At 46.9% G+C, this 61,562-nt stretch overlaps 6 protein-coding genes and 3 long non-coding RNA genes across 10 annotated transcripts; 5 read left to right on the top strand and 4 right to left on the bottom strand.

Annotated features, from left to right (window-relative positions):
* Positions 5,733 to 11,340, top strand: LOC8067074 (myosin-7). The gene is made up of 8 exons (XM_002466930.2): positions 5,733 to 6,542; positions 6,635 to 6,820; positions 6,923 to 7,042; positions 7,193 to 7,245; positions 7,500 to 7,632; positions 7,953 to 10,016; positions 10,524 to 10,636; positions 10,756 to 11,340. Exons 1-8 carry the CDS (start codon positions 6,456 to 6,458, stop codon positions 10,937 to 10,939), a joined length of 2,940 nt encoding a protein of 979 aa, XP_002466975.2. The 5' UTR covers positions 5,733 to 6,455; the 3' UTR covers positions 10,940 to 11,340.
* LOC110431935 lies at positions 12,309 to 13,863 on the top strand. Its single transcript, XR_002449405.1, has 3 exons — positions 12,309 to 12,510; positions 13,379 to 13,448; positions 13,773 to 13,863. It is a non-coding gene; the product is annotated as an uncharacterized LOC110431935 (long non-coding RNA).
* Positions 12,754 to 13,876, bottom strand: LOC110431936. Its single transcript, XR_002449406.1, has 2 exons — positions 13,751 to 13,876; positions 12,754 to 13,122 (listed from the first exon to the last, which is right to left on the bottom strand). It is a non-coding gene; the product is annotated as an uncharacterized LOC110431936 (long non-coding RNA).
* LOC8067073 (non-specific lipid-transfer protein 2P) lies at positions 15,283 to 15,859 on the bottom strand. Its single transcript, XM_002464363.2, has one exon. It carries the CDS (start codon positions 15,742 to 15,744, stop codon positions 15,457 to 15,459), a length of 288 nt encoding a protein of 95 aa, XP_002464408.1. The 5' UTR covers positions 15,745 to 15,859; the 3' UTR covers positions 15,283 to 15,456.
* Positions 18,011 to 18,624, bottom strand: LOC8065193 (non-specific lipid-transfer protein 2P). The gene has a single exon (XM_002464362.2). It carries the CDS (start codon positions 18,536 to 18,538, stop codon positions 18,242 to 18,244), a length of 297 nt encoding a protein of 98 aa, XP_002464407.1. The 5' UTR covers positions 18,539 to 18,624; the 3' UTR covers positions 18,011 to 18,241.
* On the top strand, positions 36,734 to 39,589 carry LOC8065192 (low-temperature-induced 65 kDa protein). The gene is made up of 6 exons (XM_021459371.1): positions 36,734 to 36,953; positions 37,055 to 37,375; positions 37,491 to 37,619; positions 37,721 to 37,897; positions 37,995 to 39,080; positions 39,159 to 39,589. Exons 1-6 carry the CDS (start codon positions 36,884 to 36,886, stop codon positions 39,248 to 39,250), a joined length of 1,875 nt encoding a protein of 624 aa, XP_021315046.1. The 5' UTR covers positions 36,734 to 36,883; the 3' UTR covers positions 39,251 to 39,589.
* On the top strand, positions 42,175 to 44,176 carry LOC8067072 (pentatricopeptide repeat-containing protein At3g60050). 2 transcript variants are annotated; one of them, XM_021451894.1, is made up of 2 exons: positions 42,175 to 43,370; positions 43,467 to 44,176. In XM_021451894.1, exons 1-2 carry the CDS (start codon positions 42,383 to 42,385, stop codon positions 43,895 to 43,897), a joined length of 1,419 nt encoding a protein of 472 aa, XP_021307569.1. In that variant the 5' UTR covers positions 42,175 to 42,382; the 3' UTR covers positions 43,898 to 44,176. The 2 variants fall into 2 exon arrangements, with proteins under 2 accessions (XP_021307569.1, XP_002466973.1); XM_002466928.2 differs by having other exon boundaries at positions 42,175 to 44,176.
* On the bottom strand, positions 44,808 to 46,270 carry LOC8067071 (heavy metal-associated isoprenylated plant protein 39). Its single transcript, XM_002464361.2, has 3 exons — positions 46,056 to 46,270; positions 45,881 to 45,962; positions 44,808 to 45,204 (listed from the first exon to the last, which is right to left on the bottom strand). The coding sequence occupies exons 1-3, from the start codon at positions 46,062 to 46,064 to the stop codon at positions 44,975 to 44,977; spliced, it is 321 nt and encodes a 106-aa protein (XP_002464406.1). The 5' UTR covers positions 46,065 to 46,270; the 3' UTR covers positions 44,808 to 44,974.
* Positions 49,339 to 49,801, top strand: LOC110432993. The gene is made up of 2 exons (XR_002450348.1): positions 49,339 to 49,551; positions 49,681 to 49,801. It is a non-coding gene; the product is annotated as an uncharacterized LOC110432993 (long non-coding RNA).

The raw sequence follows: 61,562 nt of genomic DNA, 5'->3' as shown, positions 1-61,562 counted from the left end.
AAGCAGACAAGCAAGCAAGCATGCCCTACCCGAATTGATCTGCCTCCAGACACGAACGGATACAGACAAGCTGAGGTTGGAGGAGATGATCGATCATATACACGTAGCTAAGCTAGCTGCCGGCTGGGACCAACCAATCCATCTGCTGCATGCAATTAGTTAGCGCGCCCAACGTCGTCACTGCAGACCAACCGAGCATCAGGCACCGAGCATGCATCACGCAGCTGTACGAGTCGGCTGGGACTGAGGAATCAGACGACGGCGTGGGTGGGAGCCCGCTGCAGTGCCTGCCCGGCCGGTCACCGGCCGCCGGCCGGAGACAGATCAGGGGACAAGACTGAGCCTATGGCGACGCTCGACGCTTCATCAGAGCTACACGGCCTGTTTAGGCCTATGGTTTCAAAATTCCAAAAGTTTATAAGATTTTTTACCATATTAAATTTTTGGACGCATACATAAAATATTAAATATAGATAAAAATACTAACTGTACAATTTATATGTAATTTGCGAGACGAATTTTTTGAGCCTATTTAGTCTATAGATGAAAAATAATTATTAATTACAAATAAAAGTGCTACAGTGTAACTTCAAAAAAATTTGGCATCTAAATATTAATTTACACCCTCAAAAGTTTCTGAGGGTATTGTAGCACATGTATAACTGTAGCAATTAATGTCTAATTAATTAGTTATTTTTTATCTATATTTAATGCTCTATACTAAGTCTTGTCTAGTTTCCAAAAAATTTAAGGATTCTCCGTTAGATCGAATATTGCAGCACATGCATAGAGTATTAAGTTTAGACGAAAACAAAAACTAATTACACAGGTTATCTATAATTTGCGAGATGAATCTTTTGGACCTAGTTAGTCCATAATTGGACAATATGTGTCAAATAAAAACGAAAGTGCTACGGTACCCAAATTCAAAAATCTTGTCAACTAAACAAGTCTAACATAGCCTGAAGCAACCGTACTACTGTCCTAAGTCGTCCTAACTAATGCTGGAGGGGCCACATGCGAGTGAGTGAGTGAAGAGTGATGCAATGCAAGTACCCTTTTCTTTTCTTTGAAAGAAATCTTGTACGGGCAACAGCAGGATTCCCTGTTGATTGGATCGACGGACCTGCTCCGCTCTGCTCGATCTTTCTTTCCACTTTTGCGATTGGCCTGATCTGCTGGCGCTAACCCAACCTAACCTCTACTAGATTGGGGATTTGCCGTACCAAATGGTTGGTTAATTGGTTTACCCTAGGCGCGATCACTCGCTTTGAGCCGAGCAATTGTTTCCTGGGTGCAGTAAATAATAAATGAAACTACTCGTGGTCATCAGCGTCGCACGGACGCGTGTGACGACTTACGAGTGCTCAACGATGACCAAACGCATTCGTTCCTAGAAAAAATCTTCTTTGTCGGCGTTCCAAGAAAAAAAAAACTGGGACCCATAAGTCAGATTACGATAGACGAGAAGAAAACGGGAGCGGATGATTGAGAGAAAAGATACGCGGGGACGCGCAAAAAACAAAACGGAGAGCAATGACAACCTTTTTTTTCTTCTTTGGATTGGAATTGGATTTGGGAGAAATAAATAAGGCCTGTTTTGCAAAATAAGGAGGAGCGGAAGGTTGGAGAGGAGTGCGCAAGAAAGCATATATCTATCTCGATTCTTCATGACTATAAATAAAATTGGATGAGAGCAAAATAATATACTCCGATCCATATAATAAATAACAGGCTAGTACTGTTTTGCAACGAATGCAATAATAACATGGGTCACGGGATTTTATATTAAGACAAATATCCGTGTTAGCCTTTACCAAAAAAAAAAAATCCTTGTTAGCTATAAGCCTATAATATAACAAAAGTCAATCAAGGGATATAAAAAATTGAGCGGTGGAAATGGATGTCATCTTTGGAATCTCTGGCGTCAATAATGTCTTTTGTTTATCTTCGTAGTATCTTTTGAGTGAACTTCAGGATTACGAGGTGGTGCCTGCGCTTATGTTCTGAACTCTTTTTTTTTAGCGACCGTGTATTCACACGTGTTTCATCAAGAGAATGACTGGTTTTGAATTTGATGTAAGCTACGCGGTGCTTTGAAAACTGGCGACGTGAAACTTTTCCTACTCAAGCAATACTTTGTGTTTCTAGGAAACTCCTTCGAGTATTTTTTTTTTAAAAAAAGGAAAACTGTGGACGCAAATCACAACCTAAGTGTAGTGTCCATAAACTATTCTGCTGCCTGCGTGATCAATCCACAGGAGAAGAGAAAATCAAGAGTAACTGGCTGCAGGCAAGTTTGATCGGTGTAGCTACACTACCACCAGTACACCACCCCCTGCTCTGGAATTTGATGGATGCACGCGTAGGGCGCTGGGATACGCTTGTCGTCGGGACGTCCTGTTGGATATACAGTACTGTACGGCGGTGTAGCCTGTCCAGCGTCCACGGAGAACAGGCAGCACATCATGTGGGCGTATGGAACGGTTGGCAGGACCAGGATCCGACGCCCCACCGCCACCATGGGCATTGCCATTGCCAAGTTGTAAACCGCGAGGACCGCATGCAGATGCAGAGGCCGCGGAGGCGGAGAGGAGAGAAAAAAAAAAAGGGTGTCGACGGCATGCACGTCCACATATGGAGAAAGGGCCGCCAGTCACGTTGGCTGTCCGATCTCCTTCCTGAGGGCCGGATGGTAGATAGCATCCTCACCGTCAGATGCTGCGTACGGTATGGAAAGCCGCCAGGGACAAAAAGGGTGGCCTCACCTGAGCGCGTCTTCTTGTGCTTTTCCGTTTGCTTGCATAGTACAAAGGCCAGGGTCTTGTTTAGTTCTGAAAATTTTTTAGATTTCGTTATTATAGCATTTTCGTTTTTATTTAATAAATATTATTCAATCATAGACTAACTAGACTCAAAAGATTCATCTTGTGATTTACAGGCAAATTGTGTAATTAATTTTTATTTTCGTCTATATTTAATACTCTATACATGTGTCACAAGATTCGATGTGACCGAGAATTTTGATTTTTTTTTGTTTTTAGGTGAACTAAACAAGGCCTATATGTGTTTTTCACTGTTTCTATGGCTCCAGGTGTGAGCAAGAATGCACGATGGATTGGGTTGTGTTAGAGTACAGCGAATAAGGCCTTGTTTAGTTCGTAAAAATTTTCAAGATTCTCCGTCACATCGAATCTTTAGTCGCATGCATGGAGCATTAAATATAGACGAAAATAAAAACTAATTGCACAGTTTACCTGTAATTTGTGAGATGAATCTTTTGAGCCTAGTTACTCCGTGATTGGACAATATTTGTCAAATAAAAACGAAATGCTACGGTACCTAAAAACGAAAAATTTTGCGAACTAAACAAGGCCTAATAATAATGACAATACAGCTAACCAGTGGCTCTATGTAAATTATAGCTCAAACTAACGTTAAACTTTAGGTATGTTTCTGTTCTCCTTTTTCCACCTTGGTGCAAAGCCCGTTTATATTATTATTATTATTATTATTATTATTATTATTATTATTATTATTATTATTATTATTATTATTATTATTATTATTATTATTATTATTATTATTATTATTATTGTTATTGTTATTATTATTATTATTATTATTATTATTATTATTATTATTATTATTATTATTATTACCATTTGTGACTTCGCCAAAATGACTTCAGCTCCTGTGTTTTTTTTACTTAAAAACGGGTTCTCTAAAAACGTTTGGCGTGGCTTTTCTGGAGGAGCCAGAGCTAGAGTCGGAAAGGAGCCCTAACAAAGAGACTCTTAAAGGTGACGTCGGTGGTGAGATCCTTTTACCATGATCTATAATGTGGTTCTACAAAAATCTTAAGCTCGGCCAAACATATTATATATCCTTATCAAATAAAGACGTATTCAATATGGTCATAAAATATTTTAACTTGAATTCATAAGCATATATGCTTGAACACAAAATTCTGTTGGGGTGCTCTCTTTGTTGCCGCAAATGAAATCATGTGAAGAATTTACATCTCTTTAGGACAAGACTTTCACACGAATCATAGAAAATTTATACAAATTAGTTTATAAAAGAAAAAAAAGACAAGAATAGGACTAACTAGCAGTCGAAGGCCTTGTCTGGAATATGAAAAAAATCCTATTTGCCACAAACAAACGAAAGTGCTACAGTAGCGAAATCCAAAATCTTTTCGCATCTAAACAAGACCTATATATGGCTGGTCTCCGGTCAACAAATTTTTTTTTTCATATTCCAGACAAGGCCTTCGACAAAATATTGTCCAATTATGGACTAACTAGGATCAAAAGATTCGTCTCGTGATTTACAGATAAATTGTGTAATTAGTTTTTATTTTTGTCTATATTTAATGCTTCATGTATGTGTTGAAAGATTTAATGTGACGGAGAATCGTGAAAACTTTTTGGTTTTTGTGGTCAACTAAACAAGGCCATAGTCACTACGTCATACTGGTATAGCAGACAACTCAGTCCGCAACAAATATTCAGTCTAAGAATAAATCATTTTATCATCCAATCCTTTGCTTAATATATACTCTCCATAAACTTTACAATTTTTTTTCTCTACCTCTCGCTATTTTGAGGAAATGTAGGTCAGGCCTTGTTTAGATCTAAAAACTTTTTGCTTTTTGACCTTGTAGCACTTTTATTTTTATTTGACAAACATTATTCAATCATGAAGCAACTAGGCTTAAAAGATTCGTCTCGTGATTTACAGGTAAACTATGCAATAGTTATCTTTTTTATCTATATTTAATGTTCCATGCATGTGCCGCAAAATTTGATGTGATGTGGAATTTTGTGAAGTTTTGAGTTTTCGTGTGTATCTAAACAAGGCCTCACTCAACCACTCGCCACATTTCCCTTCAACCAAATGTTAATGTTAAACATTAAGTAGAGCTTCCCTCTCATCATGCGCTCACTCTCGCGCACTAGCCGCTAGAAATTTACCTCCGCATACAACCAAAACCCAAATGGTCCATCGCCCAACGGTAGAACATCAGTAACGACTAACGGGTAAGAAACTTTGGTCTCAAGTAAGTTGCTCTCATCACATGCCATGGTTCTCTCCTGCCTCCATGGCTCCATATCCCATCTCCATGGATCCAAATCCAACAAGTACTGTTATCCAACACGCAGTGACGCAGAACTCCAAAACAATTTTTTTTTGCGAAAAAAATAATAGGAATATCCCACATCAGAGGCAGAGGAGCAACTGCCATCCCCAGGCCCACACGGCACAGATGCAGCCGGTCGCTGCAGAAGTTGTGAGTAGGGATGAAAACGGTACGGATATTTTCCGACCGTATTCGAGACCGAATTCGTTTAGAGGAGTTTAGATCTGTCCGTATCCGAGTCCGAATATTCAACATCCGATACCGTATCCGTATCCGAATACTTAAATCGTATATTTGTGATGTCGATATCCAATCATATCTTATCCGACATGGTTGATATTATCCGTATTCGAATCCGAATCCGACCAGAAATATGAAAACAAATATGATATCAGTGATATCCGTCCGTATCCGATCCGTTTTCATCTCTAGTTCTGAGGCTCAAGCAATGGCGCCGCACAGTAGCTACTACACACTCCAGCAGGCAGCAACAGCATACTCCTCCATCCATAGCAACGCTGCAGCAGCCGGAGGCTCAGATTTTATAATCCATCACTTCTCCACCAGACCCCAATCGCCCTCGCTCCCCAGCTGTACTACGCCTCTACTGCTACCCAAGAAAATCAATTCGATTTCTCTTTTCCCCCAAACAATTGACCTCCGTTTTATAGCCTCTCTTCATCACAACCTTCTCTCACTACATTTCCTCTCTCTCTCTCTAGCCCACTTAACCCCCCCCCAATCAGAGAGAGAGAGAGAGAGCGCGTGAGAGGAAAAGCAGAGCTGTAGAGAGAGAAAGTTCTTCTGATCTCTCTCTCTCTCACACACTAGATCTACTACTACTACTACTACCACCACCAGTGTCCACTGCATCGGCCTTGTTGCTGGCTGCGTGCGTGCCTTTGCCCAAAGCCTGCCTGCTCGGTGGTGCCTCGCTTCGCTTGCAGCTGCAGTAGTGGCCTCGCCCTCACTCGCCCACTTCCCCTTCACGCTCTATGCTTGCTCTGCCACCATGTGGCGGTGGTGGTGGTCTTCGGGGCGCTCCAACTAACCACCACCAGCACCTCACACCACCGCATCGGCACCTCACACCACCGACCCTGGTGGCGTCACGCGGCCCGGTGGCTTCTTCCGCGCGCGGCATTGCAATGCCGCCACCGGTGGACGCTCCCGTGGAGGAGTAGCTAGCTGGCCCAGCGGCAGCGGCAGCGGGCGAGGCGAAGGGGGGCCGGACCGGAGGTCGTTCTTGCAGAGCCTTCTGTTCCGGGACCGACCGACCGACCGACCGACCTAGCGCGGCGACGCCGACATGTTCAAGTCGCGGTGGCGCGGCGGCGGCGGCGGAGGCGGTGGCAAGGCCAAGGCCGTGTTCAAGCTGCAGTTCCACGCCACGCAGGCACGGCTCCGTAGCCCTGAAGCAGAGCTCCGGATTTAATTTTGTTGTTGATTGACGCGTGACGGGAGTGGCGTGGTTGGTTCTTGCCGCAGGTGCCCGAGCTGGGATGGGAGGCAATGATGGTGGTGGTGACGCCGCAGGACGCCGGCCGGCCGACGGCGCGGTCGGAGCCCGCGGAGGTCACCGACGGCGCGTGCCGGTGGGCGGCCCCTATTATGGAGGCCACCAAGCTCCCCGCCGGCAAGGACAAGATCTACCAGTTCCTCGTCTACGAGACCGTAAGCGACCTGCCGCCGCCGCCCGCCGCTCAACTAATTCGCGATTAACCGACGGCGGTGGTTCCGGTATCGATCTTGACTCGGGCAATGCTGTCGGTGCAGGGGTCGAGCAAGGCGGCGCTGCTGGGGGAGGCCACGGTGAACCTGGCGGAGTACGCCGACGCGTTGAAGCCGTCGGCGGTGACGCTCCCGCTCAAGGGCAGCCCCGGCGCGCTGCTGCACGTGAGCATCACCATCTCTGCTCTCTCTTCCCCACCTCCCTTCCCTCGCATCCCTTAAAGGGTCGTGCCGTTTTCTTGTGACCTGCGACGGCGACGTGCTCGCGGTCTGTCTGATTTTGATGTTTCGCTGGTGCTTCGCTTCCTGTGACAGGTGACCATCCAGCGGGTGGTGGGTGGCGCCGGTGGGTGCGGAGACGACGTGAGGTGCGTCGTTGGGTGGTGGATTAATCTACGCACACATCTCTGCCTCATTGTTGTTTGTTTCAGCTTTAAGGATAGTCTCACCACAGCCAGATTTAGCCATTGCCGCCGCTGCATTGTTATTTGAGCCTTAGAGATTGAGCCATCTCAACCAGATTTATAGTCATTGCTACTGCATTGTGGTTTGGGTCTTAAGCATTCGCTTGGTTGGGGCATTGCTTGGTTACTGATTCTTGTTGTCCTCCCGGTGGTAACAGCGAGAACGGCGACGCCTCGCCGGTGCCAAAGACGCCACAGAGGAGAACGACGCTGCAGAACCAGCTTAGCCGATTTGAGGACGAGGACGGCGAGAAGGCTAGAGCGGCCACGGATGCGATGAGTCCTGTGCAAGTAAGTGGGTCTTTGGGGAATTCTTTAGAGCTTTTCCTCGTTTGGATTCATCATCATTGGGTTGCTTTGTTTCATCTTGTGATTGCTAAGAAAGAGGGCTTTTGGCATACAAAGAGCACTGCAAAATAAAAAGGGGCAAAGGGAGCCTAAGTTATATTTATATCTGAATGATAATAAGCTGTATGTCGCTTTTTGTTTGAGATCTGATTTATCATGCCTGTAGACTGTAGATGGGAACATTTTAGAACTGAACAACCGCATGCTGTATGTGATTTGATTTTTCTTGTCTTCTCCTGATGGTTGATATCTCCCTTGTACAGGATGGGTTGTTGATAAGAAAACCTCCAGGCATGAGGTTTCCATCAAGAAGAAATGTGCCTACATCTGTTGACCCAGTGGGCCATCTCCACAATGGCAGCAGTTTCGATGCCGTCTCGGTGTCTGGTTCAGATGGAAGTTCTGGGAGATATACCCCCAAGATTAGCGCAAGCATGCACAACTCATTTCTTCAGGATAGTAGCAATGCTCTCTCTCCATTTGCCAACAATGGCACCGTGGGAAACCCATTGACCAGTTCCGGTGACTGGTCAGGAAGCTCAGCTCCTGATGCTAGTACGGATGGGTCAACGAGCAATTCTGGCGAGGCAGGGTTAAGAGGGGAAGATGATGACGTGGAGAAGCTAAGAAGTGAGGTAGCCACTTTAACCAGGAAATTGGATGTCTCAGATATGGAGTTGCAGACTCTCCGAAAGCAGATTGTGAAGGAGAGTCGGCGTGGGCAAGATCTCTCCAAGGAGATGAGCAGCCTGAGGGAGGAGAGGGATGCACTCAGAAGAGAATGTGAAGGACTTAGAGGGGCAAGGAAGACTATCCATGATTCAAATGGCTCAGGGAAACGGCTCTCAGATGGGGATGACCCATGGTCACAGATTGAAGAACTGAAGCAAGATCTGAGTCATGAGAAGAATCTAAATGCGGATCTTCGTCTACAACTGCAAAAGATGCAGGAATCCAACTCTGAGCTGCTTCTGGCTGTGAAAGATCTTGATGAGATGTTGGAGCAAAAGAACAGAGAGATTTCCATTTTGCAAGAGGATACACGGGATGATCCGCAGGAGGCAGAATATGAGCATGCACTGTCAAATGTGCACAATTCTGGACACAAAATAGCCTTATCTGAATCGAGTTCATACCAAGAGAAGGAAGATGAGCTTATGCTAGATGCACTAGCAAAGAAGCGTGATGACATCTCTACCTCTGAGCTTGAAAAGAAAATCCTTGAGTTGAGCAATGAAATTGAGTTGTACAAGAAAGATCGTGAGGATATCGAGATGCAGATGGAGCAACTTGCACTTGATTATGAGATTCTAAAGCAAGAGAACCATGACATATCTACAAGGCTGGAGCAAACACAACTCAGAGAGCAGCTAAGGATGCAATATGAGTGTTCAGCTCATTTGTCTATTATAAGTGATCTTGAGGCCAATGTTGAGAGCTTGGATAATGAACTCCAGACACAGGCTAAAAAGTTTGAGGCTGACATAGCAGAAATAATGAGCGCAAAGGTGGAACAAGAGCAACGGGCCATTAAGGCTGAGGATTCTCTGAGGAAGATAAGATGGAATAATGCAACTACTGCAGAACGACTTCAGGAGGAATTCAAGGTGTTGTCTTCACAGGTATCTTCTGCTTTCAGTGCAAACGAACGACACCTTGTGCAAGCAAGGAAAGAGGTGGCGGAGCTGCAGCTGCAGAAGAGCCAGTTGGAAGAGTTACTGCAGAAGGCTCAAGGAGATCTCGGATCAGTTCAGGATCAGCACCGGGTAAAGGTCCAACAGTTAATAACCCTAGTGGATTTCAAGTCAAAGGAGATAGACAGGCTACTGATGGAGCTCAAAAGCAAGAGTGACGAGTTCCATAGCCAAAAAAGATGTGATGAAGCAAGGATGAATGCTCTGTCAGAAGAAATTGACCTACTCAATGCCAAGATTGACAAGCTATCCAGTGAGAGAAACGAGCTCTTCGAAAAGAATGAGCAGAAAGATAAGGAGTTAGCTGGAATTAGTGAAAAGGACATGCAATTGCAAGACAAAACTGCTGAGATTACTTCACTAAATAAAGAGCTTGTATCCCTCAAGGACCAAGTGAAGATGCATTTGGACGAACTACACAATTTAAAACGTTTGAAGAACGAGAAGGAGGAGACAATTGGAAAGCTGCAAATAGATATTGGGTCACTGAAACTCCAGTGCGACAACTTGAAGACTTTGCTGTCCAAGAAGGAGTCTGAGAAAGACAACCTTGCTTCTCAGGTGCTGAAACTGAGAAGATCCCTTGAAACCCGGGAAGGGGCAAAGGCAAATGGTCAAAATTCAGATGCGAAGGTAAATTCTGCAACGCTAATATGTTTCCAGTTCCAGTGCAGACAGTTCTCCTTTTAATTGGTTTGTGATAATGTAGATGTTAATAACTGCAACGCTCAAAAAAATTATTTGCTCTAAATCCATCTAAAAATGGAACCATAAACTCTTGCAACTTTTGCTTCCTGATTGCCATCTGAACCAGTAGCTGTAATTTCCTTTTTCTAGTTAAGTCAGTAGAATGAGCGGTTGATCAAACAAGGCTTCAACAAAAGTATGAGCACATGTCAGTGAAAAAATGTCATGATTTCTGTCTCTTTGCACATGGGAAGACAAAATTTTCTTTAGTTCTATCCACCGGCTCCCAAATCATCATAGCTCATGGAATAGCTTTATTGCATACAGGGCCCACTGATGAGGACATGTTATATTGCTTTACCTCATTGAGCGACCTTTACATAGAACTGCTTACTAGATTGTAATAATACAACTTTGGTGCACAGAAAGTAACACAAAGTGCTGTTTTTGCAGGACAATCAGCACACTAATAATAAGCGCACCAAACACAATACCGGCTCCACTGGGAGCACTACTGCACTGCCAAGCACCAACAGACAGGGTGACTGCAATGGGCTTGACATGAGGTACATCAATCATTTAAACTCAGCTGACACATACTACGCCTTTTAAGTTCAGAAACACATGAACCACGGCCATCTGACTGACATTTCTTCCTGCTGGCAACGACTCTCATCTATGTCAGTAACGCGGCTGACCAGTCAGCAAAGGAGCTGGCCTCACTGAAGGAGAGGAACAAGGCGATGGAGGAGGAGCTGAAGGAGCTGCACGAACGGTACTCAGGGATTAGCCTGAAGTTCGCGGAGGTGGAAGGCGAGCGGCAGCAGCTCGTGATGACGGTTCGGTCGCTGAAGAACTCCTTGCGGTGACCGATGCTGCTCCACTCACATTGTGTTGTAGCTAAAAAAAGATTAGATGTACAGGTGGGCGACTGGATGAGCTTTTTATGAAGAGAGGCTCCAGACCAGAGGCCTCGCGGAGGCCAGGCCAGGCCAGACAGGTACCCCCCGGGTATGTAGCAGGGGGGTGCCTGCGGTGTGGTTTGTCCGTCAGAGTTACAGTACACAGCAACATGTAGATCTCGTCACAATAATATTCTTTGGTTTTCTTCGTTCGTTCCCCCATTGGCGTGTGTGCAGTAATATAAGTTGTAATAGTTGTCTCTTACCCTCTCTAGAGTGTGTTGTGCTGTATAATTTTCATGGTGTCACTGTGTTGTGATGAAAGGAAAATGAGAAGAAAAGAGTGGGTGTCAGTTTGATCTCAGAAATTCTTGCATTGTGTTCCAAGTTCCTGACTATTCTATCAGTGTGGGTTTGGGGCTTTCGACCTGCCTGCGAAAGGTGGACTCCGAGGCTTCCGAGTGTGATGGAGTGCTTGTTTTTACTGATAGAATGCGCGGTGCCGGCATAGTGGAAGCGCAGCAATGAAGCATTCTTCTGTAGACGATTTTTCAAGTGAGGTCAAAATTTTTTGCAAAATGGATATTGTAGTTTGTATTTTATAAATATTGTCTAATTATAGACTAACTAGACTCAAAAGATCCATCTCGCAAAATTATAGTCAAACGGTGTAATTAATTGTTATTTTTATCTTTATTTAATGCTTTAATGCTCTATGTATACGTCGCAAGATTTGATGTGACGGAAAATCTATTTTTTTTTTAAAAAAAAATTAGCAACTAAACAAGGCCCGAACTTCGCGGTGTCGGCAGGGAAGGATGCTTCTTCTACAACAAACTGCTATTAACACGGGCCTCGAAACCAGGCTCGGAAGGCCGGAGGGGAGCACACCGAGCGGGCTGTTGCCACGCGCACGCGCCGCGCTTCGCCGGAACCGGCCCGCCCGTGCATTGCCTTGCTCTGCCCCCTCGCGCAACGCGCACGGTCTCGCCTCGCCTAGCAGCACCGCTCGCCACGATGACAGGACCGGACACCGGACTACCGGAGTACGGGACCGATGGTCTCAGCGGCAAAAAAATGGGAACCGGAACCCTGGCCACCGCCACGGGGCGTGACAGGCGACTCCACAACACTGAACTAGGCAAACTGCGAACTGAGATCTTCGGCCTTCACCGGCTCACCCCGTCACCCACGCGACCAGGCGCCGCCGACGCATTAGCAACTACGATTGCAAACGGCACGGGCTGCGCCATCAGCCTGCTGTGCCGGACCGTGCCGCGAGCAAAAATCAGCCCGCACAGCAGCCCATCTATGCGAAGCGGGTTTAGGGAGCGGACACATGAAGCCCAACGGCGCCGCTCCAGACACGAACACGATGACGCGAGGGCTGCCGCAGCCGCCGCCGCCGTTGCAACCTCGATGAGCGGCTCTTCCCATGCCGCAGACATCGCCACGGGCGACTCCGCCATCGGCCCCCGCCACGGCCCCCCTACACCCCGGCGCTGTTGGGACCTTCCCCGGCAATGAGCAGCCAGCAGGTATGCCCAGCCCCTTGCCTGTAAATTTATCTCCTTGATTCGCAATGGTCGTCCGATGATTGTTATTTGGCTCTTGTCCTTTCTAGCAATAAATTGATGGTTGGGGCATTGTCGCTGTGCAGTTTTGATTTAGATTTGATTAAAGGTGGTCAGAAAAAAGATCGGCTTCTTTTTGCTATAAATTGTCTTCAGTTCCGTGAGGATCTTATGTCCCCTTCATCAATCGTGTAGGATATTCCTGAATTCCTTCATCTAAAACTGTATTTCTATAATTTATTGTGATATTCCGATAGCAATATTAGTGTTGAGGATATATGATTGTTCAGGACAGGGAATCCAGAATTTTGTGGTTCCAGGAAAGCATTAGCTGCTCCTTTGTAGTCCTGAGCATAGAGGTATAACTACTGTGAGATACAAGTGTAGAGTATATTAAGTTGCGAGGCTAAATTTGACGCAGCTGCTACACTGCCTAGTATATTGTATACCTTCAGCAAGCTGAGAGCTGCACCCTCACAGTACCACGCCTTTGGCCACCGAGGACGCATGGCTTTGCATTGTTGAGTATCTGACAGGGCACACTTTCCATCTCCCAGCCGCAACCAGCATAAGCTTCTGTTGGAAAACACGGTAGCATCAAGCAGATTTTTGAATAATGCCTACATTAGTAATCAGAAATGTGCAGGGCCTTAGATTATAAATGAGTATAGAAGCAGACTGTCTAGTGATACTGTAGAAGCACTTGTCTGTCTTCAAGACTGGCTTCGAGGTAGATTACATATTCTTTTGTGTCCTAACATGTTTACTATAATATAGTTGAATAACTTTTGTGTCCTAACATGTCTACTATAATTTGTTTTGATTGTTTTAGATTGTAGTACCCATGATGACATAGCTGGATGTATTATGGGAGATGAAGATGATGATGAGATCTAACTCAGGTATAAATTTGCAGATGAATTCGCTTTATGAGATGATCTTGCTTTTCTCAGTAAATGATTTGCTTTTCTCAAATCTCAATACTATGTTACAACAGTCAGTCCATATGATTGGTTGCTCTCCTTGTTTGCTGCCAATTTCATTGTCTAGATCTAAAAGACCAGTAAAAGAAAATTCAATCATATATTTCTAATGATACATAATATTTTATATAATTTACATATATTTTTTAGCTAACAAATAGATCACTAAAAAATTTATAAAGTAATAAATAACAAAATAAACACACACATACATAACTTACCACGATTCTTGTTTCATGCAAGGCTGCAAGGCAGCGCGGGCTTGCGGCCGCCGCAACAACGCCGCACGCGCACGCGGATGGAAACGGGCCGCCGTATAAGCCCGTGTACGATGATGCGGCCTTTGCGGACGCGGGACGGGCTGCCCGTCGCCGCGCCGTCTGCAAGTTTATTAGCAACCACGTGACCGCCGCCGCGGCCCTTAGGTAACAAACACTTTTCTTGCTTTCAGTTTCAGGTACAGAAGCGTGATTAGAAATACTCCCAACAGTTCTGGATTATAATGTATTTTAATTTTATTCGAAGTAAACCTTGTTTAACTTTTGACTGAGTTTTACAGAAAAATACACGAACATTTAGAAACACTAAAAGATTCTTCAATAAATATTTTTTTTGATAAAGCATTCATTAGAATTTGTAGACGTCATTATGTTTTTTTTCTAAAAATGTGACCAAAGATAGAGAGATTTTAGTAAAGTGAACTATAATTTAAAATAGATGGAGTAGATCAAAGAGAAAACTCAACACTAACACTTTAGGGTTTTCTTAAATTGGATAGAAATTGAGGACACCAAGTTGAAGTACTATTTGGTGGATATGTATCTATCTCTATCTTTATATCTATTTCTATCTATTCTAATCTTATATCAGTACCTTGTATTATATTTACATTTTTTTGTCTTTCTGTATTTTTATATATTAAAGTACAAAGCATTTATGTGGTCTTTCGTATTGAGGACAGGAAAAGTTGAAGTAATGTGTGGTGGACATGTATATACCTCTATCTTTATCTCTATTTTTATATATTATAATCTTATATCAGTATCTATATTTGTATTTTTTTTGTCTATATCTATATTTTTATATTAAAAATATAAGTGTTTATGTGGTCTTTCATATATTGAGGACGGGAAAGTTGAAGCACCGTCCGGTGGATATATTTATCTATCTATATCTTTATATCTATTTCTATCTTTTGTAATCTTATATATCAGTATTTATATCTGTATCAATATTATATTTACCTCATTTTTGTCTATGTCTACAAATGCATTATTTAGATTAAAGTACAAAGCGTTTATGTGGTCCTTGGTTCCCTCAATATGCGTACAGTTAACTAGAGCAGCATGTCTAAGGTATTGTGTGGAATTAGACTTAAGACAATTTGGAGTACAGAATGTTTATGTGGTTTGACACTCTCCCGTGTCCATGCATATATACGAGTTACTAGAATATTGCATGGTGCAGAGTTTGATCCAAAGCGAATGGAAACACATGTGTGATTATTAGATGAATCTCTGTCTTATGTGCCCAAAACAAGTTAGAGTTGTGTGCATATGCTTAGGCATGATATATGAAATTCGTTTTCCGCACGATTAGGGTTTAGGGCACCACAATGTAGTGTGAAAATAGTCTTTATGCAATAAATGTAGCCAAGCTTGCAGACTTCCAGCGGGCGGCGCTGGGCTACGCCATCGCGTTGTCTAGCATGAATGTTCCGTGCAAACCAAAAACATTTTCACCATGACACAAATACACCATCACTCTTGGTAATATTGTCCATATTTCGAGATAGTACAAATACAGTACGATAATACTAGACCGATCGACAGGCACAAATGCATCTCTATAGAACTGATTTCACAACTCTAATTTATTCATACGCCGCAGCCGCACGACACACAACGCGCGACCGCCGGCCGGTCGCCTAGCAGTCCGGGATGGGGATGCCGCAGGAGGTGAGCGTGCGGCCGGCGTTGGGGCTGTCGATGTACTTGCGGAACGCCGGGTTGTGCGCGTACTCGCAGAAGCATGACTCCTGCGCGCGCAGGTTGGAGCAGCAGGACGCCGTGGGCGGCGACCCGTTGATGACCGCCGGCGCGCACACCACCAGCTGCGCCGGGTTGCACTGCACCGCCGACGCACCGCCGGCGCTCATCGCCGCCGCCACGACCAGCGCTAGGGCCACGAGCATCGCCACCGCCTGCTTCGCCATGGCACTTGCTTGGTGCACGCGTACCGGTAGCTTCTTGGCTCGCGCAGCCTTCCTCGATCTGAGCTAGTGGTCGAGTGGAGAGAGTGATGATGAAGGCTGAATGTAGCGCTCTGGGGCGTGGTATTTATAGGCGCCATAGAGATCAGCACATGTCAAGGGGCATTGTGTAGAGCTCGACTCAATATATTTGTAATAAGAAACATTTCCCTGATTTGTCATTCTTCCATGCCCGTACGAGTTAGAGTGTGTAAGTACCGTTTAGTGGATATCTATCTATCTTCATCTATTTTATATATTATATTTATTTGGCATTCTTCGGTGTGCCCATACAAGTTAGAGTGTGTAAGTACCGTTTAGTGAATATATATCTATCTCTATCTATTTCATATATAATATCTCTATCTCTATTTGTATATATATCTATACCTTTTGGATATATCTATATCCGTACTTTTATGATATCAAAGTAAAATGTGTTTATGTGGTCAATCTTTCTCATGCGTTCGTATGTGTTAGAGCGGCATGCCAAAGCCCACCACAAGGGTAGAGTTTTTGTGGCAAAAATTTTTATTACAAAAGCATGTTTTTTTTTTGCCACAGACCAACCTTTATGGTGTCTTTTTACATCGCCACTAGTCACCACAAATACTCGTCTCATAAATACTCTAGTGATGATTTTTTGTTCCCCACAAATGGTTGTACTTTTTAGTGATGAATTGTGGTGTCACTAGTAAATTGGCAATTTGTGGCACCATTTTTTGTCACAAAAACATATGCATCAGTGACAAAAAAAATTGCCACTTATAGCGTCGTTTTTCGTGGTGAGAATGGTTGACATGAATATAGAGTATATATGGCAGTCACAGTTAAACATTGTAAAAGTGACAAATTATAAGGTCACTAAAGACTACATATCGGTGACCAAAGTTTGCCATTATACAAGTTTATAGTGTCAATATTTGTTCTCACTGTTTTAGTTACAACTGTGTCAATTTGATCGCCACAATTTATATTGGAAAAGGTGGTACCTTGTCAGCACAAATATATTTCATTTGTGATGTGACTCATCCTCACATATATTATAGAGGCAAAACTTTTTCTCACAATAAGATTTTTTGAGAAATGTAAGACATGGTGTGCCAATAATTTCATCAAGAAAAAACATAACATTTGCATTCGACACAAAGAACTAAGCTCAGACATGGTGTGCCAATAATTTCATCAAGAAAAAACATAACATTTGCGTTCGACACAAAGAACTAAGCTCATCAAGTTGGGATGTGCATCTGTTTCGACCACCATTGAGACCAGGCCTTCCAAAACTTATGCACATTGCTTAGCAGCAACTGCACATGCTGGAGCTGCAGTATTTGGGAAAGTTCACCTAATAAATTCATGGTTTCAATGTCATCATTTTGTAACACATGCCCTCAAGTGAAATAAAAAATTGCTTAAGAATACACTCGCTCAAAATTAGATGTTAGATACTAAATTACATGATAAAGTTCGTCAGCAAATCACATCTACTATGCGAACCATGAATTTAGATAATATTTTATAGATTTTTAGAATAAGTGTTTGGACAAATAGCTTACCCACAATATTTTCTAACTAATTATGTGTCCTGTGATGATAATATTTTTGCCACTAGTAGATGTTACATCATTGAGGTAATATTTTTTTGCCACAAATACCTTGTTAAATAGTGGCAAACAATGCCACTCGATTTGTCACTAAAGATGTTTTTTATGGTGAATTAATATTTCGTCACTAATAACCAACAGAAGAGTGACAAAATTAGTTTTTTCACCAATTAGCGGCAAATATCTCACTAATTGTGTGTCTTGTGGCGATAATTTTTTTTGCCACTAATAAATATCATATCAGTGAGGTATTTTTTTTGCCACACATACCTTGTTAAATAGTGGCAAAACAATGTTTTGTCACTCGATTTGCCACTAAAGATGCTTTCTGTGGCGAATTAATATTTTTTTGTGCACGTCATCCGTTTCTAAGAGGAACTGTTACGACGTGATTGTTAAATAAATAATCTTGGAGCCCCAAGTTGTAGAAAGCACGTCCAGTAATAAGTACTGTAATAAAGACGCCATGAGCCCATGAACATGCATGCTATCTAGGAGTTAAATGGAAATCTTGATGGTTTGCCGGCTTGCAGCGGCGGCGCTGGGGCTACTACGCCATCGCCGTCTGGCATGAATAACGCTCCCGGCAAGCAAACGAAGAACATCTTCATTCATGACACAAATACACCATCACACCTGATATTATATATTGTCCATATGATGAGGCACAAATACGATATATATATATATATATATAAATAAATAGACCGATTGACATGCATAAGCGCATCTTCAGTCGGTTCATAAGGCACGCACACCACGATGATCAACTGATTTTATTCAGACGCCACACTACACCACGAGACGAGAGCGAGAGGCAAAGCGCGCGCGCGGCCGCCGGCCGGCCGGGGCGCCTAGCAGCTCGGGACGGCGATGCCGCAGGAGGTGAGCGTGCGGCGGGCGTTGGGGCTGCTGATGTAGCTGCTGTACGCCGGGTTGCGCGCGTACTGGCAGAAGCACGGCTGCTGCGCGCGCAGGTTGGCGCAGCACGGCGCCGTGGGCGCCGACCCGCTGATGACCGCCGGCGCGCACACCGCCAGCAGGGACACGTTGCACTGCTGCGCCGACGCCCCGCCCGCGCTCGTCACCGCCACCACCACCACGACCAGCAGCGCCACGGACACGAGCATCGCCACCGCCTGCTTCGCCATGGCACTTTGCTTTGGTGATCTAGCTGAGTGGTGGAGACTGGAGAGAGTGAAGAAGGCTCAGATGTGTGGTGGTGTGGGCCGGTGGTGCACGGGATTCAAGCGCGCTCTGGCGTGGTATTTATAGGCGCCTTGGTGGAGCGGGGAAACGTGGATCGACCTCGCCGTTGCAAGACAATGCTTCTTGCGTGAATGTGCTCTACATTTGACTGGAGGTAATTAAAATTCGTCCTTCGATCGTCGATCGGGTGCTGGTGGTACAGCTTCACTGCGAGGTGCGAGCCTCTGTTACGTAGTACATGCCAAAAGGATCACTAAAACCGTTGTTCGGTCATATAGGGAAGCGAGTGTACTAATAAGAACTAGACATGTACCAGCTGTAGTAGCGTGGGCAATAGAGATTCACTCCGTACTAAGGCGTGTTTGGTTTTGAGAAATTATTCTATCTTTGATGAGGTGGTGTATCATGAGGTTATTCCTCAAATTTGGTGGAATGACTTTATTTTTTTATAGTAGTAATAATTATTAGCTTGTGATAAATGAGATGGTGGTACGTCAAACCTATTTTATTCCATAAACAAAATAAGAAAAGGAAGAAATAGTAGACGATGGATTAAATCATTCTTCAAATCAAACACCTTATAAATTTATAGTAGTACATCATTTTATTTTTTTTCTAACTTACAAGGTCACTTTACATAACGCAAGCTGCTAGCGTTTTTTGATTGCAACATTTATGATTTTTTATTTAAAAATGTTTTTGTGCAAATAGCAGTGACGGAGTCGGAAATTTAGTTAGGTATTCCTAGCATAAAAATGTAAACACAAAAGTATACTAAATTAATGTAGAGTGAAGACATATTTTATGGAGCTAATTTAGTGATTTAGTGTTATACTCCCTCCATCCCAAATTGTAAGAGCATCTCCAAAGGCTTTGGTAAATTAACTTGTCATTTATTGTTGTTTGCAAACTCCTATAACCAGTGGCGGATCTAGAAACGAAGCACAGGGGGGGCTAAATAATAGAGGTTAATGGGCTGAATCCCTATCGTGGGGGGCTAATGGGCCTGATAGCCTTTTTGTGTGTTTTTTATGAAACAATTCTCCACTGCTATTGAGCTTCGCCCCGTGCTACAGCCCTGGCAGCACGGGCCGCACATCCGCCCCTGCCTATAACAAAATGCAAAGGATAAAAATACTTGCGCGTGACTTTGCTCGTGCGACCAGGTTTGCAAAGTCGTCCACAACTTGGTATTTTTACCAAGTTTGCTCTCTCATTTACCAAATTGCCCAAATTGCAAACTCCAAATGCAAAACCGTTGGATACCCCTTTTGGAGCTTTTTGGCAAATTACTCAAATGCATGCAAAACCCTTGAAGATGCTCTAAGCCATTCCAAGAATCTTAGAGAGTCAAAGCATTTTCATGTTTGACCAAAATTATAGAGAAAATACTAAGATTTGTAACGTAAAGTGAGTATACTATGAAAATATAATTAAGAAAGAATCTAATGATACTTAGTTAGTACCATAATAATTATTATTTTATAATATAAATTTGGTTAAACTTAGAAAAATTTGACTCTCTAAGATTCTTGGAATGACTTACAATTTGGGATGGAGGGAGTATTTGTTTGCTTATTTTCTATAACTTTTTTTTTGCAAAATTGACCGATATTAATTAGAGTGGTGGAATACGTGCCTGATGGAATTCAAATTTCAGCTTGAAAACCAAAAACGCCGTGTACACTTTTTACGACCTAAAACATACAGTAATGTAGAGTGGACAAGCTGAGTGCACACTGAATGTCGTTAGTGGTAGATTGCGGGCTTGAGTCGAATGCCACACGGCCAGCCTATTGCTACCTGAGATCTGCTTTGCATCTCCGTGGATTGCCCCCGGGACAGATTAATCGGTGGGTTTCTCACCCCGGACAATCACAGGGATCCCGGCGAGGTTATTGGCTTCCAAAGTAGCCCTAAGCTGAATTCAGAAAAAAAAAAAAGTGGCTGAGGTCTCGGCAGAATGCCCCTCCTAGGCGCCTTTTTTTGCTTACTTTTCCATAGAAGTTCTGCATGGCGCATTGATTGGGTAATGGGCACGGCGGATTGGCCCGACGCTGCATGCGGGAAGAGGAAGAGATGCGGCCTGGCGCGCATGCAGGGAGAGGAAGAGACGCGGTGCATGCTGAGAGAGAGGAAGAGACGCTGCAAGCCGAGAGTGAGGGCAGGTGTAATACCGTCTCTGCCAGGCCTTGGGAGCAGAGAACGTCAAGTTTAACGAAAATGAGCCAGGAGTGCAGAACGTTACCTCCTGATCACAGTGCAGTTTCGAAGCATACAGCATAGCATGTGTACGACGGCCAGTAGCTAGATAGATACAGGAGTTGACGAAGTTCCCTGCTCCTGCCGCGCGTCTTCACGAGCTGCTCGACCCCTGGAGCTGGAGGGGCGGCATCTGATTGTAGGCGTTGCTTCTGCTCAACTACTACTAGCTACAGACGGAGGACTGCAGGAATGCCCTGTAGCTAGCTGCACCAGCTGGGAAGGAATTTTGCACAAACATGACGCTGTTCCTGGACAAATCGATCGGCTCTACTACAGGTGCCCGTGTCTTATCCACCTGTAATGATCTAGATTACTACGAGGTTATGAATGGGCGAGTGATATATTACTCCTTTCATTTATAAGTTTATAAATGAATGTAATTCTCAATTTTTGAGAAGTCAAATGAATTAAACTTAGATTAAATTTATATAAAAAATATAAACATTTATAATACAAAATAAATATCATTAAATTAGTTTTAAAATATATTTTTATAAAAAATATCTAGAGAAAAAGATTAATATTATTTATATAAACTTGATCAAATTTAAAACGAATAGAGGTAGTATAGACTAATAGACATGTTCGTGCTAATTAATCAGTTGCTAACAAACGTCTTATTTGTTTGACTATTGATTTATAAAAAAAACACCAATAAATAACTGACAGATTCAGTGATAAGCTGGAGCCCAACGATACTTCAGCAAACCACGGGAAGCTGTCTGAAATGAAATGGCGGAAACGACGTACTACTCTCCGTACCTGATCAGTCAGGCATGCCAGATCATCGTGACAGAGAATATGACACCAGATGTATCCTGATACGTCATACTTCCTCCATCCCAAATTGTAAGTCATTCCAAGAATCTCAGAGAGTTAAACTTTTCTAAATTTGACTAAATTTATATAATAAAATAATAATTATTATGATACCAACTAAGTATCATTAAATTCTTCCTTAATTATATTTTCATAATATACTCACTTTACGTTACAAATCTTAGTATTTTTCTCTATAAATTTGGTCAAACATAAAAATGTTTTGACTCTCCAAAATTCTTGAAATGACTTACAATTTGGGATGGAGGGAGTATATGATAAGCTACCGGGACGTGACGCATAACAATTGAGATGAATTGATGGTCATAATGAACGCCACTTCCATGCACGGGTAAACAAATTTGCACGCACCTGACGGAATCCTTGAAGTCTTTAGACCAGCATCTCAACTCGTTTAGTTTGGAACGATGAAATTCTTTTAAATTTCTGCAAGAATTATTTTTTTAAAATTATACAACACAAACACTCAAAATACATGCACACTCACTCCTATAAACATATTTATGTGAATCCTATCTCTATAAGTATATTCGAAGAACTAAGTTGGTAGATCATAAGATTCACAAAGTCATCAAATGCCTTATTATTGTTGGGACGTCGCCTACCACTAAAAATATAGCGTCATTAAATTTAAAAAATTTATAAACATTCGTATTAAATCGAGGATATGTAAGAAGAATATAGTAAGATAATTACCGTCAACAAACAAGCCTTCAAGTTTTGGAGTATATCGGTACTGCCATTGAGCATATTCGCCGTAAGTAGAATGAAACAAAATTTGATCGAAACCGTCCCAGCACTGTGTAGTGCGCAGCCCTGGTGTCTCGTCAGGTCTGGCAATATTCCGTCTACCCGCCATAAGGTATCGAGAGTACTCCAAACTCCAGTATAAGGCCTTGTTTAGTTCACCCAAAAAGCAAAAACTTTTCAAGATTTCTCGTCACATCAAATCTTGTGGCACATGCATGAAGCATTAAATATAGACGAAAGCAAAAACTAATTACACAGTTTAGCTGGAAATCGCGAGACGAATCTTTTGATCCTAGTTAGTTTATAATTAGATAATATTTGTCACAAACAAACAAACGTGCTACAGTACCGAAATCCGAAATCTTTTCGGAACTAAACAAGGCCTAAATATTTCTGGTAATGAGCTGCTGGTTGCCAGTTGGCTAGGTCTGGCCCTAATGGTGTTATTGTATTTGGTTGAAGGAATGGGAGAATGAGATAGAGTGGTTTTGTCTTACTCCCTTCATTCTAAAGAAAACAGAATGTCATACTGACTTTTGAGGTTTACGTTAGTCAAAGTTTTCTTTAAAATGTAATAGGTTTATAAAAAAAACATTAGCAATATTTGTACCCTCAAATATTTTTTTATAAAAATATATTTAATGATATTAGTTATGCACAATAAATATAATATTTTCTTAAATATTTTTTTTGTTAAAGTTGAAACCGTACCGTTTGATTTCTCAATAAGTGAGAATAACACTCTTTGTGGACGCTGGAGTATATTGGTGATCAGTTGATAAACGAAGGGATGTTGCCACTCTTCTATCAAAATATACCCCGAGATTCGGGGCAAACCTATCCTAGGAAATTGGCCAGACGAACTCGGTTGGCCGGACGTGGTGTCTCCCTCGTCGCCCCTTGCGTGAGCATGGCATGCAGTAGTAGCCGTGCCGGACCCGAGGCCGGGGTGGGTGCCTAAGCGAAGAGATGTAACTTGGAGAAGCAGTAGATCATTGGCAGAGAGGTAACTTGAAGAATCAGATTAATAATGAAACTTTTATAGAAGCAGGTGATTAGTTTAGAACCTTAAAAATACTATTTTTTATTTTAAATTATAAGATCATTGAATTTTTATATAAATTGTTTTTAGTTTATATCTAGGCTAAAATGTCTAATAATTTAGAACGGAACAGGACTTTTCTTTTTTTCTTCCACACATACTAAAATTGTTGCTATAGGATTCGTGTAAGTTTAATTAGATTTGTAGTAAGTATTAGCAACATATGTAACTCGAAACAAATTATTATGAGAATATATTTAACGACTTATCTATCAATACTAATTATATATGATAAATGTCATTACTTTTTATATATGCTTCTCCATAAGCAAGAATGATGTTTTCCGTGGAATGCAGTGAGTAGTATTGTTTAAGCGACACGCGCCAATATTGGGCGTTGGAACAAATCACATCCATCAGGACCTTACGGGCCAACTCAAAGCCATACTAGGCCCACCTTACCGACTTGACGGGCTTCTTGGCTGTTGGGTTGGGCGACATGCCCATTAAATTTTGTTGTGAGCCTATGACAACAATTAGACATGTTGATTTCTCGATCTATATACTGACAACAGTGAATACATATTTTTTTAAAACATTGTTTGCAAAAATACTCGGTGAACAAATATTGAATGGGACACTTATCTTATAACATACACTAGTATAGTTCTTATAAGAAAAAGGAGTTCTTTAACAAACTAAACGACAGGGGAACAAGCAGGTAACTGGAATATAAATTTCAGCATTGATAATGGAATGCTAAGACTGTTTAATTAGATTTGAATAGTACAGATCCTATGATACCATCTGTTAAAAGTTCAGACTTTAGACGTAACAGAATTTGTTCGCAGTTCATTCCACTCCAAATTATAGTTCTAGCAATCATCCAATGTCAAAATGGTTTTTTTTGACCTAGTTTTCGGAAAAAGTATCACCACTTACAATTATCAAATGCACGATAGCACCACTAGACGTGCACAAAAATTCATCTAAGAGTACGAATGAATAGCAAATTGGCTCAAAGTGTCATCGGTGGTCCTTTAACTTGACTCAAAATGTCATCTAGGTCCATAAACTTTCAAAGTCATATTTATAAGTTTCTAAAATTGCTAGAGGGTGTCATCCAGGTCATTAAACTTTTAAGGTGATCACCCCAAGTTTTTAAACTTGACAGAAGGTGTCATCTAAGTCCCTAAACTTGGCCGACAATATCATCTCGGTCCAAATATGATCTAACCCACTCTATAAACTGGTATGGCACATTGATTCTATATTAGACGTGGATCCAATATGTATCAATTAATCAATCATTACTTATATAATATCTATTACGAAATTATATAACATATTTTTACAACAACAAATATATTTGGTTTAAACTAAAATAGAAAATAGTAAAATTAAGTTAATATTCATGTATCATTAATAGTATTAAAATAATATTAAACTTAGAGAATAATAATATTTATAGTATTACTGTATAATATTATACAACTTTTAATAATACTTTTATTAAAAGTTCTAATACTAGTATTATAGTATTAAAAGTTCTAATGAAGGTATTATAGTATATTTGTTGTAAATTTTTTTGCTGATATAAATTATTTGTTGTTGTAATTTTTTAATACTTTAATTTATTTTTTGTTGATGCAAATTATTTTACATAATTATAATTTCATGATAAATATTATATATATAAATAATAATTGATTAACTGACACATGGTGGATACACGTCTAACTTATAGTGATAATGTGACACCAACTTATAGAGTGAGTTAGACCATATTTGGATCGCGATGACACCGTCAGCCAAGTTTATGGACCTGCGGTGATCAACTTAAAAGTTTAGGGATCTAGATGACACCCTTTGCCAAATTTAAGATCTGCAGTGACCACCTTAAAAGTTTAGGGACTTCATTGACACTCTCTGCCTAGTTTAGGGAGTCACTTATATCACTTTAAAGTTTAGGGACCTAGATGACACCTTGAGCTAAGTTAAGAGATCGCCAATGATTTTTTCTCAACAAAAAAAACTTGAGGTAGAGCAAAAACTTTTGCAAGAACTCCTTTGCTAAGGCATTGTTTAGTTTCCAAAAATATTGTAATTTTTTTTAGATTTCCTGCCACATCAAATCTGATGGTACATGGAGCGTTAAATATATATTAAAAATAACTAATTATATAGTTTGCTGGTAATTTACGAAGCCTAGTTAGTCTATGATTAGATAATATTTGTCACATACAAACGAAAATACTACCATGTCTATTTTTTTAAAAAAATGGAACTAAACAAGGCCTAGTTGTTCAAGCTCAATTATACTTAGTCGTAGATATTTCCATGCTCTACTAAGGCCTTGTTTAGTTACCACCGAATTCCAAAAAAATTTCAAGATTCCTCATCACATCGAATCTTACGGCACATGCATGAAGCACTAAATATAGACGAAAACAAAAACTAATTATACAGTTTGCTTGTAAATCGTGAGACGAATTTTTTGACCCTAGTTAATATTTTTTGACCCTAGTTAATAATATTTGCCACAAACAAACGAAAATGCTACAGTAACGAAATCTAAAAAAAATTACATCTAAATAAGGCCTAATTAATATATATATTGATACAAACCTGTTCGTTTGAGATCTACCGTAACCGGCGTAGCCTGGTGCGTAGGTACTTGTTGCCTGGTGCGTTGGTGCTTGGTACTCGAGCAGTGGCAGTGGCAGTGGCAGTGTGGCGCACAAGACAAGCGCAATTGGGACATGGATGGAGGTACAGAAAGAATTCCCCATGAAGCAGGTCGTGCACAGACGTCCGAGCCACAGCAGAAACAGTCCAGCGAAGTGGATGAAACAGTAACAGGTCGCCGGGGATAGGAGAGAACAAATTAGCCCAGCCCAGGTCCGACGTCCGAGCCAGCCAGCCTCCCAGTCGAGTCCCCGGACCGGAGCAGAAATCAGGGCCCTCGGTGCACACCACAGCCGCCCTCACCCAAACAGAGAGACACCGTACACCAACAAGCAGAAGCAAGCAAAGAAAAGTGTCGGCGTCTAGACTCGTGGTCTAGGCACCAACAAGTATAAGTCTGCGTGACTATCCAAATTTGGATGGTGATGCAAGTGAGACACAGAGAGTTTATACTGGTTCGGGCCAAGAATGCCCTACGTCCAGTGTGGCTGTAGATTCTGTATAACCTTGCACCCAATGGTGCTTGTAGTAGGAGGTACAAGCCGGTTGCGAGAGAGGGCTAAGTCCCAGGTCTCGGCTTAGTGGTGGACAGAGTGGTGATCGCTACTCTGTGAAAGAGTGTTGTGTGCGTGTGGATCTTCTGAACTCCTTACTCCTAGCTATGAGTCTTGGCTCCCCTTTTATAGCCTCAAGGGGAGACAAAGATTTACATGAGTTGATTCCCCTGGGTGGAATGGTGAAACCACAGTCCCGACCCTGTTGGCGCTGGTCCATCTCGTCCTTGAGGGATGGTTGACGGCATGACTGTTCCGGTAGAGGGTTACCGAGCCCTGTAGGGGTCGCGGGGGTCGGATCGCCAGCACTGCTTCACATCTCGTCAATAGTGGGAAAAGACCCCAAATAGTGGTGCTGATTTACCTCTCCCATTCCCTTTCTACTGTGCGGCAGTACGCTGCACTGAAAGAGGTAAGGGCACATAGTGAAAAAGGTGATGCTGCAGTGCCCAGGGTGGTTGGAATAGTTGTCGCCTTGCCCTGCTGCGGTATGGAAGCCATCGCGTCTGTCATGTCGTAGGTACGGGCGCCGTGTGGCGGAAGTCTTGCTGCCCAGGCGGAGTGGGGTCCGGTGCCCGAGCCTGGACGGGGTCGGGCGAGTCGGAACTTGCGTCCGAGGCCCTGAGGGGTCGGGCGAGTCGGAACTTGCGTCCGAGGCCCTGAGGGGTCGGGCGAGTCGGAACTTGCGTCCGAGGCCCTGAGGGGTCGGGCGAGTTTTGCGTTTTTTATTGCTCTGATTTGGGTATCCCTTATTATGGTACCCAACAGTAGCCCCCGAGCCTCTGAAGGGGTGAGGTCACCTCTTTAGAGGTTCTTTCCCCATGGACTGTAGTTGACTAGGAGCCTTTTATTTTTCTCCGGGGGGTGCGCGCGAGCGCACCCGCCGGGTGTAGCCCCCGAGCCTTTTGGAGGAATGGTGTTATTCCTTCAAAGGCTTTCACCCTATGACAACTATAGTCTGGAGTGTTTTAAGGGATAGGTTGCGTGTTCTTTACACGTAGTGCCTGTTCCCATGGTGCGAGGAAGCCCCCGAGCCCTTTCCCCGCAAGGGTCGATCAGGTTCTTTCTCGTCTTGTAATTACGTCCCTCATTCTTCCTTTCGCTCGGAGGAGGGGTGGGTCGTGCCGTACTACCCTCGATGGGCGAATGACGACGTTTCCCGGGAGCTGCAGGCGGGTAGATCCGAGAAAATGTCTGAGTCCCGTTCGATAGGGGTCGGCTAGTGGCCTTATGGGCACATCTCAAAAAGTACCCGAGGGCAGTCACGGTGGATGTCGGAACCATTCGTTAGGTTCCGAGGGCTCGATGCCTCCCTCGATGGGATCCCACTCACGTGACACCCGAATGGGTCTCGGATATGACTGTAAAGATGCGCCGACTCCCTGTTGGGCTCGGACCTTGGCCTCTATTGTGCTCATCTTCAGTCATCCCTCGCTCAGTTATCCTGAGGCGACTGTTCGAACCTGTGTCGCAGGTCAGTCTCGCAACCTCTGGAACGTAGGTGGCCATGGCCTGGGGATTTTGGGCCTCGAAAGGCTTTTTTCAAATTCGTTTTGTAGCGTCGGGGTCGGGCGAGACGGAATTTGTGCCCGACGGGAAACCGTCTTGCAGTTTTCGCTCGGGGTCGTGATGGGGTCGGGCGAGACGGAATCTTGCGCCTGACGGAGACCTCCCTGCGACGCTTGGTCCGCGGGGGGTCGGGCGCCGCGTCCCCTGGAAGGAACCGCCCTGACATAACTTTTCAGGGCGCTTCTTTTAAGGCGCGGCGCGCGGGGACTCGAAACGGCCGTGCCGTCTCGCCCCGGCCGGATGGGACGTTTCGCCTGCGAAATTAATGCGCGCGTGCGGTGGGCGCGGGAATCGGAGGGAGTTGGCGCTTTGAGTTTTTCACCTTAGTGCGCGACGGTTGCTCTCTCTCTCTCTCGCTTGGCCTTCCTCGCAGGGGCGTGGTCGTGGCTCGCCCCTCCTATAAAAGCGGCCGCTGGGGGCTTGATTTCTTTCCTCTCGCTCCTGCGCCACAAAGCCCCTGCCTCCCACTCTTTCTTCCACCATCTCTTCCGTCTCCACCGCGCAGACTCTCCTCTCCCTTCCGAAGCCATGGCCGGCGTCGAGGCGTGGCCGCCCAGCAATGTGACCAAGTCCGCGTTGGAGGCGCGCGTGAAGGCCGGGATCCTTCGTCCCCTCAAGGACGTCGGGTTCCCGGAGTGGATCGTTCCCTCGGCGAACGACAGGGAGCCAAACCCGCCGCCGGGCTATGTGGTCTGCTTCCTGTCGTTCTTAGACCGGGGGTTCGGGGTTCCGGCCGGCCGCCTGATCAGGGCCATCCTCCACTACTACGAGGTGGAGCTGCACAACCTGAATCCCAACTCGGTGATGCAGGCCGCCGTCTTCGCCACAGTTTGTGAGGGGTTCCTGTCAATTGGAACCTCTGGCTTCACCTCTTCAAGGCGGACATGTCGGCCCGTTACGTGGGGAAGGAGAAGATCCCCCTGCGAGCCGGCGGCTGCACGCTGTAGCTTCGTCAGCAGCGGTCCGGATTGTACATCTGGAGTTCGATGCCGTCGTCAAACCGGGGGTGGCAGAGCGCATGGTTCTACCTCCGGAATGACGGCGGTCTCCTGCCGAAGTACACTGGGAGGATGGTGACGGAGGCCCCCCAGAAGTGGGTGTGGGGCGCTCCGGCCGAGGAGCAGAAGAGGCTCGCCCCGCTTCTTGCGGGGCTTCAGAAGCTGCGGGAGGCCCGAGTCACTGCGGCCACGGTGGCGGTAGCGTTCCATAAGAGGAGCCTGCTTCCGCTGGCGCAGCGCCGGGTACCCATGTTCGGGATGACCCGGGACGTCCCTTGGGAAGGGACGAGGATGTTAGCCAAGTCGATATCGGCTTCGGACATCGCCGCCCGGGTCGAGAAGACCACGCACTCGGAGTTGAAGAACTTCCGGGTGGTGCCGATGCGCCCTGAAAAGGGCTATATCTCCCTGGTAAGAAAGTATCCTTTGTCTCGATTTCTTGCTCTTGTTTTTTCTTTCGCCTGATTCCCTGTTGATCTGCTTGCTCCTCAGGGGATCGGGGCCGTCAAGGATTCCCCGCCCCCTGTCCCTGAGGAGAAGGAGATCCGGGCCAAGAACAGGGCCCGGAATGAGGAACAGAAAAAGGTGAAAGAGGACAAGAAAGCGAAGGCGGCGCGGAAAGCGCAACGGCGGGAGATCTCCGCCAAGAATCGCCGAGAAGCCGAGAAGGCGGGGGTCGCCCCGCCTCCGTCTCCCGAGACTTCGGTCTCGGAGATAGAGGGCGGAGGAGACAACACCGACTGGCTCGACGAGCTGGCGGAGGAGGATGACGTTATCCCTCCTGCCGGCGAGGGGATCGAGGCCCCGGAGGGGTCGAAGGCCCGAGGGGGGTCGGAGGCCCCCGAGGGGACCCACGCGCCGGGGGGCGGACAGGCCGCCCCCCACATCATTGTGGATGATGAGGACAGCGCCCCTCGTGAGGGTTCAGCCCCGGTGGGTCCTCAAGAAGGGGAGGAGGCATTGGGGGTTGGATTCGAGGCGCCACCTCATCCGGTAGTGCCAGAGGCTCTGGCCGAGCCCGCCCCAGCGTCCGGGGCGGGAACCGGTGCCTTGGTGGAGGCGTCGCAGGTTGAGACCGCCGTGGTGTCCCCCGCGCCGTCGGCAGGCGAGGCGAGGGTCGGACCGGCGGCCCCTGGCGCCGCGGGAGGCCCCCTAGGAGTTCCGAGCTCCCAGAAAAAGTCTGCTCCTCGGGCGAGGTATGTATAGGATTTCTGATTCCTCTGCTAATTTTTTGTTTTTCTCTTTCTTCTAACCTAGAGTTATTCCCCCAGCCGTAAGCAAAAGGCGCCTTCAGTGGCGCTGGCCCCCCTGAAGGCCGTGAAGAGGGGGGCTCATTCGACTCCTGGGTCGGCTAGGCCCGCGTCGCCGCCGCCGCCGGGCTACGAGGAGAAAGGGCGCCACCAGGGGCAGGACACGGGGGCGCCGAAGCCCCAAGGACCGGAGGGATGCTGACCTGGGAGGTGCGGCCCGGCCTGAACATGCTGAGGAAGGCCGAGCCATCGTGGCGTCCAGCGCGGCCCCCGAGGCCCCCGCGGCGGGAGAGGGAGATGCCGGATGGGGTAGGAGCCCCGTAATCTGGCCCAACCTCGGCGATGCCGAGGGGGGAGCCAGATTTGTTCTGGATGACCCGTCAGAGAATTACCTCTGGCAGGGTCTGGACGCATGTGGGCGCGCCGGTATCGAGGCCCTGAACCGAGCTTCTCAGCTCGTGGGCCGTGACATGTTTAACCTGGCTCAGGTATGATTTTTACCCGTGTTGTGAAGTAGTTTTGTCCTCACTTTGCGATACTAACTCCCTGTATGATCTCCGATCTTGAAGGCGCTCAAGGCCACCTCCCTGGAGAAGTCGGTATTTCTCCGTCGGGAAAGGGACGCTCGGGCGTCCTTTGAGAACGAGAGGGCTGCCAGGGAGGCGGCAGAGGGGGAGCTTGCGAGGGAGTGCGAGGTTTCTGCCGAGCTTCGGCAGAAGTGCTCGGCACTGGCCACCGAGGCTCGGGAGGCCCGGGACAAGGTCGCCCCCCTGGAGGAGAAGCTTGGGGCCCTTGCCCGGGAATCCGAGGCGCAGAAGGCGGCGGCTGAGGGGTACAAGGGTGAGGTTGCTCGGCATGAAGCTTTGCTCGCCGAAAAAGACCTCGCCTTGAATCAAGCTCAAACCAACCTAGCCAGGGCTCTGAGCCAGGTGGCCCGCTGGCATCAGAGCTCGGCGGAGCACGAGAAGCGTGCTGAGGGTAAGACTTGCGCCCTTTACCTTGGACTCCTTTATACTTTTGAATTAGCTTTTCCTGACTTCTTGTTTCTTGTTCTGTTTTTCAATCAGAATTGGAGAGGAAGGTGGTCGAGACAACCTCTGCTGCCGAAGACCTGCGGAAGTCCCTTGACGCCGAGGCTTCGGACCGCTCGGCTCTTGAGGCCGTGGTCACCTCGGCGTGCGAGGGGCTCGGGGTATCGGCGTCGGGGTCGTCGCTGCGGAGTCGGGTCGAAGCCCTTTACTCCCGTGCCGGGGAGAGGATGAGGGAGGCACTCCACGCCGGGGTGAAGAAAGCCCTGGCGGTGGTGTGCTCTCACTATGCCAGCATTGATTTGCCGGCAGTCTATGAGGGTTATGTTCTCCCGGATGATGAGACTGAGGCCCAGGAGGAGGTGCAGAGGCTTGAGGATGCCGCGGCTGCCCCCGGAGATGCCTTGGCCGCCTTCTTCGACGACGAGGTGGAGCTTCCGCCTGTTGGGGCTCGAGGACCTCCTTGATGAATCCGGCCTCCAGCAGCTTGTGGATCTCCTCCCCGATGGCCCGACGCTTCTCCTCGTCGAATCGGCGCAGGCGTTGTTTCACGGGTTTGGAGCCGGCTCGGATGTCCAAGGAGTGCTCGGCGACTTCCCTCGGTATTCCAGGCATGTCCGAGGGACTCCACGCAAATATGTCGGCGTTTGCGCGGAGAAAGTCGACGAGCACCACTTCCTATTTGGGGTCGAGGCTGGAGCTGATCCTCAACGCCTTGCCCTCAGAGGTTCCGGGGTCGAGGAAGACTAGCTTAGTTTCCTCCGCCGGTTCGAAGCTCCCGGCGTGACGTTTGGGGTCGGGGACGTCCTGGTCGCAGTCGCCGAGGCGGGTGAGGATGGCCAGAGACTCGGCCAGAGCCTCGGCCTGCTCGACGCACTCGACATCGCATTGGTAGGCGTGCTGACTGGTCGTGCTGACGGTGATGATGCCCTTTGGCCCTGGCATCTTGAGCTTGAGGTAGGTGTAGTTGGGGACGACCATGAACTTGGCGTAACATGGTCGTCCTAGGATCGCGTGGTAGGTCCCTGGGAACCCGACCACATCGAAAGTGAGGACCTCCCGTCTGAAGTTGTTGGGGGTCCCGAAGCAGACGGGTAGATCGATCTGTCCGAGGGGGTGGGCACGATGCCCCGGCACCACTCCGTGGAATGGTGCGGTGTCATTCCTCAGTCGGGACTTGCTGATCCCCATGAGGGCCAGAGTCTCGGCATAGAGGATGTTGAGGCCGCTGCCTCCATCCATCAGCACCTTAGTGAGATGGGTCTCGGCGATGATGGGGTCGACGATCAGAGGATAGCTCCCGGGATTGGGGATCCGATCCGGGTGATCCTGTCTGTCGAACGTGATCGCGCTCTCGGACCATTTGAGGTACGAGGGCGCGGCCATGCTGACTGCGCAAACTTCTCGGAGTTCATGCTTCCTCTGACTCGCAGTGAGGCGAGCCGCACATCCCCCGAAGATCAGAAGGCAGTTCTTGATCTTGGGGAAAGCCTCCCCCTCGGGGTCGTCGTCCTTGGGAGGCTCTTCGGCACTCTCCTTGGTGATGATGTCGGTATAGTACCGACGGAGGACGGTGCACTCCTCAAGGGTGTGCTTGGTTGGTCCCCTGTGATAGGGGCACGGCTTCTTCAACATTTCGTCGAAGAGATCGGGGCCAGCAGGAGCTCGCTTGGGGTTCTTGCGATCAGCCGCGGCGACTAGGTTGTCGTCCGGCTGACCCTGCTTCCCCTTGCGGCCCTTCTTCTTCTTCTTCTTAGGGTCGCGCGATCCTGAGGCCTCGGTGGCCTCAGCCTTCTGTTTCCCCTTGGCTGCGCCGTCGGAGAAAATGGCGCCGACCGCCTCTTCGCCTAAGGCAAAGTTGGTGGCGATGTCGAGCAGCTGGCTAGTGCTCGTGGGGGTCTTGCGTCCGAGCTCGTGTACCAACTCCTTGCAGGTGGTACCAGAAATGAAGGCTCCGATCACGTCGGAATCCGTGATGTTGGGGAGCTCGGTGCACTGTTTGGAGAATCGCCGAATGAAGTCACGGAGGGACTCATCGGGCTTCTGTCGGTAGCTCCTGAGGTCCCAGGAGTTCCCAGGGCGCACGTATGTGTCCTGGAAGTTCCCAACAAAGATCCTGACCAGGTCAGCCCAGTCGTGGATCATGCGCTCAGGGAGGTGCTCGAGCCATGCCCTGGCTGTATCGGCTAGATGGAGTGGGAGGTTGCGGATGATGAGCAGGTCATCATCCGCGCCGCCCAGCTGGCATGCTAGTTGGTAATCCGCCAGTCAGAGCTCAGGGTTCGTTTCCCCTGAGTACTTGGTGAGGTTGGCGGGCTGTCGGAATCGCGCTGGGAACTTGGCCCTGCGTATGGCCTCGCTGAAGACGCGGGGACCCGGGGGCTCTGGTGACGTGCTGCGGTCGTGATCGGGGTCGTATCTTCCGCCTCGGCGCGGTCGGTAGCGCCTCGACTCGGCCTCGTCCCTGTCGCGTCGCCTGGCCTCGAGGGTGGCCCGCACGTCCGCGTCAGCTCCGACGCGTTCGTGAACTGACGGGGCCCTGTTGCCCCCTTGTGGATTGGGGGGCGGCGGACCCTGTACGGTTGGTGCCTTGTTCGGAGGGGGTCGGTCCCCACGACGTCTTGTGCTATGGGATTGTGAGGCAGAACTTTCCGCGTTCTGCACCACAGCCTGCTCCAGGAGGCCACGCAGCCCCTGGCGCACTCTCCTTCCCTCAGGAGTCGAAGGCTCGGGCATCGCCCTGAGGAGGAGCGCGGCGGCCATCACATTCTGGCTGGCCGTGCTGAAGACTGGGGCGTCTCCCCCTTGGTCCTCGACAATGTGACAGTTGACGTCACGGGCGCGACGTCTGGCTTCACCTCCGTCTCCGCGGCCTGACGGCTCTCGGACCAGGGCCTCGCGGAGTTGGCGGAGGCGTGTGCGCTCTTCTTCGAGCCTGGCCTCCAGCTCATCGAGCTGTGCGAGGTCAGGACGGTGTACCCCAGCGGGGGCCGATGCTACCCCACGGGCTCCAAGATTGGTTCCGGGAGTTGGATTGGGAGGTGGAGTTGCGTTCTCTTGCCTAGAGGGCCCTGCGTCCCCCTGGGCGTTATGCGGCGTGCCTCCGACTTCTAAGTTGAAGCACTCTCGTGACGGGTCGTAGCTTCCGTCGTCGGAGTCGGAGTAGCCGAGACAATAGTTGCTGGCCTCCAAGAAGCGCATGAAGGTCTCCGGGTCGCCACACCCGGAGAAATCAGCGCCAGCCCACTCGTCGTCGCCTGAGGTAGGATCCTCCGGGTATGACGAGACGGGTGGTGTAGAGATGAGGTCTAGCGCAGACTTCAAGTGGTGACCTGGAAGTTCCGCGTACGCACTTAACGAAGTGCTCACGGAAGAGGCGTAGGTGGCGGCGGCATTTCTGAGCCCAAAAGGTAACTCGGGAGGTGCCGCTGCTTCTCCTTCATCCGTAGGTGGAGGAGGACGGGACGTTGAGGCCCCTTTGTCCCCCTTGTGGGGGACGGGCGCGGGCCGTGCCTTCCCCTTCGAACGGGGTGGGACGGGTGGCCGCGATGATCCTCTGTTGGTCCTGGGAGCGGAACTTGATGCCCCGCGAGCCCTTCCTCTAGCGCCTGTCGGGCCGGAGGAGCGGGCGACCTGGTGAGGAATATGCGGGGGGAAGACCGGACGGATCCTGGCCTCAGTGGTGGGGTCGGAGATCCTAGATCTCTGACGCCCCCGCCGAGCGCCCCCCGCACGGTGTCCCGAACGGCTCCCACGCACTGACTGTGGTGGGATCGGCTTGGGAGCAGGCTCGACATCGCCACGTGGCGGAAGGAGGACCATGTCGTAGCCGGAACCGAGGGACATGAACTCCAAACTTCCAAACGTCATGATGGTGCCGCGGCGGAGCGGGTGAAATCCGTCTCCCATCCAAACCTTCCCAGTAGGGATAGGTGAATGTCACGCAGAAGGCCCCTACCTGGCGCGCTAACTGTCGGCGTCTAGACTCGTGGTCTAGGCACCAACAAGTATAAGTCTGCGTGACTACCCAAATTTGGATGGTGATGCAAGTGAGACACAGAGAGTTTATACTGGTTCGGGCCAAGAATGCCCTACGTCCAGTGTGGCTGTAGATTCTGTATAACCTTGCACCCAATGGTGCTTGTAGTAGGGGATACAAGCCGGTTGCGAGAGAGGGCTAAGTCCCAGGTCTCGGCTTAGTGGTGGACAGAGTGGTGATCGCTACTCTGTGAAAGAGTGTTGTGTGCGTGTGGATCTTCTGAACTCCTCACTCCTAGCTATGAGTCTTGGCTCTCTTTTTATAGCCTCAAGGGGAGACAAAGATTTACATGAGTTGATTCCCCTGGGTGGAATGGTGAAACCACAGTCCCGACCCTGTTGGCGCTGGTCCATCTCGTCCTTGAGGGATGGTTGACGGCATGGCTGTTCCGGTAGAGGGTTACCGAGCCCTGTAGGGGTCGCGGGGGTCGGATCGCCAGCACTGCTTCACATCTCGTCAATAGTGGGAAAGGACCCCAAATAGTGGTGCTGATTTACCTCTCCCATTCCCTTTCTACTGTGCGGCAGTACGCTGCAGTGAAAGAGGTAAGGGCACATAGTGAAAAAGGTGATGCTGCAGTGTCCAGGGTGGTTGGAATAGTTGTCGCCTTGCCCTGCTGCGGTATGGAAGCCATCGCGTCTGTCATGTCGTAGGTACGGGCGACGTGCGGTGGAAGTCTTGCTGTCCAGGCGGAGTGGGGTTCGGTGCCCGAGCCTGGACGGGGTCGGGCGAGTCAGAACTTGCGTCCGAGGTCCTGAGAGGTCGGGCGAGTCGGAACTTGCGTTCGAGGCCCTGAAGGTTATGGTTGGTATGTTTTTTTTGCGTTTTTTATTGCTCTGGTTTGGAAAGGATAGACGCGGCACGGCGGGGTTGCATGCCCCCGCGTCCCAAACCCCGCCACCTGACGGGCCACGCGATCTCATCAAGCGTGATATTTTTTTTTTTTTGACAAGAGTCAAGCGTGATCATTCATTCTTTCCATATAGGCAAGCCTTCCAGTCGCTTCTCCCTGCCCCAACCCAAGCACGGCAGGTCGGCAGTTCCTGCACTCGCCACGCGTCCGCCCTCCCTCCCGCGCCATAACCACGTGTGCGTCGAGCTGGCCCTCGCCCTCCCCGGCCCGCTCCTATTATATCCTCGTCCAGCCCCCTCACCGCCGCACCAATTCTCGGCTTTCGCCATTGCCAGAAACAGCAGCTCTGTCATCTTCGATCGCGAGCTGCACCAGTTCGATCGGTCAAAGGTCGCGTCGACGTCGACGACGATGGACGCTCCGGCCATGCTTACGCGCAAGCACGTCCCCGAGGACATCGGCCACCGGAACACCGGCGAAGGTGAGTTACCCCCGACCCCGCCGGCCACCGAGCCGATCTCTGCACTATACTATATCTTACCTTTACTCTGGCTGTGATGCCGCGCGCGTGCGTGCGTGCAGTGGAGGACGACGGAGCCGGGGGCCAGGCCCAGCTGCACCGAGACGAGAAGCAGCACAAGCCGGTGCTGAAGAAGGTGAAGGAGAAGGTGAAGAAGATCAAGAACACCCTCGCCGGCCACGGCCACGGCCACGACGGTGACCACGGCGGCGGCGACGAGCGCATGGGGGACGCGGACGACGCTGGCAGCGACAGCAGCGAGGAGGCGGAGGAGGACGCGGTGGAGAGGGAGGCCGCGCTGGAGAAAGGCGGCTACATGGAGGACGTCGAGGACAAGCCCGTCGTCATGGAGTCCGACGACCCCGAGGCGCACCGCGCGCCAAGTAAGTGCAAGCTCCTACCTGTTCACCGGCACCGGCGCACCGCATGCTAGGCTGATTTGGCTACATGTGTTCCAAGTCCTGTGTGTACTTACGCGTCCGCGCGACCCGTTTGCAGCGTACGGGTCGGAGAGGGCACCGGCCGTGCAGGACCTCGTCGCCAAGTACGATCAGCCGGCGACCACACCGGCCGTCGAGGACAAGCCCGTCGTCATGGAGTCCGACCCCGAGGTGCACGGCGCGCCGAGTATGTACTCCTCTACCTGTTCACCACGTTCTAGGCTGATTTGGTTACACATGTTCTAACACTCGTGTGCTTGCGTGTCTCCGCGACCCGTCCGTATGCAGTCTACGAGTCGGCGAGGGCACCGGACCTCGTCGCCAAGTACGATCAGCCGGCGAGGACACCGGCCGTGCAGGAGGTGGAGGGCGACGGCGCCGCACCTAGGGTGCGCCTCGGTGATATCGGCGGCCCCGTCGTCGAGGATCCTGCCGCGCCGCGCTCCACGACGCCAGCCGCGCGAGGTATGGCACACGATGAACAACGCCACCCGATCATGTCTTTTTGGCACTCTGCTCGTGTCGCGCTGGCACTTGACACGTTTATTTTTTTTCGTTCCAGAGGGTGAGGACATAGGCACGACGCCCGTGGTGCAGCAGTTTGAGACGATGAGCTTGTCCGACGACCCGGCGCACGTGGGCGCGGGCAAGAAGGGCGCAAAAGCAGAGGAGTGGAAAGACAAGGCCGCGGACACGGTGGGCGGCGCGGCCGGCGGCGCTGCTAGCTACACGGACAGGCTCAAGAACGCGGCCGCCGGCACGACGGAGTACGGCAAGAAGCTAGCGAGCACGGTGTACGAGAAGGTCGCCGGCGTCGGCACTGCTGTGGGCGTGGGGAAGCGCGACGACGAACAACGCGCGGCGTCAGTGCCAGCGTCGAACACCGCCGGCGCGGAGGAGTGGAGAGACGCCCCCGAGGCCACGGACACGGACGCAACGAGGGGCGCGGGGTACACGGACAAGATCAAGTCGGCGGCCGCGGGCACCACTGGGTACGGCAAGCAGCTGGCGTCCACCGTGTACGACAAGGTCGCCGGCGTGGGCACCGCCGTCGCGCCCAACCTCCGTCCGCAGGAGGGCTCGCCCACGGCGGAAGGCGCACACAGCGAGGCAATGCCGGCGTCGGACACCGGCGCTGAGGAGTGGAAGGACGCCCCAGCTGCCACGGATCACGCGACCAACACCGCGTCGGGTCCGGCAGCGGGGGCGGGGCAGGCGGGGTACACGGACAAGATCAAGTCCGCGGCTGCAGGCACCACGGAGTACGGCAAGCAGCTGGCCAGCACCGTGTACGAGAAGGTCGCCGGCGTCGGTACCGCCGTGGCGGGCAAGGTCAAGTCGGCCGGCACGGCGACGCCCGGGGTCGGCGCGCAGCAGGACACGACGGCCACCCCCGGCGCCGGCGGGCAGGACAAGGGTGTCACCGTCACGGGGTACATCGCCGAGAAGCTCCGTCCGGGCGACGAGGACCGCGCGCTCAGCGAGGCGATCTCCGGCGCCGTGCAGCGGCGCAAGGAGGACGTCGGGGGCACGGTAGCGCAGCGCGTGCCGGCGCCCGGCCAAGTGATCACCAAGGCGCGCGAGGCCGTCACGTCGCTCACCGGCGGCAACCGGGTCTCCGAGACCGTGCAGTCAACCACAGCCACAGGTACTTTTTTTTTTTGTTGTTGACAGAATGATCTCGCCATTAGCAAAGCTGACGAGAGACGGGCTCTTTGGGTTGCAGGGGAAGACGTGAAGGAAGGCTACGCGGCGGAGGCGCCTGTGATCCGCGGGGAGGAGATCGGCGGCGCGAAGCTGAACACGAATACCATGTGATGAAGTGCGGCTCATGGACAGCACGGCGGCTCGGTGTGAACAGTGTGATTATTGTGGCAGGTTTGTGTACACGTGAATGGTGTGGTTTGCCCTGTGGACTGGAGTCGAAGCTGGAATAAGCGTGCTGCTTTGTGTTCACCGTGGCGCGCTCTGGTTTTACATCTTGTGTGATTGTGTATCCACATTTCCGCAGGTTGTATATGTTTGTATGTATGTAATATGTGTATGTGTATGTGTATGTGTATGTGTATGTGTATGTGTATGTGTATGTGTATGTTGAAAAATATGTTCTGTTTTTGTTGCGTTGGTACAGTCTCACTTGTCGCGTGCTGCATCTAAATGTTCTGTTTTTACGGTGCTGGCAAATAAGAGCAATCTATTTAGATAGATTAATCTGAATGGATGAATTTATGAATGGGTAGTGTCTAGCTTTGAATTTTAATGAACTTATTTTGGTGCTTATTGCTAACCCTATTACTTACACATTAGTCGGCGTTGAGCGTCTGTACATGGTAGCACACGGGGTACGATGTTTGTACAGGTAGAATTAAAGTGATACGAGACGATATGTTCATACCTTCGTTCTACGTTATGATACATTTATTTTACAAAGTAATATGTCTAGATACACAATAAAATAAATGAACTAAAAAAATGAACTAAAAAATCAAAGTGCCTTATAATTCAAAACGGTCGGAGTATGATGTAATTACATAGCACTCTTGTTGTCACCAAAGTCACTTGATCAATAAACGTATACCAGTTATAATAGATAACGAGAACGTGCTATGTGCAGGTATAGATGGCCATACAACCAGCAGCACAACGGTCTCGTATGAAGCCCGTATTTTTAGTCTAGCACGAGCACGTCCCGGCCCAGAGTAACAAGTTGTGTCTGGGCCATTGCTCAGCACGATGGACAGCATGTCACGGTCCGCTGAAATATATTTGGCCCGACAAGACCCTACTCAATAGAAAACTATACCTATCTTTCTAACTCTATTCTTAGACTCTATTTAGATTGAAGATGAAAATTTTTTTGTGTCACATCGGATGTGTCGGAAGAATGTCGGGAAGGATTTTTAAAAACTAATAAAAAAACAAATTACATAGCTCGTCAGGAAACTGCAAGACAAATCTATTAAGTATAATTAATCTATCATTAGCACATGTGGGTTACTTAGCACTTAAGGCTAATTATGAAGTAATTAGGTTTAAAAAATTCGTATCGCGATTTTCAACCAAACTGTGTAATTTTTTTTTATCTATATTTAATATTTCATGTATGTGTCCAAAGATTTGATGGGATAGATGAAAATTTTTTGAGGGCCTTATCCGCGTTCATTCGATTCCTATCGCGATCCGCCGCGCCGCTTTCCCTTTCCTCTCTACGACTCCTCCCTTCCCAACTCCTCAGTGCACGCCGCTGCTGCTTCCTCGTTCCCTCTGCCTCGTGACGTCGCGCGGCGCTACCTCCTCGCTCGTAGCGTTGGGCGTTGCCATTGATGACCGAGGGTGGATGCCGACGCCCCCTCTCTCCTCGAGCGACGCTGCTGGGAATCGGCCTTAGGCCTTGTTTAGTTCACCCAAACAACTAAAAAAATTTCAAAATTTTCCGTCACATCAAATCTTACGATACATGCATAAAACACTAATATAGATGAAAATAAAAACTAATTGCACAGTTTATATGTAAATCACGAGATGAATCTTTTAAGCCTAGTTACTCCATAATTGGACAATGTTTGTCAAATAAAAATGAAAATGCTACACTCCCGAAAACCAAAAAGTTTTCGAAACTAAACAAGACCTTAGTCGCCACGAGAATGAGGACGCTGACCCCGAGCTCGCCCTGACTACAGATTCGGTGGTCAAGGGCCCCAACGACAAGCTCACTGGTGACCACTGCCATGACCACTGCCATCACTGGTTGCTCGCGCTTCCTCTCCTTCCCCTCTCTTTGTTTGCGTGAGCTTTGTCATAGGCCCCAGGCTGGCTTGGCACGCTGGACAGGTCATGCTTCTCAAACTAGCCTGGCCTGAAAAACTGCCCAACAAACTACTCCCTCCGTCCCAATATATCCGTCGTTGGAGGATTTACAGTATACCTGAATTGTAGTTCATGCACAACCGCCACCTTGGCACGACCCAGGAGACACGACATACCATATCCGTCTGACCCCTATTAGGTCGTGCCAGGCATGGGCCCATGCCGTGTGGGGCTGGGCTAGCCCAATAACTATCTATATGTATTGGCGGGTGCGTGCACCCACTACGGTCCTGACCATGTCTCATTTGACGCTCTATGTAGTTCAAACGATCAAACTTGACTAATTATAATTGAATAAAGAAAGCTTATTCTAGTAAATATGCGTCATAATAAGTTTATCAATATTTTAATAATTTCAAGCTCGGCACCAGCCATAATAGAGCATGGTTTTAGATAAAAAGAACTAATACTAGTTTTCAAAGGCTGATGGGGATTTTAAAAACATATAGGCCTTGTTTAGTTCATCCAAAAACCAAAAAAATTTTCAAGATTTTTCATATTGAATCTTGCGGCATATGCATAGAGTATTAAATATAGATGAAAAACAAAAACTACTTGCACAGTTTGCCTATAAATCGTGAAATGAATCTTTTAAGCCTAGTTAATTTATGATTGAACAATATTTGTCAAATTAAACCAAATGCTATTGTATCAAAATTAAAAAACATTTTGAATCTAAACAAGGCCATAGTTTGTTTACTGATTAGGGAGAAAAACTGAACGACCGTTATAATTGAAGGACATAAATTGGACTTTTTGAACTACAGAAAGATCGGGTCGTCACTAATCTGCGGATGTTTCAAAGGCATGAGTAGGCCAGATTGAGGCCCAACAGCAACATGTGTCATATACTCATATCCATAGAAGCCCAATAAGCAGGTAACAAAGATTCTGCCCTGGCAAGAGTTCATTTCGTGGCGGAACAACGCACGGCGGCAGCAGGCAGCAGGCAGCAGGCAGCTAAGACTCCTTTCCCTTAGCGCCGGCGAGCCGCCGTGCCGCCCCACCCTTCGAACCATAGCTCGGCGCCATCACCTTCCCGCGTAGCCACTCACACGCCATGTGCTTGAGCGCGCGTACTCTATGATCCCGGGCGCTCAACTACCTCCGCTCCGAGCAGCCCGGGCGATCTCGGCCCGGCTCTGCCCGTCGCGGCGTCTCTGCAGCGACGGTTCCAGAAACGGCGGTGAGAGTTTTACAGACACTGTAAAGTGCAATGGTGACGGAGTCCGTGAGGGAGGGGAGGAGGTGGCAGGCCTGAACGCCGGCCGCTTCCCACGGGAAGTACTCCTCCGGCTGCCGCCGCCCCAAGGCCAGCCGGGGAGCGATGACGATGACGGCGAAACCTTTTCCTCTGGTCACAATTCCAGGAGGCGGTTCTTTGAAGATGTGAGGCTGGAGGCGGACATGATCTTTAGGATACTGCTGCAGGATGGCCCGGGGTTCAGCGCCCGCCAGGCGCTCGATGAAATGCGCCCAAAGGTGTCCCTTGAGCTGGTGAGGGAGGTGCTGTTCAGGATTGTTGTGTCCGTGGACTGTGTGAACCGTGAGAGGTACCCGAAGCTGGCGTATAAGTTCTTCATATGGGCGGGCCAGCAGGAGGGGTATCAACACGGCACAAGCATGTACAACCTCGTCATGAAGGTTTTCGCCGAGTGTGGGGAGGTGAAGGCAATGTGGCGGCTGTTTGAGGAGATGATGGACAAGGGGCTGCCTGTCTCTTCCCGGACGTTCCACCTCTTGATATGTGCATCTGGAAAGGCTGGGTTGAGGCGGAGGCTGGTGGAGGGGTTCATCAAGTCGAGTACTTTCAACTACCGCCCATTCAGAAATGCGTTCAATGCAATATTGCACACACTTCTGACCATAGAGCAGTACTCGCTGATTGAGTGGGTTCACGAGAAAATGATCCTTGAGGGGTACTCACCTGATGTCTTGACATACAATGTGGTGATGCGTGCAAAGTATATGCTCGGGAAGTTGGATCAATTCCATCGGTTACTTGATGAGATGGGAAGAGATGGGCTTACGCCGGACCTCCATACTTACAATCTGTTGCTTCATGTGCTTGGTAAGGGAGACAAACCCCTCGCAGCTCTCAATTTGTTGAACTATATGAGTGATGTTGGGTGTGTGCCAAATGTGCTCCATTTCACAAATTTGATAGATGGTCTTGGTCGTGCTGGCAACCTAGAAGCTTGCAAGTATTTCTTTGATGAGATGATCAAGAAAGGGTGTGACCCAGATGTTGTCTGCTATACGGTTATGATCTCAAGCTATGTGGCAGCTGGGGAATTTGAGGAAGCCCAGAGGTTTTTTGATGATATGCTGCTGAGAGGGCAGCTTCCAAATGTGTACACATACAATTCAATGATACGGGGGCTTTGCACAGTAGGGGAGTTTGATAAAGCATTCGCTATGCTGAAGGACATGGACTCACATGGATGCACACCAAACTTCTCTGTGTACAGTAGTCTAGTAAGTAGACTGCGGAGTGCTGGGAAGGATACTCAAGCCAATAATGTCATTAAGTACATGACAGATAAGGGTCATTATCTTCATCTGCTGTCAAGGTTTGGAGGGTTTAGAAGATGCTGAGATGAGATGCTCCATAGTTAGATGCAAAGGTTCATTTCTTTTGGCTGTTTGCATTTCTGACAGATGGATTATGAAGGATTATCCTATGGAAGTAGTTACACTATAATTTTTATGCTTGATGTAGCACATGTCCTGTGGGATTCTTTGTTTGTTGATGAAGTACAGAAAAGAAGTGTTGTATGCTGTTCTTGTTTGAGATAGGGTGGTGGACACTAGTCATGAGTAATCAATGAATCTTGATTCCCTGGTCCTCTGATCTGATAGAATGAAAAAGATTTATATTGCTCCCTCAACTAGATATGCTCAAGAATTCATACCTAGATAGTTACATGACCTGTTACTGTTAGCAACATCGCTGCAGTAACTTGTGCCTTTCCTGGTATGGGTTCTGCACAGAAAGTCATTTCTGCCAACCCTAGCATAGGATTTGTTGATTACATGTTAGAAATTAGACAAGCCTGTAAAATGCATCGTGGATTATCTTTAAGCACTAAGAGGTGGAAGTCTATGCATTATTGGCCCTTTCCACTGCTGTTTAAGATATTGGCAGCATCTGATCACTTGACTGCTTTATTGGTACTCATACCTGTTATAAAGGTTACCTTTTCTTTAAGTGATAGTGATAGGTGCAACATGGCAGTTTAAGTATATTAATTATTATTCATGTAGATTTCAAGGTTTGCAGTGTCCAGTCCTCCGTTGCTTCAAGGAGTATACATATGATTCATTTTTTTAGATACAGGTCTGCCAGGATATTTGAATTTCCTGATAAATGTTAGTTAGATTGAGCATCTAGCCATCTACTCTCTGTTTTCTACCTTAATTGAAAGGCAGAGCTCCTTTCACTTTGCTGCAAAAAGAAGGGAACATCTAATTACTTATGGACATAAGTTGGTTATTGGAGAGTGTAGATGCTTAAAGCAATGCACAGATTGTACTTTTATTTTTAACTAATATGTACTCTGTAGTATAAATTTTACATAATAAGTCCACATAGCAACATCAGTCCAAAGTCAAAGCTATTGCAACTGAAGATAGGTGAGGCCATGTGATGATATTATAGGTTTTATAGGTTTATCACTTCTTCTCTTCTTTCTTCTCTTCTTTCTTCTCCTCTTTCTTCTCTTCTTTCTTTTCCTCCTTTTTCTCCTCTTTCTTTTCTTCCTTCTTTTCTTCTTTTGCAGGTCCAACAGACACAATGTCAATCTTCCCAATCTTCTTTAACTTCTTGGCAATCGCCACTGCGTCCATCTCGCCTATGATGGTCATCTTGTTCTCCTTCAGATCTGCTGCAATGGAGTCAATACCTGCGCACAAAAAGAATGTATGTATCATCAAATTTTCTTGCTGAAACATTGTTCCTTCTTCTTGTTCAGCGCTTTATAGAAGTATATTTACTTTCCATTTTATGTGTTGTACTACTGTTAAGATATGGTCTGAAGAAAAACCAGACTGAGAACGAAGATTATAACTACTTACTGCTAACAAGTAAATAGACATGTTGCTAAGTTTTCTTCAGTCTACATGTTTTTCAAATATTTATGTACTGGATTTGAAAACCTCAGTTCTTTTTGAGAAACATATACCAACGCCTTGTATGACTGTTCACCTGCACCAAAGCATATATAACAACTTTCATGCATAAAAAAGAGTCCTTCCGACCACACACAGATGTCCTGAGTTGTCCTTATCTTTGTGTTTGATAAGCGAACTCCACCTAATATGATTTATCCTCTCGACCTTCTGTCTTAAACTCATCCTAATCATTCAAGTGTGTGCCTTAAAGATTGAACGGTGGGCAAACAATGAAACAAACAATATGCTAGTTTGTGCAAATATCATATCCAATGCCTATATGCTAGTTTGTGCAAATACCATCTATGCCTTCTTTTGCAGAACATATTTTCCAACCTCAATAGCAAACCAATCCATCATCCAGAAAACAGGAAGACAGTCAACCAGAGGGTGCGTGCAAAGTGTTACCGTAAATGTCGGCAACAGCTTCGATGGCCTTCTGCTTGATCTTGTCATCTGTCATGGTTGGAACCCTGAGCACCACCTTTTGCTGCGGACCGATCAAGCGACACAGAGCTATGAGCAATCGAAGGAACTGAACTACTGAATGAAGAACCAAATCAGGAGGGAGAATTCTGCATACCTGAGCCATCTCAAAGCTTTGGACAAAGGAGTGGAGGAGAGGAGGGGAAAGGCAGAAGCTATGCTTGAGAATGCCCTGCGATGGGTATGTATGTTCATACAAGGAGAAGAAACCAAAGCTAATGCTGCTGGTGGATTCCTTTATATAAAGGCGCGACTGCACTTGGCCGTCTGTTCTTGGTGCTGAGTAGTCGGGTAGGCCGAGGGGTTGTCTTGGCTGGCACTGCAGGCTGAGGAGGAGGTGAGGCTGTCCATTTCGCCAACCCACAGTTTTATGTCTTTTTTGTTTGTTTTCTTATATTTTTTTTGAAGGAAACAATATATTGGTGCGTTCGCGTACGTGCGGCCAGCCTGATTCAGTGCTGACGCGCGATGAGTCAGGCTCGTATGACTTTTGTGTTGACAAAGTGACTAGTAATCCCTCCTTGATACCACTCTTTCGCTTGGAGGAACTATGCCTTTTTTTTTTAATTCTGTTTGGGCACCTGTTGTGAAGCCTCTCGTTCTGAATTCAGTCTGAATGAATTTGCGTTCTTGCAGGCGCTGTGTGTACACAAGCTGTGAAGGACTGAGCTGAACGCCCCGCGACAAGCCGACGCCAACCGACCACGCCACCGAACGCAGAAAAGACGTGGGTCTTTATTCTGGAACCAGAAAGTGTGGCTGGATGCATCATGCCAAGGCCTTTTTTAGTTCACAACAAATTTTGCAAAATTTTTCAGATTCCCCAGCACATCGAATATTTAGACGCATGCATAAAGTATTAAATATAGACGAAAATAAAAACTAATTGCACAGTTTGATTGGAATTAACGAGATGAATCTTTTAAGTCTAATTAGTTTATGATTAGACAATATTTGTCAAATACAAACGAAAGTGCTACAGTGTCGATTTTCTAAAAAATTTTCAAAACTAAACAAGGCCCAATTGGCAATTGCCAACACGCGGTCACGGTCGAAGGCGTCGGCGTCGACCTGACGGGGTGGTGACGGTGTGGGCGGTGGCACTACGCCTGGTACAGACGTACAGTGATACCATTCTTCTTTATCCGATTCCATTTTGAGAGAGTGATGTGACTTGGGGTCTCGCAGGCGCTAGATGATGATGCTTGACGCGGCAGCCAGCACAGGGCGAGAAAAATGGGCACTAGCGGGGTGGTTGTTCGCCGGTTGTTTGGCTCAAATCAAGAACTGCACGCGTGTGGCTAAAAATGTTCGGAACAGGAAACGGTTAAAATCCAGAGACTCCGCTTCCGGCCTTCTCGCAGAGCTAGCGCCTGACTGGGGTTTTGAGATGAGATCTCTTTGGAAAAATTTTATTTTAGTGACTTTTTTATGTCTTTAAGATTTGCAGATTATAATACATCTACATATAAATTTTTCGGAATATCCTCCGGGCTCCGGCCTTATTATTGTTTGGTTTGCAACAGGCCAGCAGCCATCAAGGTGTATGCACGCTGCACAATGCACAATTGGGCCGGGCTGGTGAACCCCGTATTGAGTCCAGCAAACTGGTCCAGAATTACAAAAGAAAACATCGACAAAATTTCGCCTCACCTACACGTTGGCCCGTGCGATTCCACTTCCGCGAAGGAAGGGTGCCGGTCCCGTACATGTCAGAAGGAAAGCACGCGATCATGCCCATCACGCTCCCACGCCAAGCACCTCTTCCACCTTTCTAAGACCAACTTCAGCTGAACCCTTAGTTAAGCCCCTATAGTTAAATATGGATGCCTAGACTAAAAATAGTATAGTACTCCAGCAAGCCTCTACTAAAGCTTCCAATTTGGGGTGGACACCCAAATATTCCCTGCAAACTCCATTTCTGTTGGCTCAACAGCCTAGCCCTCGTTCTACATGGTGTAGCCATTACCTTCTCACACCATACAGACGCAGCTTCGCCCACCTTCCTCCAGCGCTGATCTCCACTATCGCGCTCTCTCCCTCCACCTCCGACCTCCACCGTTGGGCCTCGCCGCCATCCCTTCTAGTGAGAGTGACCTCTCCTCGATGAGCGGGAGCAACCCTAGCCATGGTCATCGTGAGCGTCGAGCCTCCCCTTCTTGTGGCCACGCGGTAGCAAAATGTTTGACCCAATGACGAGTGGGTCTCACATGTCATTTTCTGTCAATTCGGATTTGGGGCCTTCATTTAGGTGGTACTGTTGGAGTGGAAGCAAAAATTTTGAAAACCCAAAAATACGGGGAGCACCCAAATAAAAAGTAAAGGCCTTGTTTTGGGGTTACTGCTGGAGTTGCTCTAAATCCCCTCACCCTCTCGCCTCCTAAACCGTAACAGACACAGTCCTTCCAAAAAAACTGTCGGTGACAATCTGGACGTGTCGCCGCCATCGGGACTTAACGTGCCGCTGCGGCCGAACGAGCCGTACGAGCTGCCACCTTGACGCTGTCGGGAGTTTCGCCGCCTCTACGAACTGCCCTACTGAGGCAGTCCCAATGGAAGAAACTATGTAGTTTCTATGACATAGGATGCCGCATCAGGAAACTGCTCCTTTCCAATCCATGATTTCTATAACTTCATTAACATAAATGATAACTTAAATGCAGTACCAAAAACAGATAGATCAACTGTGGCAACTATTTTTACAACTAACATATGTCGACAACATACAATTGCAAAGAACCATAAAAAATTGTCATCGATTTCCAATAGCTACCAACTAGCAAATCAACACGATGGCAAACACATATATAATGTTCCAGATGAATCATCGTACTGAATCAACCCGCAAACACACTTTCCAGAACTGTTGCATGCACTACAAATCACGTGAACTGAAGCCAAGCCGCAGGTCTCCAGATGTTAGGTCTCCTCTGTACTGAAGCCATCACATCACTGCAGAAAGCCATCACGTGAAAGGGAAAAGGGAGTGGAGCGCACACAGGATAAACGAAGGTGCGGGTGCGGGGAGAAGCCACGCGCTCGCAGGAGAAGCGGCCTGCCACCGCAGGCGCACTCGATCCCATCAATGCCGATAGAAACCGATGATTTCTCCCAGTGGTATTTTTGGCGTTTCCATCGGCCTCGTTGCGAGCATAGACCTGGTTTCCCAGGGTAGAAACGATTTCTTCAGTTTATACTCTCTCTCTTCATTAATTCTACTGCCACATCAGCAAAACAGTGAGTTGGCAATTTAATTAATAGAGATAGAAACTGCTCATTAATTACCCTGATGCCGCCGGATGCCCTGATGCCTCCATGAAACCCGGGGGCCACCTGCGTGCGAACCACAGGCGGGGCGATTCCCACGCTTCCCCGCGCGTCACATCGTCATCGCACACGCCAAACAGATGAGCCCCACAACCCCGACACGCGATCATCGGGACAAGCCAAACCTGAGCGCCGCTGCCTGCTCTTCCTGCTCCGTCATCCTCGCCGTGCGTGCCCGTGCGGCCTTGGCTCAGCCACGTCGTCTTCCTCGCCATGGACACCCTGACGTCGTCCTCGCCCTAAGCGCCCGCGCTGTCGTTCTCGCCGTGCGTGCTCATCCCTAGATCGTGGATCATGTTACAAATACTCATCAAATCGAACCACAAGAGTATATTTTAACATTGTGTTCGCAGTTGTTGCAACACCACCTGTGTGATATTTCTCTTCTTTTACAGTATGGGAGTTTTGCCATCAGGTGGTGGTTGAGAAAAACTCATGCGTGAGAGGATCCATAATAATCTTGAAGGTTCTGATATCTTTGGTTCTACATCGATAAAGTGTGTGTTTTTTTCTTTATTATGTGTCATATTGGAATTTCTCAACCTTGATTGATATGTCTTCTAGACGGGTTACCCTGATCCCTCACTGACGATACAGTTTTGTTATTTCTTTATTTTCTTTCTTTTTTGTCCTTATCTCCAACAACTTTATAGCAATACTAACAAATATGTTCGTGCGTTGCAATGGAAGAAAAACATCAAATGTATGTTATGTATCTATTTATAAAATTTAAAGTCTATAATTTATTTTATTGATAACCATAACATCTATGGTATTAGATAGTTAATATTTACAATAATATGTACCTCGGAGATATATTTATTTAATAATAAAACTAGAAATTAGTCAAACCTTATCTTACTCTAATATTATCTCTTAATATACCTTAGTATTATATTAAAACATGAGAAGTTTGTTGCTAGCTTTTTTTAATTAGGATTCCTATGAAATATGATATATTAGTTAAATGTATGTAGATTATGAACACATGAGCTTATGAAGTGTTCATATAACATAACAACACATCATGCAAAGGTAGTGAAAGCATCATCAAGCATAAATTTAGATAAATTAGTAAATCAACGAGATATGCAGGAATGATACTAAAACTTTTACCATAAATCAAGCATCACATTAAATAGGTTACCATAAAATTTTCATAATAATTGGAGCAGATAACTACAATTTCAATTTTGCACTAAAAAGCATAGGCAAGCATCTCCAGCAAAAAAATATACTAAAATTTATGATATTTTTGTTTATTGTATGAATCTACATATGTGGAGCTAAGCAAAATTTGTTTTATAATTTTTAAATTTTTCTATGAATTACTACGTATTTATCAATTTTCAACCGCTCGCAAGCATCTCCAGTAAACAAATGTACTAAAATTTGTAATATTTTTTATTTTCCTGCATGGATCTACATATGTGGAGCTGAACAAAATTTGTTTTATAATTTTTAGATTTTTCTATGAATTACTACGCATTTATCAATTTTAACCAATTTAAAGAATAAAAGAAAAGTAAACTAATAGGACAAACATTTTGTACCTAGGCTCCTGTACTTTTTTTATTGTCAACATGTTTTGATATGTATAGAAGATTTTGCATTAGAAACCGTAAAAAAAATTCTATTTTGTTTTCCTCTTCCACCAGTTCCGGAACTCGGTCGGAGACGGGGACACTCGGCGAAGGCGGACAGATTTTTGGTGGATTGAAATTTTCATGATTAAATATTAAGAATATATATATATATATACACACACGGTAGCGCTATTCTACACCTTATATGTAGAATATTATTCTACACCACAAGTTAAAACTAAGTAGAAAAATATATATATATATGACGCGTTTTTTACACGCGTGAGAGAGAGAGGTATATTTTTTAAGAAAAGATTGTTTACGTGAATGAAAGAGAAAAAAACAAACGGTACTGCTAGCGCCCGGACGTCCGATCCGGGCGCTAGTGACCGGACGCTGGTCCTTTGTACACGTCTCCGCTCATCCTTTACATGGACAAGAAAAAAGTAGAGATGCGAATCCGATTTCGCCCACCCCTGTATGAAGAAGAAAGAAAACCGACTCTTTTCTCCGCTCGCCACTACAAGGACACACCCCTGCCGCCCACGTGCACGGATCCGCCCGTCCTCAACCTCGCCAACCCTGAGCACCTCCGCCGCCCCTATACGAAGAAGAAAGGAAACCAACCCTTTCCCCACGCTCGTCACGCCAGGGACATGCCACTGCCCCCCACACGTACAGATCTGCCTGTCCTTAACCTCGCCTACAACAAAAAACATCTAATACAACAAATGGAAAATAAAATGCTGCAACAACAACAAAAAACTGCTGCTACAAACCAAAAAAAAGCTATTGAAACATCAAAATAACATCTAATGCAACAACCAAAAGGTATGAACTACAACATAAAAAATGTCTACTACAACATTAAAAAACATCCGCTGCAACATCGAAAAAATAACGTTGCAAAAACAGCAACATGTCAAGCATCACTAGCACAACACTAGCAAAGGTCTGTTGCAAACAAAAATACCATTGCAATATTCCTAAATCTTCTGTTGCAACAACGAAAAAATGCTATTTCAACATTGAAAAAACATGATGTTGCAACAAAAAAAAATATGCTGCAACAACGAAAAAAAAGATTGCTGCTACAAGCAAAAAAAGCTATTGCAACATCAAAATAACATCTAATGCAAGAACCAAAAAATATGCTCTGCAACATAAAAAAATATCCACTGCAACATTAAAAATCATTTGCTGCAACATCGAAGAAAATGATGTTGCAACAACGGCAACATCTAAAGCATCACTAGCACAACATCAGAAATCTTCTATTACAAAATTAAAAAAAAAGAGTTAAACACCAAAAGCTTACTGAAATCTTAGCCACCATCAAACAGGAGAGGAGAAGGAAGGAGGAGCAACAGGAAGAGGATGGGGAAGGAGGAGGAGGGCTCAAATCTAGATCTAGAGAAGGAAGAAGGCACCGGATCTAAATCCCTCTGCCACCTACCTCGTCGGAGCCGCCGTCGTCATCCTCGTCTCTGGTGGGGTACGTGGAGAGCACGGTGACACGAGGAAAGAAGGGGAAATTAGGACGACGAGGTTGTTGGAGAGCGCGGTGGCATGAGGGAAGAAGGGGGAAGGCAGCGCAGGCGGCGAGGTTCTGTTCCCGAGCTTACTAGTGCACGGGCACGGTGACTCTCCGTTCTAGCAACCAGCAAATGCAAAGGAGGGATAGAGAATAGCGGATGAGGGAACTTCTTAGAGAAGAAAGCAGAAACGGGGGAAACGATATGGATGAGAACGGGCAGAGAAAGCAAAACGTCAAGCTCGGTTGAGTCGGTGGTCCGTCCAACGCGAACGAACTCGGTCGAGTCGGTGGTCCGTCCAACGCGGACGAACGTCTTAATAGTACCATTACCGAAAAACAAACCATCCTTAGGTTATTTGCATTGGGCCGTTCGCCGCTCGGCGAATCCATCCGGTTGGCCTGTAAATTGGACTCAGCGGTTATTTGCATTGAGCCGTTCGCAGGTTGGCCTGTAAATTAGACTCAGCTCGATCGGACAAGAATTCTCTCTCCGTCCGTCCAATCCCCGTCAAGCCCAGAGTCCGACTGTACCATGTATGCAGGAGGCTGGACGGTCAGCCCCTGGCTTTAATAAAATATGGCCCTGGCACTGCAGGCTCTTTGCATTAGCAACCATATCGCGCGATCCATCCATCTATCGACCTCACGGCGGACGTCACATACATCCATTGAGATCCATGAACGGCGGTGGCTGCTGCACTAGAGCTCATGCACTACCACCGGAGGGAGCGGCAGCGGCAGCTACCAACAGCAACCTGGTGATGTCCGGGACGACGAGGAAGAAGAGGTCACCAACCTTAGATGAAACGAGTGATGCGAAGAAACAGCGGCACCATTACCATCTACAGGAGGTCATCGTCCTAGGGAAGAGGAAGTACGAGGACAGCGAGTCCGACTCCGAGGTTGGCTGCAGGGAGAACGACAAGATGTTCAAGTGCAACTACTGGGAGGACCCTGCCTACGCCAAGAGGCTGCAGCGCGATGGCCTCCGGCGCGCGCGCATAGCCGCGCTCGACAACCAGATGGAGCGCCTCCTGATGCACAGGGAGTTTGACGAAGCGGCGCCGGACGCGCCTCAGCAGCCAGAGCCGGCCGGAGCCTCCGATCCACCCATCATAAGCCGCCCGGAGGAAGTCCCGAACTGCCCGGATAGATATTGCCGATTCTACCATGATTATTGTTAGCTGATTGTTCTCATTATTTAGCTTCCTTTTTAATTGTTTTATTATCTATTTTATATCTATATAATATATCAGTGTGTTGTAACGGGAATAAAAGAAATAAGACCATCATATAATTGTGTTTTGCCAGCATTATTCCAAACATAGATCCTGGCATCATTTGGTGGATCTTTTATTTGAAGGGCAAAGGAGGACATCCTTGAACTCTATAGGAACTCATTATAAGCCACCCTCGACATAGGCAACCGGAATAGCTAAAGAAGATCAACTGTTTGCAGCACTGTTTAATTTGTACTGAGATAGAAGTAACCTTTGCTGCTTTGCATAGGAACGGAGATTTTCAAACCTGGAAGACCACGACTGATCCTGAAAGGAGTCCACCACCCACAGAACTTGTCAAAGTGACAATGAGCAATATCCCTAAGCTTAAGGACGTCCTTCCATCAAAAGGAGCCCTTAGCTGATGTCAAATGGGGGACCTTATTCTTCTGATAATAAGAGGTCCAGATGAGCTAAACCCAAAGTACCTCCACCTTGTTGTAAAATTTATCCAGATGTTTCAGCTGCAGTGCTTCATATTCTGCCGCTTCAAAATTTTCACTCCTGAGCCCCCTTTATTTTTTTTCGCACAATCACCACTTCCCAAGCTGCCAGATTATACCCCTTAGCATTGACATCATTATCTCTCCATAGACATTTTTTTTTCTGAACTTGTCAATGGCATCGACCATTGTATTGGGGAGCTTCATCGTGCACATATAGTAGGTGGGCAGGGATGAAATCACTGAATTGACTAATTGAAGTCTATGTCTGAGTATGAAAGGAAGGTGGAGCTAGCTGAGAGCTTTCTTTCAGTTCTGCAAACTAGAGGAGCAAAGTTCTTAACAAGTGGATTTGTTGTACCAAGAGGAAGGCCTAGATGGTAAAAGGATGCTCTCCATCGACACAACAAAAAAACTCCAGTGAGCAGAGGTATTTTCTCCTCAGGCACATTAACATGAATCAAACAAGACTTATTCACCTTAAGCCCGCATGTTGAGCTGTGCTCGGACCGACACGATACGAAAATAGCACATAAAAAATGCAATTTTCTAGCATTTACTATACTATATATCTCCCATCTAATTCTGTGAATAGATTATGAAAATTATTAAAAAATTATGAACATAGTGTGTACATTATTTTGGTATATCATGAGCAAACAAAAAGCTAGTAAAAATAACTTGAGAGCCATGCTTGATCCAGAGGCATATCCCGTGCCGTGCTTGGGCCGAATTGTGCTAATACTGGCATGGCCCGATGTGCCTCGCAAGCCTAGTGGACATGACTTGAAGTGGCACAAAGCATGAGAGGACTATGTCGTGCTGACATAGCCCGGCCCAAGTCCCATCTGAATGTGGAGCATGTTTTGTTGGTTGTCGCCCCCGTCAGTGAAGCCAGCTTCTTGCCGAGAAGGCGTTGTGTCCTCGCTTCCATGGGGACACAACGAAGTGCTTTGACATCTTCAAGCGCAAGTTCTGGCTCACACATTGCTCCAGTTGATAGTCCTTCTTGGTTCTGTTGGTGTTGCGCTGTAGCTCGATCAGGGCTTTGTTTAGTTCCATTTTTTTTTGCAAAATAAGTATTGTAGTATTTTCGTTTGTATTTGATAAATATTGTTCAATTATGGACTAACTAGGCTCAAAAGATTCGTCTCGCAAATTATAAGTAAACTGTGTAATTAATTATTTTTTAAATCTATATTTAATTGTCCATTCTGCAAGATTCAATATGACGGAAAATGATCTACTAGGAGTTTGCGTGTTGGAAAGATGAAAGCCTGTCGCGGTGATTGTCACGCCTTTGAAACATGTGTGTTATTGTTGCATAATGATCATGGAGGATACTCCCTCCGTTTCTTTACTTGTGACATTAGCTTTGTATTAAGTCAAACATTGCTATTTTTGACCATTTTGAAAAATCCTTATAGTTTCACAATCCTTGTTCGCTTGAACTTATCTACCGAATCTGTAAGTCAGTTAGTAGTGTTTTTCTTGTCATAACAAATTAGCAAACAATACTTTCAACCATAACTTTTTAGACAAGCGAACATGCATGATTAAATATTATGGTGAAAGTATTTCTCATAATAAATCTAAAAACATAAGTCTTATGACATGATCAACAATATTTTTTTGAATCAGGGGTCAAAGTTACAAATGTTTAACTTAGGCCTTGTTTACTTCCAAATTTTTTTGCAAAATATGAATAAAACTAACAATGGAGGAGTACCCACTTGCCCAGTAAACAACACATATGAGGTCGTGATTTATTGCTCACGTAGTTTTATTTCAGTTCAGACGCAGGATGGTCACAAAGAGACGACAACCCTTCATTTCATTTGTGTACACACACACACACAAATCACTACCAAAATAGTAGAATTCTCCTAGTGTTTTTAAGTAGTTATAAAATACTACCACTAGTCAAAACACTAGGGAATCCTACTAGGAGACATTTAGTAGGGAAAGTTTATACTAAATTTTGAATGCTAAAATACTAGGAGATGTCCACTCACTAGAAGAATTAGTAAATTGTGGTTGTGAATATATATATGACACGTTTCTTTTACACGCGCGTGTAGTTACTCTCATCTATATATCTCTAGATTTAAGGTGTATATGACCGGACGAAATGTATATAGACAAAGTATATGATCATACTAGACCATCTAGAGTGATATGTACGTTAAGTATGCATACATACATAGAGTATATGGTTATGCTTATTGTATATAATATAGTAGTGGCATTTTAGTAATATATTTAAAATATATTTTTTTTGAAAAATTTTCGCGTGGTAAGATCTAGAGTATCTTAATATGAGTATATAAACATACTCAAACCGATAAACAAATATGAATACATACACAATGTAGTTTATTGAAGATGAGAGTAACTACACATACGTGTAGAAAGAAATTTCCCTATACATACACAATGTAGCACGGCCAATGCTATGTGTCATGCCCGCCCAAGGCTCACGAGGGAGCGCCACCGCCGGAGGAAGTCGTGCTCGTGGTCATAGCAACGGAGAGGAAGCCTTCACGCGATGCCTCACTACAAGAATCTTGCTAATCCATGACGAAAAATTTCTGTCACGGATCATCAAAAAACTGTCACTATGCAACATTTGTGACGGTTTTAGAGAACGACACCTATTGAGCGTCAAGGATTAACCTCCGCGACGATTTTTAGAAAACCGTCACAGATTAACAGAATTCGTGATGATCTCAAACCGTCAAAGCCCAAGGCCTAGTTAGCCCAGCCCAAACCCATTACCTGTGACAGTTCTAAACCGTCATAGATGAACTGTCACATCATCTAGACTGCTTATGTGGATCATGACATGGATGCTTATATCACCATTTAGCCCATCTATTTTTGTTGTAAGAAATCACAAAGACTTATTGAATGATAAATATGATGACATTTCTTTATTGCATTTCCAATTATAGATTTACAACCATTTGGTCAAATATGTTTATATATATAAATATTTACACATTGATGATGAAGCAATTTAAAAACAAGACTAATTCATGCAACCAACAATTGTCTCTCCATGCCGAAAATAAGCAAATAAGCAATGCAGCCGCCTCAATGGAATGATGCTCCTTCGTCAAGCATTTCTCCAATGTTGTTTATCCACCGATTCCCTTACTGAAAGCATGGATGGTTATTTTGTTCACTTGTCAAATTTTCTCCACTTGTCAAAGAAATACAACCAGTAGCCACCTAGCAGATCGTCGTGCGCTCTAGGATGGCGCTATGGCCGAATCAAGCCATTGGAGCCGGATCCTGCGCTCGTGGTTAAACAGAGTAACTACAACAAGATAATATATTTTAGTTAACAATTGAAATGCAAAGAACTAAAACCATGCGCTCGCCGAGCAAGAGCCAAAGGGAGCCTCTATCAGTCTATCACCATGCTTTGCTCTCACGTGCTCACTGAGGATCGGGCCTCAGGGTAATCGAATACTCATGGCCAGAGGCACTCGATGCTGGATCTACATGGTCAACGTGCTGATGGAGTGGAGGAGGCATGTTGGAGGTAAACCGGAGAGGAAGAGAAGCAAGTGACTAGGGAGAGAGAAGGGCACGTCCTCAGGGAAGGGGAGCGGTGGCCATCACGCTGCACCTCACGTGATGTGAGGGAAGGGAGGGGGCGCTCACGACCACGAGCCACGAGGGGAAGGGAAAGGGTGTCACACAAGCGAGGCAGGAACCAAGAGCGAGAGAGTGCACCGGGGTGGGAGACTGGGATAGAGAAATGAGTTAGGACTTATAGGGTTAGGAACATGATGGGATCTTAGCAGGCCTAGAGAACTAGAGATTACTCGGCCACCAGTGGGCCTATCTTAAAATGTCATGCCGGACCGTGCCACCCGACGTGCCTGAGTGGAGGCCCAGTCATGGCCCTATACACTGGCCTAGGCCCGTAGAGCACCAGGTCGGGCCGAGGCAAAAAATCGTGCTTCGGGCTAGGGATGGCAATGGGTAATTACCCACTGGGTATGTGTTACCCATACCCTTACCCACGAGAAAATATTTTACCCGCTAATTTACCCATACCCGTGCACGGGTAAGAGTTTTTTCCCATACCCTTACCCATACTGGTAGCGGGTAACCCATGGGTTATCTTTACCCATGATTTTAAAAATATTTGCTATGAAAAGATACATGTTTTAATATATCAGGCTCCCAAATTTAGCCAAAATATCATAAATCATTAATAAACTCTTCAAATATACAAGCTACATGAACACACAACCAAATGATCTAATGGATAAATCCATCATTATTAGATAACAAGTCATAAAATCCACAAGTTCCATGATTCTAGTATAATTTATCAGGTTCAATTTACCCATGAGTTAACGGGTATGAGCAATGCAGTCCCACACCCTTACCCACTTTACCTGCTAGGTAAAGCTTTTTTTCCATTATCTTACCTATAGGTTAAAAAAATAGCCATACCCTTACCCTAATGAGGTAATTACCTATCGGATTTCGGGTTTCGTGTAAAGATTGCCATCTTTACTTCGGGCTAGGCCACTAAGCTGCAGGCTGCATGGACATCTCTATACTTGTCGGTGCCAAAAAAAAACATCGAAGGGGGACGCATGGGAATCGTGGATGGCTTCACCAGCCAAGCCAGATGCACGGGTTCATTTCACGTTTTCTATTAGTTGTATAATAATGAAATGAAATAAAGATAAAGATGAGAAGAGATAGAGATCTGCCGAAAAAAGAGAATTGTAAAACTGAGCACGCGCAAATCTTCAACCGAAGTGCAGAAATCATCGTGAACATGGCAAAAGTTCTTGTCAAAGCCTCAACCTTGTTTACCCCTTGTAAAATCTGAATATGCTTAAAAGCACCTAATTATGCCTAATAAAAATACTAAAAATTTGGGCAGATCCTGTAAATTCTAGATGTGCAAAATTAACCACAAGCTAAAAAGGTTTACCAAAATTAACCACAAGCAAAATTAACCTAAGAAAACCTACAGGATTCAGTTGATATGATTTGAGAGCGGCCACATGTTAATAATGTTTTAGATATATTTTAAAATTCTTTGGAACAAAGGTTTCAGTTAGAACTAATCCAACAAAAATCCACACATGCATTACTCAAAACTATGAGTAAAACTGTGATCATGCATGGCCTGCCAGCCAGTTCGGAAACAACAAATTCAGAAGCTAATAACGCATGGGCCACCCAAAGCATGCACACACATGCGCCACCCACACGCACACGGAACAGGAAAAGACGATGAGCAAATGCAAATCAGACAAGCAGCATGTTCACAATATTCCCCCAAGTATAGCAATATAGCAGTAGCAGGCTAGCAGGCAGCGCATAGCGTTTTGTAGCCGATCGATCGACAGTTTAAGAGGAGAGAGATGCCGTGCGGCACCTCATCCACGGCGCCCCGTCAGCAGGTGCGCCGGGTGCCTCCGAAGGAGCGGCGGTGGAGATGGCGGCCGGCGAACACCTAGCCTGACAAGCGAATCCCGGCCCTAAACTCGGCGGCTTCTTTGTCCTTGCCGTCGTAAACACTCATAGCCTGTTGAATCTTCTTGTGGAGTGTTCGGTGCACCTTGTCCACGACGCTCCAGTCGCTCCGGGCTGCAGCTTGCTCCGCTGTGACTCTCTTCTCCTCAACGAGATAGCTGATATACCGGTGCTTGCTCACCATCACCTCATACGCTTCCTGGAGATACTCGAGCGTGACATCTATCTGCACCAATGAGTTAGTCACATTATGTAACACCGTATCAGCAGTATCAACTATCAGTACTTCATATTATCAGCAGCAGTAAGAGAAAAGCAGCTAGCCAGCAGGTACGAGATACCGAGCATATATATATATATATATATATATATACCTGCTGCGCGATATCGTCGCCAGCATCCTCGGCAGCCTCCTGTACGGCGACGGCGTCGGCGTTGGCCTGCAGTCCCTGCGCCCAAAATCCAAAGTTCAACCAAAATGTTGTAAACTGTGTGTCAGCAGAGAGCAGAAGTTCCAATTCAATTTCAATCAGGCCTTGTTTAGTTCACCCCAAAAACCAAAAAGTTTTCAAGATTCTCCGTCACATCGAATCTTGCGGCACATGCATAAAGCATTAAATATAAACGAAAACAAAAACTAATTACACAGTTTAGCTGTAAATCACGAGACAAATCTTTTGATCTTAGTTAGTCCATGATTGGATAATATTTGTCACAAACCAACAAAAGTGCTACACTAGCGAAATCATTATGGCATGTAAACAAGGCGGAGGTCTGCAGCACGTACGGCTTGAGCAACCTGTTGGTGAGCCTGCCCATCCAGCGCCGCGTCCTCCTCCTGGACGCCGAATTCCTCCTGCGCTTCGTCCGGTTGCACCACCAGGTCGTCGGCACCGACCACGACCACGCCGGCAGGTTCTGGTTCGACGTCGTCGTCGCCGTCAAGCACAGCCCCGACGTCCTGCTCCTCCAAGTGCAGGGGCAAGGTTGTGATGCCCTTGCCCCTCCCCGCCACGAAGGCGAGAGCGGTCACCAGCTGACCGTTCCTCGCCTCGCCCCCAACTAGAGCAGCATCCGCCTGGAGCATCTCGCCTCTGCCGGTGCCATCCAGAAGCTCTAGAAGACCAGTGATGCAGCGCACCGGCATATAGCCCAGAAACTCGTTCCGGGTACCCAGGATGGGAAGGCAGGCGCTCGCGGCGGTGACCCGATTCAAGCGTGGGACGACGCAGAGACTAGTGCTGCACTGAGGATCCTGAACAAGAAACAATTAACGTAACGGGATTATGCAGCAAACGAATCGAAAAATATGCGTGCAAGAAGAATCGCTCCCCAAATCAATCGGGATTCGCCGATTCGGCAACAACCAAAGCCAGCAGCGCCCCCAGCCCTACAGCATGCAAGAATCCTTCGCCGCGCCAAGAATGCTCAAGAAACGATCCGGGAATGACAAGCTAGTAGTAGCTAACTCACCGTAGGGAGCGGTTTCGGCGACGGACGCAGGGAGGACAGGGGTAGCACTGCTTCGATGAACCAATGGGAAGCCAACGCGACCCCGAATCCGATGCTCTTGTTCTTGGCGCGGCTCTCCAGCTGCACGAAGATGTCGTTCCCGTACCGGGCCTCCGCCTCCGCGCAAAGCCTGCGGCTGAAGAAGAAGTCGCGAAGGATGACGTCCCCGTGCCGGAGACCCGCCCAGGTACCTCTCCACGTGGCCGCGCGCCGGAAGTGAAGCCCCTCGACGTAGTCGCACTGGACGGCGGCGGCGCGGCGGCTGCGCTGGTCGGCGGACTCCGCTGACGCGAGGCACCGTCCGGTGGCTGAGGAGCGGAGGGTGAAGCAGTCGGTTCCCTCGCGCTGGAATCGACGCACCTCCCACCCGGTGTTCGGCGACGAGCCGCGCGGGCTGAGGAC

This window comes from Sorghum bicolor, chromosome 1, assembly GCF_000003195.3.
Source record: "Sorghum bicolor cultivar BTx623 chromosome 1, Sorghum_bicolor_NCBIv3, whole genome shotgun sequence".
NCBI classification, from domain to species: Eukaryota; Viridiplantae; Streptophyta; class Magnoliopsida; order Poales; family Poaceae; genus Sorghum; species Sorghum bicolor.
Note: the sequence above shows the minus strand (reverse complement) of the source record. Positions and strands in the feature narration are given on the sequence as shown.

Bases quoted from the DNA above. Each gene is read 5' to 3' on its own strand.
- LOC8067074 (XM_002466930.2), top strand. From the start codon at position 6,456: ATGTTCAAGTCGCGGTGGCGCGGCGGCGGCGGCGGAGGCGGTGGCAAG. The intron at 6,821-6,922 runs GTAAGCGACCTG...CTGTCGGTGCAG, and splicing joins AGTTCCTCGTCTACGAGACC to GGGTCGAGCAAGGCGGCGCT. The intron at 7,633-7,952 runs GTAAGTGGGTCT...TCCCTTGTACAG, and splicing joins ATGCGATGAGTCCTGTGCAA to GATGGGTTGTTGATAAGAAA.
- LOC8067073 (XM_002464363.2), bottom strand. From the start codon at position 15,744: ATGGCGAAGCAGGCGGTGGCGATGCTCGTGGCCCTAGCGCTGGTCGTG.
- LOC8065193 (XM_002464362.2), bottom strand. From the start codon at position 18,538: ATGGCGAAGCAGGCGGTGGCGATGCTCGTGTCCGTGGCGCTGCTGGTC.
- LOC8065192 (XM_021459371.1), top strand. From the start codon at position 36,884: ATGGACGCTCCGGCCATGCTTACGCGCAAGCACGTCCCCGAGGACATC. The intron at 36,954-37,054 runs GTGAGTTACCCC...GCGTGCGTGCAG, and splicing joins CCACCGGAACACCGGCGAAG to TGGAGGACGACGGAGCCGGG. The intron at 39,081-39,158 runs GTACTTTTTTTT...TTTGGGTTGCAG, and splicing joins GCAGTCAACCACAGCCACAG to GGGAAGACGTGAAGGAAGGC.
- LOC8067072 (XM_002466928.2), top strand. From the start codon at position 42,383: ATGATCCCGGGCGCTCAACTACCTCCGCTCCGAGCAGCCCGGGCGATC.
- LOC8067071 (XM_002464361.2), bottom strand. The intron at 45,205-45,880 runs GTAACACTTTGC...TTTTGTGCGCAG, and splicing joins AGCTGTTGCCGACATTTACG to GTATTGACTCCATTGCAGCA.